The sequence below is a fragment of the Podarcis muralis genome, chromosome Z (assembly GCF_964188315.1).
Source record: "Podarcis muralis chromosome Z, rPodMur119.hap1.1, whole genome shotgun sequence".
In the NCBI taxonomy this organism is placed as follows: domain Eukaryota; kingdom Metazoa; phylum Chordata; class Lepidosauria; order Squamata; family Lacertidae; genus Podarcis; species Podarcis muralis.
The window spans coordinates 24,612,467-24,673,414 of record NC_135673.1 but is presented as its reverse complement, the minus strand read 5'-3'; the positions used below and the strand labels follow the sequence as shown (position 1 = coordinate 24,673,414).

The following is a 60,948-nucleotide window of genomic DNA, read 5'->3' as shown; positions in this document are numbered from 1 at the left end:
TATCCTGGTCCCAGGCTGTAGCGTTTGTTACGCTAGTTTCTCTCAGCAGTGTCAGCTGTGTGGGCTCTAGGGTGTTTTCTGGGGAAGGGAGGCTTGAGCAACACGCTCTCTATGTGCTCCCCTTCCTAAATGGGCCTACCTCTTCTGCACCATTGGCCTGCTGCTCATTTGCTTGCCTCTCGCTCTGGATCCAATCAGCACTACCTCCCAGAATGAGCGTGGCAGAGGTGTGCAATGGAGGTTGTCTTTCTTCTCCTTGCTCCTTTTGCTACTCACCCACTTGCAGAGTGCAGGTGAAAAGCCAGCAGCAGAACCGACAAGGTCTTACAATGGGCCCCCTACTCCTGTGTGGGCTTCAGCAGTGGTGCCAACCCTGCCTGTGAATTAAAGGGGAAAGTGTTGCTGGTTCTCTTAAGCCAACTTTCCTTGTACAGAAAGAGCACCTAAAATGATCAAATGGCTACAGCACCTTCCCTACAAGGAAAGAGGATGAAGGAATCAGCATGTATATTAGCCCTGAGGTGTCCATACAGCTAGAGTGTCCCTATTAGCTAGTTACCAGGTTTCTGCTCCCTGGTCCCAATTCCACATCTTCCTATGAGACATTATCTTTTTTTCTTCCACAGCTCCATGCCCGGGTGCATGAGTTAAATCCTGGAACCTGTGGTTGTGCGTGACTGCAAATATGGCTCAAATTTGTAAAACCATCCCATTTGGAAAGAAAATCAACTGGATCACATCCCTAGAGATGTAACAAAATGGTGTATCAATGCCACTGTCAGTCATTTAATTGTATTGAAAACCCATCAAAACCAATTAAAACCATCAAAGACAGAAATGTGTTCAATTTTATTTTAATCTATTTATTTTTAATTGGCAAATTTATATGCCATCTTTCATGACACTGCAAGACAGTTAACACAATCACAATTGCAAAAATGGATGATATGTAAAATGCAAAGAAGAAGAGAAAAAACAAGTTGCCATTATAGCTTGAATAATCTTAAAGGAATTCTCTGTTCTTTGTGGTTTCTCTGCAGTCAGTCACACAAAAGTGGGTGTGGCCAGAGGCAAAAGTGGCCAGAGCATCTTTGTATTGAAGGGCCATAGCTCTTGCCTTCCATGCAGAAGGACCTGGGTGTCACCCCAGCTTCTTCTGGGGAGGAAAAAACTCAAACACGTGGCAGAGTTCCCAAAAATAGACCAGAGGCAATTGTACTTCATCCAGCAGAGTTTTTACTTCCTACTGAAGGCAAATGAACATAATGGTTACTAATCCAGTACATTCAGGATTGGCACAGTCCATAAAAAATCCAGTTGCAGTACTTACAATAAAACTTACAAAAACTTATAACAAGGCTAAAACTTAACGACACTACAGCATACAGAAAACAGAACACTGGAGGAAAACAAAAGAGCGGGAGAGAGAGAGAAAGAAAGCGAGTCTTACTATTATAATCAGCACAATCTTGACAAAGATAACAGAACCAGTTTAAGGCAACTGTAGCTCAGCTCCCCAGCAGAAATAACCCAAACAAAAACCTTATTCCTGTTTCCTTCACATAGAAAGAAAACTTTCTTTCACAAAGAGAAGAAACCTTCTAGAACCCTCTTGAAACTAATCAGAATAGGAAAGACCTCTACGCATCAGATCAATACTTTCTGTACTAAGAAATGCAAACTGACAGTGCAGTCACTGGGTATCTCCTGGTAGGGCTGGGAATGCCCCCTACCTTAAATTCTAGAGATCCACCGTGAATCCATGAAGAAAGTTCCAAGCTTCATGGACCTAGTGGTCTGATTCAGCATAAGTCGCTTCCTAGGCTACATTCCAGCCATGCAAAAGTCAGAAAACATTATCTCTATCCAAGATACCTAAAATGATCAAAAGGCTAGAGCACCTTCCCTAAAAGTTGATCTCCTATTGAGACAGACAGACTGCCATTGCAGGGATGTTCCACTTCCCCTCATCTTGTTATCACCTTTACCATTGTGTTTTGAGTCTGGATCTTCAGACCACCAAAAAACGCTGAATTAAGCTGCAATCCAGCCAAGCAGAGGTTTAAGGTTCACACACACACACACACACACACACACACAGAGAGAGAGAGAGAGAGAGAGAGAGAGAGAGAGAGAGAGAGACTACTTCTTCATCCAGGCAATTAAGAGGCAATATCACCATTTGATAATACATTCCAGCCATGCAAAAGCACTTGAAAAGAGTGGGAATTAGGACCATTAACAAGTCTGGTTGAGGATGTGGCACTGCCTGGGGAGAGTTTCAATGGAGCCCTGCACCTGAAGTTCCACATCAATGGCACTATCTCCATTTATGCGAGCTGTTTTTTCTAATATAATGCCATTCTCATATACGTTCGATGCACACCATCTGCTTATATATGCATGGAGAACTGCTGTTCCACCATCTATTGTTCTCTAATGGTGATCGTGGGGGAGAGTCCCACACCTTGGTGCATGTTACCTAGCAACCAGCACCACATTGTACAAGACATTTTGGTCAATACTGGGTGGAGCATCTATTTTCACTGGCAGCTGGGCAGTCAGTAGCTCCTGTCTTTTTTAGTGGCAAAGGAGCCTAATGAAGTCTCTGGGGAACAATGCTGTAAAATGTCCACTCACTGGGCCTTACATGTTACTGTTGCTATACTGGCTGTTTTATATATTGATTTTGGCAGCTCTGGCGTCTGAAGAAGAATCAGGAAGCATATTGCTGAGCAATCTCAAAGAGTGAAACACTGGGAATGAACAAAAAGAAGCATGTGAAACAATTCTTATTTTGTGCATTTTGCTGTATAACAGAGCTTCTGTTAATGGGGGAAGCCCTCATCTACTCAATAACTAAGCTGAAGAAGGAGCCTCTGTGATCATTAATGAGATAAAAATAAAAACAGAGAGCTGAGTGTTGTGATTTTTTGATATATTTTTTTTTAAGAGACAAGAAGAGAAAGAGAACTAATTTGGTTGCTCTGAAAGGTTGTTTGTTCTACTGATGCTCCAGCTCCCAGATTCCCATACAGTCAATGCTGGGGAAAGAACATCATGGCCGCCTGTTTTTCATTCCTTACCTCTAAATATTCAATTATATCTATTATATTCCTTAGGTTATCTTTCATGTGTCTTCCTGGAAGAAACCCTTATTGATCTTGATGAATTATTTCTAGCAAGGTGCCTTTCATTCTGTTAGCTAGTATATTTGCAAATAATTTATAATCCTTATTTTTTAATAATGAAATTGGTCTGTAATTTTAACCTCCTCCAAGTCTGTTCCTTGCTTTGGAATTAAATGCCTCTTTCCAAGTTTTTGGTATTTGTCCTGCATTTATAATTTGATTAATAATATCTAATTATCTAATTGAATTAGATAATTTTGCAATTCTTTAAATAATATTTCATTGTTAATCCTTCTGGTCCCGGTGATTTACCTATTTTTGCTTGTTTAATGGCATCTGAGATCTCTGTAATATTAATAGGTGCATTTAATATTGTTAATTTTTCATTTGGAATTTTTGGCACTTTGTCTTAAATATCTTTCAATTTTTGCTTTCTTTTCTAGTCCTGCTCGGTATAAATCTGTAAAATATTTTATAAATTGTTTCCTAATTTCTTTCGTATTATCTGTTACTTCCTCTTCCATTTTAATCTTATTAATCAGATTGTTTTCCTTTTATTTATTTGCAAATAAACAAATCAATCAAAATACTTCCAGCCTGCCCACCAGAAATGACGCATAGGTCAGTCAAGGTGGAAGGTTCCAAAAACTTACATCACATAGGGTGACCCCCGCAGGGACCACTGTCTGGGGGACCACCATTGGCCCTGGCCCTGCCTGGGCACACGGACATGACCACTGCACCCTGAATCCCTTTAACAGGATGCCCCAGCGTTTGGAGGGGCAGGCGGAAGGTAAAACCACCCCTCCATCCAAGATAAAGGATTGCTCCGATGCCCAACCACCAACTGAGGAAAATGCTTACTGCCAAACCACTTACATCTGCATCCAAGCCTGATACTTGCTACAATGTCCGCTAACCTAATATCGTTTCCTGTGGAGGAAAGGTGTATGCCATCAGGCCAAAACAAGAGTATCTTCCAATAATTTAATATTGAGGTGCTGAATCACCCAGCCACCCCACTCCAATATGTGACACCTAATTGCACAGTTAGGGACGCGGGTGGCGCTGTGGGTTAAACCACAGAGCCTAGGACTTGCTGATCAGAAGGTCGGCGGTTTGAATCCCCGTGACGGGGTGAGCGCCTGTTGCTCGGTCCCTGCTTCTGCCCACCTAGCAGTTTGAAAGCACGTCAGAGTGCGAGTAGATAAATAGGTACCGCTCCGGCGGGAAGGTAAACGGCGTTTCCGTGCGCTGCTCTGGTTTGCCAGAAGTGGCTTAGTCATCCTGGCCACATGACCCAGAAGCTGTACACCAGCTCCCTTGGCCAATAAAGCGAGATGAGCGCCGCAACCCCAGAGTCGGCCACGACTGGACCTAATGGTCAGGGGTCCCTTTACCTTTAATTGTACAGTTGATTCCCACTGGGTCAGGGTTGCGCCACTGATGCCACTCAAGCATATTGGACCAGCCAAGGCATATGGTGGAGTACAAGTTGTGCAGCATCTGCAAGTCTTTGATTATAGCCCACGTTAAGTCAATTCCCTTGCGTTGGCCTAAATCGTTTCCCCCCAAATGGATGATGAAGGTGTACGGGAGCCCTTGTGACTCGATTCTCGCCATGATCAAGCGCATAAACTCTTGCTATTTCATGCCGTGGCAGCCCAGCCATTGAATCCCATTGGGAGGCTGAGTGCAGCTCCCAAGCCAGTGGTGATGGAGTGCATCTGTGCCCAATGCACAATACTGTGCCCACATATCCAAATGTTCTTGCTAGACGACCCTGGAATGAAATTAGGATAGAGTAGTGTGTAAGTTATTGTTTCTGACCACGTATATACCTCTTGTAGGCCTCCAACTGCCATCTGCCCATGGTCTTTATGTCCTCAGCAGAGGCACCCAAGCTCCAGGCAATAGTGGCTGCCCCAATTCTGAATGATTGCGTGGCAAACTGTTGCGCTTGCAGGCCGCACTCGGCAACTGCCTTACGCAAGACCCTAGACTAGAGAATTGATGCCTTGCTGTTAAAATGGAACACTCAGGACAAGACGGTTAAATCAGCTATGATTAAATGGGCACAGGATCTTGGACATAACATTATGTTTGCTGACTGGGAACAGTTGTGGACCACAGGTATGAAATTTACGGCATGTAATGCCTTAAGAGAGAATATTATGAAAATGATTTACAGGTGGTACATGACACCAGTCAAGCTTGCAAAAATCTATCATTTGCCCGATAATAAATGTTGGAAATGTAAAGAAAATGTACATTCTTTCACCTTTGGTGGACGTGCCCAAAGATTAAGGCTTTCTGGGAGATGATCTATAATGAAATGAAAAAGGTATTTAAATATACCTTCCTGAAGAAACCAGAGGCCTTTCTCCTGGGCATAGTCGGCCAAGTGGTGCCAAAGAAGGATAGAACTTTCTTTATGTATGCAACAACAGCAGCAAGAATACTGATTGCAAAGTATTGGAAGACACAAGATTTACCCACACTGGAAGAGTGGCAGATGAAGGTGATGGACTATATGGAATTGGCAGAAATGACTGGCAGAATCAGAGACCAGGGAGAAGAGTTGGTGGAAGAAGATTGGAAGAAATTTAAAGACTATTTGCAGAAATACTGTAAAATTAATGAATGTTAAAATGATGTTGGATTGAAAATAAGTGGTATTGGTAATAAGATTAACAAGAACATGCAAATACGGATCGATAATGGATGAAAATACATGGTTACAATAGGTTAAGATATAGAGTAAAGATAAATGAAAGAGGGTAAGGATTTGCCGAAATGATTTTCTAAACGGGAATACAAAAAGGGGAGGTGTGAGGAGGTCAAGGAAATAAGGAAACGAGCCTAAAGATATGGAAAAAAGGATTTATTTTTAAATTTTTTCTTTTTAGCTATTAGTTTTTTCTTTGCATTTTGTATCTTTTTTCTTCCTCTTTCCTATGTGTGTTTTTGTAGTTTGTTAATTTTTGTTTTAATTTTCTCTATTCTGTAAACCTATGTTTTTTGTAAAACCTCAATAAATATTTCTTTAAAAAAAAAGAGAGTTGATGCCTGACCGGGGGGGGGGGGATCCATCTTCATGAATGAAAAGGGGGCCTTGAACATCGGGGGCACAGCTGCAGAAATCACCTATCGTCCTTAACAGGGCTTGGGCCAGCACTCCCAAATGTAGGGAGGCAGATGGAAGCACCCTTGGCTAGCTGGTCTGTTTTGGGTGCCTGGATGTTAATGGACAAGGAGGATGGGGTAAGAGCAGAGGTTGGCAAACTATGGCTCGGGGGCCGGATGCAGCCCCCCAGGCTCATAAATCCAGCCTGCAGACGCTGCCACCCGCTTGGTCAGTCCCTGTGCGCTGTAGATGCCTCGCTGTGCAGGGACTGACTTCCGCATCACTGGCACAGCATCTGGGTGGGCAGTGACATTGCCGCAGCTTCGGATTGGCTGCAGGAAGTTCCTGCAGCCAATCCAAAGCCTTGTCGCCTGCGAACTGAGGTAAAACCGGTGCAGCCATGGATGGAGAGGCTGGTTGGCGGGCGGTGGGTCTGGGCATTGTGACGGGCGTGTCGCAGGGCTTCAGCCAGAGCTTGGTGCGCCTGGCTCCTGGCTCGGCACTGCTGCTGGTGGCGTGCTCGGTGGCCGCGCTGGAGCAGCTGGAGGGCGAGCTGCACACTGCCTGCCCAATGCTCCACGTGCGTGGCCTGCCCGCTGACCTGGCCTCGGACGACAGGCAGCAGCGCGTGGTGCACGCCATCTGGGAGCTCCGTGGTTATGGGCCAATGGAGCTGCTGCTGCTCGTCAACAACGCCGGTGAACGGGCTCTGCCAAGACACGCTCCTGAGCACGTGCAGAGTGCATTCCTCCTCCAAGTCCGGAGCCATCTGTGGGACCGGTTTGCAGGGTATTTATATTTTTCAAAATATAGTCCGGCCCCCCACAAGGTCTGAGGGACTGTGGACCAGCCCCCTAATAAAAAAGTTTCCTGACCCCTGGGTAACAGCAATATCACATAGCTCCAGACTACTCTGTCTCGCCTGGCCCGGTCTGTTTTGCTCATAGACACATTCCCCCACTCTTAGTGCTCCAAAGAATGCCAAAGAATATGCTGCCCTGAAGAGCCTATGCTAAGGTTACCAGATTTTTTTCAATGAATCCAGGGACACTTTATAGATGGATTTTGTCAGGGGACTGATTTGTAAATCCAGGGACTGTCCCTGGGAAACGGGGATGTCTGGTAACCTTAGCCTATACTCAAAGCGGGACCAGCAAATAGCCGGCAGCTTTTTCCAAATCTGCTTTAGAATGTCAAAAGTTATAGGTTGTGCTTGTCAGGAGGTTAAGTCTATGCCATCCTTCCAAAGCCTTTTTAACCAAGAAACCTGAGCATGGATTGATGGAAAATAAACATTTTGAAAAGAAGGCTGTTCCTGCAGCTTGGACAGTTAGAGTCTTGGCTCCATTTCCTAGAAAGGTGAGTGGACTTGTTCCATCATCCATGTGACAGCCCTTCAAATATTTGAAGCCGGCTATCATATCACCTCTCAGAACATTGTATTGTGGAATAGAGTCTTTGGGAAGGAGGCAAGAGGTCTTAAGGACCCTCTCAGAACCCTCCTTCCTCCTTCCCAAAGCCCAGCACCTCACTTTGGGAAGGCAGTGTGAGAGCTGGGAGCAGGGCATCAAATGTTGCAGAGGGCCACAAAAAAAGGCCTCAAGGGCTGCATGTGGCCCTTGTCCTGCACATTGGACCACACTGCCCTACATGCAAGGGTGCTCAGCATTCCCATTACATTTGTATCAGGAGCTGCAGACCTTGGTATTTCTGCCTGTTCCAATGCAATGAAGGGGCTTTGTTTTGCTAGGAATGTATCATGCGGCTAAATTTAGTGCTGGTCATGCCACAAAGAAGAGGCAAAAAGAAGCCCACAGGGCGTTGTTGTTTTTTTAATTGCCTTGCAATTATGCTGGAAATCACATGAGAAGCAGATGTGGCTGGAGATACGTGAAGGTTGCTCAGAATTAGTACTGAGGGAATATGCAACCCTATCCGGATTCTGTGGCTGATTTATGAGGATTCCAGAAAAACTGGTACCTGCTTTTCAAAGGTACTGAATGCTAACAGATGCCATTGGAAGCCACCAGTCTCTGCATTATTCTATTTCCCTTTTATGAAATGCAAAGAACATGCCCACTTTTACAGAAGCACCATCAAACCTTTCTCATTTGTCTTCAGAAATAGCACATCTTGGCTCTGTCTAAATCTCACTACTGAGCCAGATAGAAAGACAGGAAGCTGTGTTATACTGAACAAGACTACTGGCCCCTCTAGTTCAATCCTGCCTAAGCCATGGGTAGAGAATGTGGGGACCTCCACATGATGTTGGACTGCAGCTCTCATCATCCCTGATCATTGGGCATGCTGGCTATCCCTGGCTAAACTCTCTACACCCTCCAGCAGTTCTCCAGGGTTTCAGGGAGAAGCCTGTTTCTGTCCTACCTGAAGACCTAGGCATCTTACCTCTTTGCCATGACTGGAACACAGGGCTTTTTTCCCCCAGAGAGTGCTCACTGGAGCTCAGCTCCGATACCTCTCAGGTGAGTGCCATTGCCATTCTAAGGGAACAAGGGAGAAGTTTCTGGTGAGCTCCAGCACCTCTTTTTCTAGAAAAACAGCACTGCTAGAACACATATGTAACCAGTGTATGTGAGGGTGGTTGAAGTCACCCATTGCAACCACAGCAGTGACTGCAGTAATTTCCTTACAAGAGACCCTTTTCTAAAGTTATTGAACTCTAAAGTTATTACAGTGGTACCTCAGGTTAAGAACTGAATTCGTTCTGGAAGTCCATTCTTAACCGGAAACTGTTCTTAACCTGAGGTACCACTTTAGCTAAGTGGCTGCCGCCGCGCCACTGCCACATGATTTTTGTTCTCATCCTGAAGCAAAGTTCTTAACCCGAAGTACTATTTCCGGGTTAGCGGAATCTGTAACCTGAAGCATCTGTAACCCGAGGTACCACTGTACAAGAATGCTTCTTCTTTTGGGTGCTTTCTTGATTTCATTATACATCTCAAGAGCTGCCTGAGCATTTTGATCAAGGAGATGATAGCAACGTCACCAGTCCTAAATTGCTCTTGAGGTGTAGTATAACAATATAGGAAAAAATAAAACATTTACATATATGAAGATAGTTAAAGCCATTTAATATTTAAAACTCCTTCTCTGCCATCTGCTGCCACTGACTCACCCCCTGTCCCACGGACTCCTCTGCCTCCCCAATTATAAGAAAAAGGGGACCAAAAGGAGGCCGTAGGGAGGGGGGTGGGAGTCAGCAGCAGCAGTGGGGAGGGGAATAAGGTGGCAGTGGAGGAGGATTCATCATTGGGAGGGCAGAGGAGTCAGGGGTGATGGCGCAGGAAGTGGCGGAGGTCCTCATAGGCCCTGATCTGCTGCCTCTCCTTTCTTTCTCCAGCCGCCAAACTGATGCAATTGCTTTAGCTTGCCTTATGGGCAGGCTGGCCCTGGATGCAGGATGAGGAAGAGAATGGAAAGACCTGCCTTTCCAACTATTCAAGATCCAGAAAATAGCACAAGGCTTGCTAGGTCAGGCCACCTCACCCAGCATTCTGTCCTCACAGCAACCAACTAGATGATTGTTTGAACCCCCACTTTATATTTTGTTTACTCACTGCATTTATATACCACCTTTTTCTCAAAGGAGCTCAGTAGTCTGCCCCCCCCCCACTCCACATTTAATTCCCACAACAAGCCTGTGAGGTAGGTGAGGCTGAGGGGCAGTAACTGGCCCAATGTCACCTATTGGCTTCGTGACTGAGTGGGGATTTGCAACCCTGGTCACCCAGGTCCTGGTCCTAGTGGTATCTTACCACGGCATCACACTGTCTCTCATTTGTGCCACCTTGGATACAAGTCAGAGGGTGGCCTAAACAGAAATGTCAGGTAGATAACGGTAACATGAGATCCAGAGGTGTAGTAAAGGTTGAGAATGCAGTGAGGGTGAATGATGCTCTCATCACAAAGGTGATAGTAGAATCCACACCTGTTGATTCAGTTTATGAGATGTGAGTCATTTCTTCCACCACCACCTACAAAGGGCCTACAAGGTGTTTTTTGAACATCTGGCAGCTAAGAGGCAGACTTAATATAAAAAACACACCAGGGGAGAAGCCTTCAAACTCTCTTAAACATGAAAAGGTTTACTCTGAGTCTCTGTAAGGGTTAGAACTACTAGATTTTAAAGGGGTATGGCTCTGAGTTCTGGCATTGAGTCACTAATTGGAAAGCTTTGAGCAGTAAGATACCCCATCTCTAGAACTGCAAACAAAAAACAAAAAGAAACCCTGATAATTAAAGGTCGGTATCTCTTAGCCTAAACTACCTCACAGGGTTGTTGTGAGGATGATCCAGCTCTTTGGAAGTAGGAGGGAAAGTAATAAATACCTGTTAGGTATTTTGGAAAGTTCTCTGCCTGTTATGCATTTAGACATATATTGAGATGTCATAACCAACTTTTTCAAGATGGCTCCTGAGACTTTTATTATTTTCAGAAGACAGTTGGATGCCATTTTGAATCAAAATGGTGGACTGAACCTTTCAAAAGTATACTGATTTTAACCACTGATTTCACAACTTCATTGATTTTTCTTTTTCATAGAATTCCTGAGCAATACTGGGTATGAGGCTGCTAGTACTTAACGAAATCTGGTAGAACAGGATAAAATACTTTCAGAGCCTTTAAAGGAAAAGTATCATACATAGAATAAACAGATATAGAAGTATAGATCTAAGTCCTCCAGATACAATACTCTGGCACACACTAGTTTTAATGCCAGGTTTTTTATGGGGTTTGGATATAAAGGCATATTCAGAATTAAATCATATGCTGTTAGCCAGAAATGACTCAACTGCGGGACAGGGAAGATTACTGTAAGCTTCATTCAGAGTTAACTCAACCCATGACTCCTGGACAATTGGATAGTCAAAGGGCAGTCTGTGTCTGAAATGCTTCTGGCTTAGTTTTCCATCAAGTCTGGGTTGATATATGGGTCATACTGGAGGTCACAGGAAACCCAGTTGGTCTGAAACTAGTCCAAACCTGAAGATTCTGGTTGTTCTTTGCTAAGGCTTGTGGGATTCATTTACATCTAATAATAACAACCAGGAGATGAAAGAATATACAAACTGGGGAAGAAAGAGCACTCCATAAATTCCTGTTAATTAATTTGCCCTGCTTTAACGTCCGTGTGACACTCCAGTGACACTGCCATATTGCTGAAAGGCTGAGTTTCAAAAATGCAAAATGCCCACAGATCTCATTGGTGTGTGTTTACTTGCTTACTTACTTACTTACTTACTTACTTACTTACTTACTTATATCAAACATTTATATTCTGTAGTTTCTAAGCAGCATACAATGATGTTAGAAAAGGAATGCAGTAAGAAAAGATTACCTAAAACACATGCCAAAATAGACAAGTTTTCATCAAACACCAGAGCTTTAACAGGAAGGGGGCATGTCTCATCTCATCTGGGAGGGAGTTCCACAAAACTGGGTCCACAATGCACAACATACAGCTCCTTTAGCTGAATTTCCAAGGCATGAGGAATTGCTAAGAGTGACTTTCCAGAAGATCTCAGTGATCAGGCAGGGATATTAGGAACCAGGCAGTCCTTAAGGTTTCCTGTACCCAAGTTGCTAAGGGCGCTGAGAGTTCTTAGTGGGGGCCTGTTCCCCTAACAGAGCTGCAATTCCCGGAGTTTCCTTGGAACTGGGATTGATTATGTACCCTTCAACATTTCTTTGATGAAAATAGGGATGTCCTGTTCTATCATCATCATCATCATCATCATCATCATCATCACCATCATTATACACCATCCATCTAATTGGGTTGCCCCAGCCACTCTGGGAGGCTTCCAGCATATATAAAAACATTGAACATTAAAAAACTTTCCTATACAGGGCTGCCTTCAGATGTCTTCTAAAGGTTGTGTAGTATAGTTACTTATCTCCTTGGCTCAGGGGTCATATAACTCCATACACTCCAACATTTCTCCAATCAAAATAGGGGTGTCCTAAGGAAAACTGGGACATTCCAGGATCAAATCAGAAACTGGGATGGCTTCTGTAAATCTGGAACTGTGCCTGGAAAATAGGGACACTTGGAGGGACTGTGATTATTTAACCACTCTGGTCCTAAGATGTTTGGGGCTTCAGACATCAAAGCAAGCACCTTAAATTGATTCCGGAAAACAACAGGGGACCAGTGCAGCTGACAGATCTATGGCTACTGTCTATACCAGGAATCAGAGACCAGTATCCCTCCAGATTTTGTTGGACTCCCATTGGCCCTGCTGGTAAGGGCTTATAAGAGCTGGAGTCCAACAATGCATTGAGGAACACAGGTTCCTTACCCCGGTGCATGCCAGGTTTAGCTTATGCTGTTAAGAATCTTCCTTGGTGACGTGAGGAATATGCGCCAGCTCTCTTTGGGTGGCATCTGGGGGTGGTGGTCATTGGCACAAGGAGAGACTGAGATTGCAAGCTGGGCAAAGATAATCAGCTGTGTTGTGTCCCTCCCAGCCTCAGCTCTGCCAAAAGACTCTGCTTGTTTACAACACAGCACTTGACCTGACGTATTTTACAGCCCTGAAGATGTAAGTGCTTCACAGCCTTGTGATTCTCACTTGAGAGTAAGATTCTCAGCAGCAAAAGAAGCCTCCCAAACACACATTTGAAGCTCTGCTTTTGTGTGAGATTGTAAAACAAAACCATTGAAAGAGAAGAGCAAGAGAGGCCAAAGACCTGGAAGCTGCACAGATACCTTAGTGAATTGCAGCTATGCTGACCTCTTCTGAAGGCTGGGGGGGGGGGGGGAACAAGGGCTTTTCTTCCTACCCCCAGCATTTTAAAAATCCCCGGGACAGCGGAGGACTTCTCCGCTGTCCGGGGCGATCTTAAAATGCTGGCGGGTGGCATTTTAAAATCGCCCCGGGACAGCGGAGGACTTCTCCGCTGTCTGGGGCGATTTAAAAGCCCCGGGAAGGCAGGCAGGGGGGACAAAGACTTTTGCCCCCCGCCAGCCTTCAGAAGAGGTCCAGGACCTCTTCTGAAGGCAGGCGGGGGGCGAAAGTCTTTGCTCCCCCCCCCCGCCTGCCTTCAAAAGCCTTCCGGGACAGCGGAGAAACGTGCTGCGTTTCTCTGCTCTCCCGGGAAGGCAGGCAGGGGGGAACAAAGACTTTTGCCCCCCGCCGGCCTTCAGAAGAGGTCCAGGACCTCTTCTGAAGGCGGGCGGGGGGCGAAAGTCTTTGCTCCCCCCCGCCTGCCTTCAAAAGCCTTCCGGGACAGCGGAGAAACGCGCTGCGTTTCTCCGCTCTCCCAGGAAGGCAGGCAGGGGGGAACAAAGACTTTTGCCCCCCGCGGCCTTCAGAAGAGGTCCAGGACCTCTTCTGAAGGCGGGCGGGGGGCGAAAGTCTTTGCTTCCCCCCCCCCGCCTTCAAAAGCTGTCCTGGACAGGCTTCGCAGACCTCTCCGCACGCCGCCCGGCTTCGGAGCATCGTTCCGAAGCTGGGCAGCGGGAGGAGGTATTCCCGCCCCACCGCCCGGCTTCGGATGGAGGTGTTCCCGCCCCACCGCCCGGCTTCGGAGGAGCCTTCCGAAGCCCGGCGGCGGGTGGAGGTGTCCCCGCCCCGCCGCCAGGCTTCGGAGGAGGTCCGAGGACAGTGGGGAAGACGCGCTGCGCTTCCCCGCTGTCCCGGAGATTTCCCTATGGGCTGTCGTCTTGCGAAGCAAGCCCATAGGGAAATTCGTTTTGCGAAGCGCCTCCAAAACGGAAAACCCTTTCGTCTAGCGGGTTTTCCGTCTTGCGAGGCGTTCGTCTTGCGGGGCACCACTGTATTAAAGGCTTAGCGGCTTAAAGGCTATTAGCTGCTTAGAAAAAGGGGGAGGAAAGCGGAAAAAAACCGCAAGACTCGCAAGACGTTTTCGTCTTGCGAAGCAAGCCCATAGGGAAAATCGTCTTGCGAAGCAACTCAAAAACGGAAAACCCTTTCGTCTAGCGGGTTTTTCGTCTTGCGAGGCACCACTGTACATTAACAAAGCATAAAAAACAATTTGCAACAAACAGTGTGAGCCTATGTATCTGGTTGCAATATTTTGCAATCTCGTCAGCACTCTGCCAGATAAATGAGCGATGCCTGGGTTTCTTTTTTGTAGAACCCAATAAGGTTACAACTGTGATAGTGCAGTCTTTGGGGATACTTTCAGATGCCTATTTATTGCCATGGGATCAGTTAGTGCTCCTCATGCTCAACAGCCTTCTTGTACAAGTGATGGAGGTGATCTCAGGCATGGTGATAACGACATCAAGACTGTTAGTGTTACTTCTGGGTGGCAGTATTTGCACACAAAAATCAGATATCACAGGCAGTATTATCCTAACAGATCCAGCACTAGAGCTTTTAATTATTTGATCTCCTGATGACCCTCAGCTAAGCCAACCTGATCTGGTGGTTCTTCTGCTGGCAGAAGCACAATTGGAGATAGCCAGTCACTGGAATTTGGCTGGACTTTCTATTAAGAGGCTGTCTGGACAAAATATGGCATTGTCAGAAAGATTAGCTTACCAGAATCATGTGGTTTGAGGAATAACTAAAAAAAAGAGAAATTTGATGCAATATTCCAGCCTTTTATTTCTTATAACAAGGATAAGAATCACTTTCTGTAAACTGCTTTGAGTTTATTTGTTTAAAATCAAGCAGTATATAAATTTTATGAAATGAAATAATTAAATAAAATAAAGACGGACATTTACTACAGCCTTCAATGTGTCAGGTTAGACTGTGGAGGGTATATCTAAATAGCCAAAATTCTGCCTAAGAACTTCTGCTTATAAGAAGAGTTTGGATTTGATATCCTGCTTTATCAATACCCTAAGGAATCTCAAAGCGGCTAACAATCTCCTTTCCCTTCCTCCCACACAACAAACACAATGTGAGGTGAGTGAGGCTGTGAGACTTCAAAGACTAGCTCAAGGTCACCCAGCAGCTGCATGTGGAGGTGCGGGGATGCGAACCCGGTTCACCAGATTACGAGTCCACTGCTCTTAACCACTACACCACACTGGCTCCCATTATATTGGACACACACTCTAAATTCTCTTAAATTCTGACTCACTGCATACTTCCTCTGATATTCTGCGATATGAACTTTTGTAGTACCACCTCAAGTGAGGTTATAGACATTGCTTTAATGTACTTTGTCTACATTGTTCTATGTTCATTTTATGTTTTCCAAAACTCAATAAAATAATTTACTAAGGATGACTGTTTGTCTTGGGAGATGTCAACATTCACACCAATGCCATATTGTTTGGAGTAGCTCAGGACAATCATGGGAACATCCCAATATTTCATCAGAGCAGTATATGTAGCTAGCACACTCTGGATTTCATTTTCTCAAGCAGGCAGGGAGAAGGTGGTCTGAAGGTGGGGGACTTTAAAGCAGTCCCTGTGTCATGGTCAGATCACCTCCTGGTGAGTCTCACAATGTCTCCTGGTGTGGCTTACAGTGGCCTTTCCCCACCCTATAAACCACTTTGTGGAAATAAAGGACTGTCCTCCATATGTTAGGTCAGGTGGCTACCCTGTTTCTACTTCTATGTCTAGGAAAACACAACTGAAGGCTTCTGGAACTCACAAATCTATCATTGTGGGTAGAAACTGTGGGCTTGCAGCTGAATTAAGGAAAGAAGAATGGTACTTATCTTTCAAGCAACTTACTGGCTGTAAGTGGGTGCTGAAGTATTCCTGCTCCTGAATCACCATACAGGTCTGTCAGCAATGGCAACAAAAACTCATCAGGAAAGGCTGATTATATTCAGAGAGAGAGAGAATATGACAGATGGACACCCAAAAGACCAAACATATCAGCTGGCACGCTTTGTTCCTTGAGGAATCTGTGAGCTCTAAAAAGCTATCCAACCACTGAACTGAATCTCTGAGTGAACGAAAATCATTTCCAAAGGTTGCCTGTTCATGACAGTCAATCTTCTGAAAAATGTCGTAGTTTTTTAAAAAATGAATAAATTCTGAGGAGTGGTTTATTTTTGCCAGCACTGGGAAGCTACAGGATGGCTACCACATTGAATGAGAATCAGTGTAGGGGTACTTAGGGTGTTGAACTAGGACATAGGAGACCATGGTTCAAATCCCCACTCAGCCATAAAACTCACCAGCTAACTTGGGGCTCTCTCTCAGCCTAACCTACCTCACAGGGTTGTTGTGAGGGTAAGATGTGGGGGAGGAAGTACCATGCATGCCACCTTGAGCTTCCAATGAGCTGCTATGTTTTTACTGTGGGAAACATATTGCCTACTGTGAACAAGAACTCCTGGATTGGTCCGTTTTTAATGTAAAATGGTCATTATGTGTCACTTTTGTACAGAATGCATTTTCTTCCTTTGTTATCTCAAGTGCATCGTTTTTACTTTCTGATTTCTGTGAGATAACTTCTTTTTTCTTTTCTTTTGCATGTTAACAAGAATACCATCATGATACCACCCAAATCTCAAGTAGTTCCCAATAAAACTGGGAGCAATGAGTCTCTTATGTAGGACATCACACAGTGCTTTGGTGCACCTGCTCTCTGCAGGATGTTTGGGCTGAGCCTGTACCAGTCACTTACTTCTGAAAGCAGGTCTGGTCCTACTCTTAGGCAAGATGAGGCACCTACCTCAGGCAATAGATACTAGAAGTGGCAGCAGCCCCTAACCATTCTTCCTGAGTCCCCTAAGCTACCGCTAGCCTGCCGCGCTCAGTTGTGATGTGGGATATCATTATCACATTTTGCCAGTGTTGAAATAAGATTCTAGTGCCAGTCTGGTTCGATTTTGCACATAGAATGGGAGGGGATACCATGTTGTATTTCATAGGAACACAGGGAGTCAGACTCTTGGTCTGCCTAGCCCTGTATTGTCCATAGTGAATGACAGCAGGGTCTTTCTGCATGCAGAGCAGATGCTCTGGCCTCTGAGCTATGTCCTTTTATCAAATGCAATTCTTGGCTTTTTCATTTCCACAGTAACCCATCTGCATGTATATGTAATGTCATTTCAGAACATTCAAGGATCATTCCTCCCTTCCTCTCCTTGTCTGTCTCCTGCATCCTCCAACTGATGGTCAGCATCATTGGGCACCTGCAGAGGGTCCTGCCAGGGTCCGTTGCCAACTCCCAGAGCCACCATGCCCTACTTGTTTCCCCTTCTCTCATGCAGCAAAATACCTTGGGCCAGTCTTTTCTGAACTCCCCTCCCCAAAACCAGGCCAATGGGTTGTGTCCAAATAGGTGTCTACATGTAGTGGGCATTTTTGGCCTAGGGTGTTTCCTATTGACCTAGTTGCATGCTATAGCAGTGAACTGGGAACCCCGAAGCTGAAAATGGCTCTACACCTGAAAGCAACCAGGATTTCATTCTGTCAAATGTGGCTGCATACAAACAGAAGGGGAGGAAACTTGCAAGTTACCGTATTTTTTGCTCTATAAGACTCACTTTTTCCCTCCTAAAAAGTAAAGGGAAATGTGTGTGCGTCTTATGGAGCGAATGCAGGCTGCGCAGCTATCCCAGAAGCCAGAACAGCAAGAGGGATTGCTGCTTTCGCTGCGCAGCGATCCCTCTTGCTGTTCTGGCTTCTGGGATTCAGAATATTTTTTTTCTTGTTTTCCTCCTCCAAAAACTAGGTGCGTCTTATGGTCTGGTGCGTCTTATAGAGCGAAAAATGCAGTATGTGGCACAAATATCATTGGCTGTGATGTATTGCACTTACTTTATTTTGAAGGTTTTCAAAGCCCTGGGGGTGGGGGTGGAACCCTGAAAAACATCGTGATTTGCATGCCTTGTTTGACTATATATTTAAAAAGAATGCTTCCAATCCTACGAAATGTTTTTTAAAATCTCTTTTTTGTTTTGTTTTTATAAAAGAAATCATAATGAGAGAGTGATCATTGCCTTCAAATCTAAGCCTCTGCTTTGTGGCTGGTTGCCTAGAGGGAAAAGGACCAGCCTGCAGCATGGAAGGAATTAAAAAAGGCTTATAGAAACTTTGCTACTAGTGTTGTTGGCAGCTTTCTTTTTTTTCCACCTCTCTCTCTCCCTACTGATGAAGCATAGCTGCGCTTGGAGAGATACCTTTCCCAGCTTACTGTGTCTGTTGCCTATAGAAGCAAAAGGAGGAGAGCGAGCGAGAGAGAGAGACGGTTGACGGAGGCTGCTGTGGTTCAGCCATCCAGAAGATATATGGATCTGTCTCACCCGTGCAGGAAAACCATCAGCAGCACAGTGAGAGCAGGACCATCAACTAGCGTCTAAGGAATTAAGCAGCGCCCCTCCGCCTGTCGCAATGCAAAACTGTGGTGTGCAAAGGAGACGAGAGGAAAGTGTACTTTCTCCTTGGAAAGCCTAGTCTTCCAGCTCAAGCGACAAAACAACAGCTGGTCTCTTTTTTCTTCCAAAGCACCTGCATCTTAGAGGGGATGCTTCCAGGACACCTTGCAGAAAGCAATCTAGGGTACACCTACCAAGGAGGTGTCTTGAGGGGTCACTCTTCTGCTCCTGCTTACGATGAAAGGTAATTGGCTGCACTTGTCAAAATCCAACTGTTTTTATCTCTGTGCCAAGGCTTAGTTAGAAGAATGTGCTATTTTATGCATTTGATATGAAAGGAGAAAATAGACTATCTGCCAACAAAAAAAAGAAAAGCTAGTACTTCCAATTGATGGTTTCTTTTCTTTTCTTTTTTTTAAAAGCATGCATTGAGGTATCAATTTTCTTGGTGTCTGTGCTTTTTCAGGGGGAAGTAAAGAGATTATGTGTGCTACAAATGAGCTAAGCAAAAGTATTGATTTCAGTAGTCAGATTAAGCCCAGACAGCTTGTTTTGGAAACAGGCGGCCTTCAAAAACGCACTAAATGCTACAGCAGCAGAGTGTTTTGACTAACTTTTTCTGCAAGCAGTACCGACTTAATTTCTAGCCCCACAAATATTCACAATAATACTATGCTGTCTACTCTAAAAATCATCCCAATCTGAGTTAACCTAAAATACTAAAACTGATCCTTTTAAAAAGATGGTTAATTTGTTTGTGCTTGGTGAAAATAAGACAGATAGGCTGACTTGTTTGTAACCGCAAGAAAGATGTTTACTGCAGTTGCTTAGCTAACAAGAAGAGTCTTGTTATTCAATCTCTAGAGCTGGGGATAAATAAATTGAATTGTAGAGTTGGAAGGGACTCCAAGGGTTATCTAGTACAGCACCCTGCAATGCAGGAATCATATCCCCCCTCTTCATTTGTATGTAGGGGCATTTAGGGGCAATTAGCTCAGGAGCACAGGAAATTGTGATCTTTTTAAAGCAGAGTTGTGGACAATCTACCGCCCTCCAGAAGATGTTGAAGGAAGCCTCCAACTCCCTTCAGCCCCAGCCAGTGTGGCCAACATTTGGGGATGATGGGAGTTGGAAACTAGCAACAGCTGGAGGGTTGCAGGTTCTGCATTCTCACTATCTAGTTAGGCATCCAGTGAGTTGCTTAACTGAGGATTACTTTTGTGGAAAGATCCACAAATCTTCGAATATGGGATAAAGGTGTCATGTTGTAGTAGTATTCATAGTTCTTCCTCTTTTATCCTCACAAGCCCATGAGGTTAATTAAACTGAGAGAAGGTCGCTGGCCCAAGGTTACCCAGTGAGATTCATAAGTGAGTGAGGATCTGAACCTGGATCTCTTCCAAGTTCAACACTGGGACCGCTAGAATGTGGATGTGTTTTATTCACTATAAACTACTTCAAGATCTTCTGGTAGCAAGTGGTCTATAAACGGAAACAATAAGTAAATAAATAAATAAATACTCCCATCAGCCCCAGAATGACCAATAGTCAAGCATGATGGGACTTGGAGTCCAACAACACCTGGACTCCTCACTCCTCATGCAAAGTAGGACATTTGGCTATACTGTCCTTGGGAGATCTGACTCAGAGGGTTCCAAGGCGAGTGTCTGTGGGTCAAGGCACTTCTGGTTAACAGACTCTGCCTCTGGCTCAGTATTGGTGACAGGGTCTGGATAATAATAATAATAATTTTTTATTTATACCCCACCCTTTCCGGTTCAAAAACCGGGCTCAGGGCAGCTAACAACAAATTTAAAACACTTAATTGTAAAAGCAGCATAAAATACAGTATAAAAACATGAATAACAATAAAATTCAAAATTCAGAAATCAATTTGGTGAAAATAAGCATTAGATAATCCCCAGGGCTAGCTGGCTGAATTGGTCCTACTTGGGCCAGCGAGGAGGCCAGGGGAGAATTAGCTGTGGAGTCTCAGAGCGGGTAATCTTCATAAAAGGGGAGGGGGAGGGAAGAGAAGGGAAATAAAGGATCAGGCTGAGTTCAAATTAAAGGCCAGGTGGAATAGCTCTGTCTTACAGGCTTGATGGAAGGAGGTTAAATCCTGAAGGGCCCTAGTCTCATGGGACAGAGCATTCCACCAGGTTGGAGCCATCACTGAAAAGGCCCTGGCCCTGGTGGAGGATAGTCTGACTTCCTTAGGGTCTGGGACCTCTAAACTATGGTTATTCATGGACCTTAAGGTCCTCTGCGGGGCATACCAGGAGAGGTGGTCCCATAAATATGAGGGCCCTAAGCCACAAAGGGCTTTAAAAGTCAAGACCAGAACCTTGAACCTGACCCTATACACCACCAGGAGCCAGTGCAACTGGTAAAGCACTGGTGAATATGCTCCCATGGCAGGGACCCCGTGAGGAGCCTCGCTGCAGCATTCTGCACCCGCTGGAGTTTCTGGGACAGTTTCAAGGGCAGCCCCACGTAGAGCGAATTACAGTAGGCAAGCCTGGAGGTGACCGTCGCATGGATCACTGTGGCCTGATCAGGGTGGGAAGGGTAAGGGACCAACTGCTTAATGCGGCGAAGATGGAAAAATGTCGCCTTAGCTGTTGCTGTAACCTGCACCTTCATGGAAAGGGAGGCGTCAAGGATTACACCCAAACTCTTAACAGATGGATCCAGCACCCTTATGGCTTCTGCCCCTGGCCCTTCTGATCTAGTTGATTCCTCTGCAGAAAAGAACATTTGCAGAGTGGGTTTATCTGTAGCCCTACCATGCTCCCTACAAGAACTTTACTGTTCACAAAAAGAAACTCTATTGTATGCAAAGAAATGGGCTCTTCGGCAAAAGAAAACAAGAAAGCCCTTGTGCAAGGAAGCATGCACAGACTTTTCAGCTGAGTCTATTCATTCAAATTGATTTGACTCCCCCATAATTTATTTGATCTGTATGTGTAAAGCCTCCCCTGTGGCATTCCTTATAATCTTCTACAAGTCAGGAGGTGTTCTGCATGAAGATTCCCTCTTGCCCTCATCACAGAGCATTCCCTGACACAGAAGACAAGGCAGGAAGTCCATGCACACACATAGTTTTGTGAGCAAATCAGATTCTTCCCTTGCAAGGAACTGAGCAACTACTCTTAAGACTGGAGCATAAAACGAACCACAGGCATCCATGCTAAACTCCCAGCCTCGTTGAATTATCTCCACTCCTTAATCTCTTCCATTTATTAGAAGTGCCTTGTAGAGGCTCATTAATTTGGGGCTCTTGTTTCGTAATTGATTATTACACATGAACTTAAGGTTAATAACTTTAACATAATGCCACCTAATTTTCAGAAGTAACATCTGTGACGCATATTATTTCATTACCAAAAATGGTCTGTTAGGATTTGATGCGAGCTCTGCCTTTTTCAGCAGAAAGAGCTGCAGAAGACAAGAGAGGTGGCTGTCACCACTGTCATGCCACACACCCTCCTCTGCCAGGGGGTGCTCTGCCACCACCCAAAATTACCCTGTACCACTTCTCACTCTTAACAAGATGTATGGCTCTGAGCTGTGTTTCTTATGGGTAACTCTATAACCTGCTTCCACCCCAAATAATATTTATCTGAATAAGTGGGTGGGGAATAATAATAATAATAATAATAATAATAATAATAATAATAATTCCCCTGATGTTAGCAAAGTATGAGGCATGCGGTATAAAGCAATTAATTTATTGAAGAGGACTCATAAACAATGGCTGTGTGATTGCGGATTGTACCTAAGCACATGGTTTCAATCTGTTTATCTTATTTGTTGCTTTATTTTATATACAACAGTAGCTACTATAATACCGATACTACATTAGATGACTAACCCTGCTTCACATCTGCCACCAACTCTCACACAGTCTACCACCCACCCCCAAATGCAACTCCGCTGTCAACTCAACTCTCAACTCGATTCCAAACCCTCTCAGACTAGTATTCAAACTCCCTTTCAAAACTCCCAACCAATCACCGCTCACTATCAGCATTCCAAATTCACCCCTCCCTCTCATCTTAGTTCCTCTAATTTCATTTTTTTTTATTAATTGCATTTATATCCCACCTTTTTCTCCAAAGAGCTCAAGGTGGTTCTCCCCACCCCCCATTTAATTCCCACACCAACCCTGTGAGGTAGGTGAGTCTGAGAGGCAGTGGCTGGCCCAAGATCGCCCAGTGAGCTTCATGGCTAAGTGGAAATTTGAACCCTGGCCCTAGTTTCACCCTTTAACCGGTACATCACACTGGCTCTAACCTATGCTTACCAATGTATTTACCTTAGTTACCCTATTGATATACGTGCTTATACACCTGAACCTTGCAATCACATTTAACCTCTCCATATTGCAACCCATATCATGATATTCAATAGTATCCATTTGCTTCCTCCAATAGTAAACTCAGTACCCCTTTGCTAGTAAGGGGAAACAAGAGGGAGACACCAGGATGCTCAAGAGAACCTTGAAGTTTGCAGCAGTACTGAAAAAACAAAACAACAACCACCACCTAATGTCAACTGACCATTTTTAGTGGCAGCTGAGGTGTGTAGAGGAATGTGAATGAGCTGGCTTGAGCCCATCACAGCTGGGGTATGATGTAGAAAGGCATGGCTGACTGCAACTCCGAAAAGGACTCAAGCACGCTCCTGTTAGGGAGCAATACTGCAAACTTTTGTTGCAGAGCCCATTTGCTGTCTCTACTTAACTTCTGCGTGATTTGTAGTCCGATCACCATATTTAAATGGGTACATTCGCAAGACGAATGCCTCGCAAGACGAAAAGCTCGCTAGACGAAAGGGTTTTCCTTTTTTGAGTCGTTCCGCAAGACAAATTTCCCTATGGGCTTGCTTCGCAAGACAAAACGTCTTGCGAGTTTGTTTCCTTTTTCTTAAAGCCGCTAAGCCGTTAATAGCCGCTAAGCCGCTAATAGCCGTGCTTTGCAAGACAAAAAAACCGCAAGACGAAGAGCCCCGCGGAACGGATTAATTTCGTCTTGCGAGGCACCACTGTACACTTATTTATGCCATTTTAACCTGCATGTTCTAGACAGTAATTCACTTATCTATGCAAGTCCTTAGATATCTAGTACACTGCTAGATCTCAGAGAGTAGACACAGTATAGTACTCTCTACCTGAGCTGTAGGAGCCACGCCTTGAAGAATGCTTAAGGATGCTGATGGCTGGCTCCGTGCATATAGAATGTGTTTAACAGTGTGTTAAATAAGGCAAATGGAGTTTTCTCCAGCAGGGCTAGATTAGGTAATTAAGATTGTGCCTTGGATGACTTAACTGTGGTATTGACCAGGCAAATTATCAAAGTACTATTATGTCTAGGAGTTCTCATGTATGCGCTAAGGAGGGTCACAAGTTCAAACTATAACTTTGTTCTTTGTGTCCCAAGTCTGGGCTTAATCTTCAATAGCATTTTTAAAATGACAGCAAGGCTGAACTCCTTGGTAGCATATCTTTGCTCCTGCTTCTGACAGACATTCATAAAAACACCTGGAAAAGCTTATACATGTACAGACTGTACATCCATGGGTTCCGTCAGTATGACAGGGGGAATAGACCATTTGTATGGAGCCTACACACAGAACAGTTTATATATATATGTGTGTGCTGAATACACATAAGAGTGCAAGAGCAAGGACAATGGGTGTGATCCCATCCCTCCTACATGTGCTCATTTTCAAGTGTGAACTGGAATCTGGCCAACAAACCTATATCTTTTAATTAGTGCAGTGCAAAAGAAAAAGAGGGACGCAGGTGGCGCTGTGGGTTAAACCACAGAGCCTAGGACTTGCCGATCAGAAGGTCAGTGGTTTGAATCCCCGCGACGGGGTGAGCTCCCATTGCTCGGTCCCTGCTCCTGCCAACCTAGCAGTTCGAAAGCACGTCAAAGTGCAAGTAGATAAATAGGTACCGCTCCGGCGGGAAGGTAAATGGCGTTTCCGTATGCTGCTCTGGTTCGCCAGAAGCGGCTTAGTCATGCTGGCCACATGACCTGGAAGCTGTACTCCGTCTCCCTCGGCCAATAACACGAGATAAGCGCCACAAGAGTCGGCCACGACTGGACCTAATGGTCAGGGGTCCCTTTACCTTTAAAAGAAAAAGTGAACAATAAATCTTGCCCCTGATTTTCCACCAATTAATGGGAGAAGAAATTGCATCCAACGGGGTGGGGGGTGGGGGTGGGAATCAGTAAAATTTTAATGGACTGGGTATAGGGTTTTGGGTGTGCTTCTGTTATTGCTGAGGTGGCTGAGAGGTGCATGCAAGCGCCATTTATTTGGGTTGTATCTCATGCTAGCCCTATTCAGAGTAGACCATTGAAGTTAATGGGGACTGCTAAATTAAAACAAAAATTCCTTCCAGTAGCACCTTAAAGACCAACTAAGTTAGTTCTTGGTATGAGCTTTCGTGTGCATGCACACTTCTTCAGATAACTGAAGAACAGGTATCTGAAGAAGTGTGCATGCACACGAAAGCTCATACCAAGAACTAACTTAGTTGGTCTTTAAGGTGCTACTGGAAGGAATTTTTTTTGTTTTGACTATGGCAGACCAACAAGGCTACCTATCTGTAACTGCTAAATTAAAGACATTAAATTCAGCAGGCCTACTTTGAGAACTTGGTTGGATGCAACCCTTTCATTCTGCAAATCATCCCTCCTGTTGTCTGCGCTAAACAGGCTTTCCTAGGGTGCTCATGCTTCAGTCAAAGCTCATGGGAAAAATTCCCTGAGAAAACTCCTCCCAGACATTTTTCTCAGATCAGGAACTGTGGACAGCATGGGAACCTGCAGAGAACTGGACAAATATTTAGCCTTTGGCCACATTGCAGTGATAAGGCAAGCTCAAAACTCAAGGCTGAAGGAAGTTGTAAAGGAATTTAAAAATTACTGTGAGAATGAAGCAGATAAATTGAAGCCTTATTTGCAGAGGAAGAGAACTTATGAGAAACTGCGAGTACAGATTTTGGCAACGCAGTAATTTTTCCTTTTATTACCAAGAGATTCTCTACAATCAAAGAGATTATGTGAAAGTTTGCTTAATAATATAGTCTCTCTCTCTGTCTTTTTATATCTTTATAGAAATATCATGTTGGCTACTGGTACTGCTGTCATTTTGGCCATCTGAAGGTGGGAAGTGGAAAAAGACCAGACTCTTGTTTTTCTGAATATAGTCACTGATGTTTGCCTTCTAGTGAAGACAGGAGTCTGCTTCCAAAAGTAACCAAAGCAGACTTTTGCAAGGTAACTCATGGATCTGTGAGCCATTGGGTGACACTCTTGGTAGGAGATCCTTACCCGCCAAACTCCATTGAGACGTTTATTCCTTCCTGAAAAGAACACAAATATTTTTCAGCCAGGAAGGTTTTTTAAAAAGTAGAAAAAAACCACCACCCAGAAGGAACCTTTGATTGATTCTGCCATTTCCTTAGGCAAAGCCATGTGAGAAGATGACCCTTTGATGAGAACTATTCCTCTATACAAGGCAAAGACTTCAGCCCATCCAATATTGATGCATGAATTACCTCCTAATCTAATCTTTAAGACACTATCAAAGAAGAAGTAAAGAATTCATGAGTGAACAGAGAAAATGGAAAAGGCCTGAGTAAGAAATGACTGAGGTCTATTTCAGATTCCGTGGAAATCTTACTGGTCGTGCCCACCCACCCCCAACCCTGGCTACAGGAGTGGCAAATGCAGATAAATACTCCAACTTGTATATGTATGTAGGGTTGTTTCTGACCCTACTGGCCATCCTACTTATTCTACTTTTCACCATGCTCCTGCGTCTGAAACACGTCATCTCCCCTATTACCACATCTCCAGAGAGCACTGAGAACATCCAGCAGTTTACAGATGTTGAAATGCATGGCAGGATCCCCAGTACTTAGTGGGCTGGAGGCTGGGAAGCAACTGGTTGCAAAAAAAGATTGTCTGCGATGAAAAACCAATTTCATATGGTGGAGTGTGTGGAGTAGAAGATTCTGCTCTCGCATTCTAGATTTCTGGAGTGCAAACTCTGGACAGCCTTGAGGGATGCACTGGCAGAGGGTTGGCCTGGATGGCCTTTAAGGTCCTTTCCAACTCAGTGATTCTACATAGAATTCAGTTTGCCTTGGAAATGGCAAGACAAGTATCCAGCAAGCTTAGCTTGACACTAAGAGCTGTAAGCAGCATGTGCTGTGACGTTTGGTTTCAAACAACCTACATATAGACATATGAAGCCGCTTTATAATGAGCTGGTATAATCTGGCCCTGTACTCATCGTTCTGGACTGGTAAGAGCTCTCCAAAACAGCCCAGGTGACTGGTTTTTTGCAGGAGAAAATAGAGGACTCCTGGACTTAACGATGAATAAAAGCAATAGAAGGAACTAGCACTGTATCAAAACCTGTTTGCCTATCTCTCCCTCTGTGAAAGAGGTTGCAGGTTTATCTGCCTCATTCTCAGGACACTTGAGCACTTCTTCAGAATTCTGGTAGCTGTAGGATTGAGACACCCTTGGGTGGTATGGGAGCTTTTCATTCCAATAAACACTTCTCGGTGCTTCTGCAGCCTCCCTAACTGCCTGTGCTTCTGAAAGAGCCCCATGGGAGAAACTACCGGTACTTCATGACTTATTTCTGGGTTTTAATTGAAGCATGGGAAACCTAGGAAAACTATTACTGAGTACCTGAGACTGCTGTGCTTACAGATTTTATTTCTAAGAGATATATTTCGTTTTTAACCTTTCCACACTGATTTCTTTAAAAGTACAAAGACTTCACTTAAAAAAACAGTTGTCAGGTACACAGTGGGCAGCCTCCTCACCTTCCCATACATTAAGAAAAGCCCAGCTGATGATGTCATGGCTTTGTCAGGAAGGGCACCCAGGAAGGCTGCAGAGCACAGACTACTGGGGAGAAGATTTGTAGAGTGATATAAAGCACACTCACAAACAACTCTAGGCCACCTTGAAGGTAAGTGCAACAAAAACAAAACAAATCTCCCCACAGATTCTTTTTAATGCAGTTTCTTGAGAGAAATGCAGGAGAATTTTTCAGTAGAGCATGAGAAGCAATATGAGCATTAACCACAAGATTAAATACTATACAGCTTCATACCTTTTCTTGGTTATAACCAGAACCAGTGCATAATACAGGAACTAAAGTGTGAGTGATGTATTCTTGAAGGTCATCTTTGCACCCAAAGAGATTCTGTCTCTGCTAACATGAACAGTGGCTTAGTAATTCTGCATGGCTCACCACAGGAAAGCAATGAAGTCCTAAATCTTTCTCTCTCAAGTGATTTGCAAAATCTAGCTTTCCTGCAATATACACATTCCAGTACAGCATTCTGTTCCAAGACCAGAACAACTCTAAAGAATGAGTTCCTGGTTCACTTAAACTGCAGGAGCCAATCCCCATTGGATAGATTAGTTTGTTCCACTAAAATTAACAGGAACTGCTGTGTATGTGTCCTATGCACTAGGATCTCTGGATTGGCAAAAATAACATTCACATTTTTGGACACTAATTTGCCAATCTATCAATGAGTTGGGCAACCTGCACTGGCTCCAACTGAAAAATAATAATGCTAAAATACCCCCTTTCTTTAATCCATCTGGATACTATTCCCTCTATTTCAGGTTCCTTCCCCAAATCTTTGAGGCCTCTTGGCTTTCAATGTGACTATGGTACCAATTGGTGCCTTGTGGTTTCCTTTGAAAGGACAGCCCCTGGTGGATAAAACCAAGGACCCATCTAATCCAGCACCCAATTCTCATAGTGGCCAGCCAATGGGAAGCCCATGAGCAGGACATGAGCACAACAGCACTCTCCCCACTTGTGATCCCCACCCCACCCCACCCTCTTGGCATGTCACCTCTGATACTGGAAACAGTACACAGCTGCAATACTCCTGCTTCTCTCTGCCTCCCAGGTCAGACCTGACTCAGGAGCACAGCTGAGGCTGGGTGTGAGCGCTCGCTTGGGGGGGCGGGGAATGGCGGCCCCTTCAATATTTTTTGGGGGGGCTCAGCCTCCTGCCTAGAAATATTGATGGAGCTGAAGCCCCTTCTGCCCCCACAGCTGGCGTTCCTCCTTGCTATTGCTGCAACTCCCTGTCCATGTGCTCTTTTGTGCGGACCCTGTTCATAAAAACAGACACAGGGAATAATAATAATAATAATAATAATAATAATAATAATAATAATAATAATTTATTTGTTTATATGCCGCCCATCTGACAGGGTTACCCCAACCACTCTAGGCAGCTTCCAAAAAATTAAAACACAATGTGACATCAAAGTGCAAGACTAGTCACCTCTTGCTGGCAAGCAAGCTGAACAAGGTGAATGGGCAGTGACTGCAAAAAGGAAAGGAGGAGAGCCTGCGGACTCTAAAAGTGGGCAGTGGGGTCCCTTCTGGGAAATGGGGCCTGATAAGCACCCAACAATGCCTACCCTGAAAATTTGACACTGCCAAATAAATGAATATACAAGGTGGAGAAAAGTCTTTCAACTATAATGGGTCTTGGGGGGCAGCACTCAGGAGGTTATTCTTAGCAGGTGACTAGAGATATTATTGCCAATATACAAGCATATCTCTTTTAAGTGTTCTTTCAGAGTGAGCACCTGAAGCTTACGCAGCAACAGAATCCATCTGTATAGCCGTGTGCTTATGAACTACACTAACTAATCAGCTAACGCAGTCCTCTTTGTGTTTTTTTCATTAGAAGGTGATATCTGCAAAGCCATCTGTGTTAGGTGTGTAACATTTCAGGGACATGAACTAATCTCAGCTCCATTTTGCAATCTAGCCTAGAAATAAAATCCCAGAGGGTATTCTACTATATAGCATTCATCTGCCAATTCCCCTCTCTCCATGAAGTGCAAATTCCCCAAACCTGAGCCATGCTAAAATTAGCAGTCATACACACACTCGTGCTTATGACAATAACAAGACCATGTTTCATCCAACACTCTGGAAATTATGGTGTGTTTTGTTTTGTTTTCAAACAAAAGATGGGTGAATCTGTCCATTTCAGTTTCTCCTCCCAGTTTCTCATTTTTTCCGTTTAGTTTGGTTCTCCACATGTCCATATTAGTTAGTGATTTATTTACTGTATTTTTAAAGTCCTTGTGAAAATTCACCAGCATTTTAGTGGAAATTTCTCCTAATATACACATTTGTATACAATTTTGCCCAATACACTTTTTTTTTGCAAAGCAGTTTTCCCTAACTTAATATGTTTGTGTATATTATTTTTTACTAATATTTGCATTGTCATGCACACTTTGCTGCAGTATACGCAGTTTTGTACAACATTAATTGTCTGGAGATCTGCATTGCAAAATTCAGAGATGACTGGGTTTGCTTATTGTTCTGGAAAATTTGAATGAGGCAGGTTTGCCTTTAAATGCTAATTTCCCCTCAACCACTATTTTTAATACACACACATGGTTCATTCTTGATGGGGTGTTACTTTTCCCTTGGGAGTTTGGGCTAATATTGTGTATGGGGTGGGGGACTACTAGAATACAGCTGCTCCTATTTATATCCATAGCACCAGCTTTATGCAACCCTTTTGATAAGCAATTATCTCTGTGCAACCTAAGCTCGGTTTCCAAAGCACTGAAAGAAAGCCAAGGCCATAGTATCTGCTTTGCATGCAGGTGTTCAACACAATGAGTTCTTTTTCATATACTGTAACCATCAGAGAATTTCCTGTGAGATTCCCCCCCCCCCTATTGTAAATTTTAAAAAACTTCACTGTATATTAAACTACATATTGTATGCAGGATTAATACTTAACATTGTCAGAAATTACAATCCTATTTATCATTATAAATATCCATATTTTCCTGTCTAATGTATTGTGTCCTTTAGTGAATTAGGGGAGGTTGGTCACTGCATAGTGTGAACCTTCGAAACACCACGCTGGGGAATGTCAGGTTGGGATGAAAAATCAACCAAGTGCTCCAGGCACCTAGACCAATATTGCCCCTTGATCTGTATATGGGCAAGGTCCATTCTTCAGTCCAGTCTTTTATGTATATTCCAAGGAGGTGATAGGGTGGGAATCTCCTTATATTGGGAATACACCATGTGGTTCCAAAAAACATTCACCTTTCTTTTGGGACAGGTTGTTGTTGTTGTTGTTGTTGTTGTTGTTGTTCATTTGTATCAATTCTTTATTTGCAAAATGTATACACTCATACACACACCCCGCCCTGGCTCTTCCAATGCATTTGGAATATCTCAGGGCAGCTTAAAATATAATTTACATACAACCCCACAAAAGGAATCAAACAATCAGAAACGGGCTTGGCAGAAAGGTTTGGATTTCGTTTAACAGAGAAGTTTTAACCAATCTGGGCAGGAGGGGGAGTAGGTGGGTGGAGAATTGTAAGAGGGTGTCAGGTGTATTTTCTGAGTAAGGCAGAAAGGAGCCTCACTGCCTTTACAGATGCAGGATGGGTACTGTAACAATGTGAGGTTGTCATCACTTGTCTGCACCCAAGCAAACATTCATAAATCCTTTATGCACAGAAAGGATACCTCAGTTTGCCCAGAACCTCCCATCACACCTGGTTCGTGAGGCCATAGGTGGCAGCTATCCAAAACATTTTCCCTCTCTAGGCTTAGAGCCCAGCATCCTAAGATAAGCATAGTACAGCACAGATAAGCATAGTATCAAAGCAAGCCAGTTAGCATATATCAAAGCAAGGAGACATAGACATACCATATTTTTCGCCCCATGGGATGCACCGGCCCATAGGACGCACCTAGTTTTTTTTTGGGGGGGGGGAATAAAGAATTTTTTTTTATTCCCCCCCCCAGGTGCGGGGCTGGGGCGGGGGAAGCCCGAGCTTCCCCCGACCCCAGCCCCCAGAACAGACTGCTATCCGCAAGCCATGGAGAGCTGCGCGACTTCGCGCAGCTCTCCCACGGCTAGCATAGAGCTGCACGAAGCCCAAAGCCTGGGGCCTGCTGAGCTCAGCGCGCCCCAAGCTTCTGGGTGTAGGCAGTTCTCTGCAAGCCGTGGGAGAGCTGTGCGATGTCGCGCAGCTCTCCCACAGCTTGCGGATAGCTTCCTGAAGCCTGGAGAGCGAGAGGGGTTGGTGCGCACTGACCCCCCTCGCTCTCCAGGCTTCAGCAAAAGCCTGCATTCGCCCCATAGGACGCACACACATTTCCCCTTCATTTTTGGAGGAGGAAAACTGTGTCCTATAGGGCGAAAAATACGGTATATGAGCTCATTCTTGCCACAACTACTCATTAGTTTTTGGGGTTATCCTGACTACCAAGATGACATTTGCAGGCCTTCTGGATCATTTCACTTCGGTTCAACACACTATTTTTCTGCCTAAGAGGAAGTATAAAGTTATGCTCACAGACAGAAGCCAACCAAGCGGGAAGCTGAATCTTACTTCAGGACTAGGGACAGACAAGATGACAACATCTACTGCACTGGTCTTCAACTGGTAGGTTGGGGCCACTACTAGGGAGTGACCTGAAGTAAGGTGGATAGAAGAACAGCACTACCACCATACAAACACTTGGTTTAAAAAGAAAAAAGAAATGGGTCCTCAAATACATGCTTGATTTAAAGGTGAGTCCTGGGTAGGAAGAGGCTGTACCCAAGGCAGCAGGTTAGCTTTGTCCCCCAGCAGAGAGAAATGCCTCAGTGGAAGACAGGGGTGTAGCTTGGGGGTGGGGGGCTGCTGGGGCGATGCACCCAGACACATTTTTCTGGGGGACACTGGCAGGGTGGTGTGAGGAGGACACAATAGGCACGTGCCCTTCCAATCTGTCTTATTGCCCTGGACGCCATGAAGAAACAGTCCGTCACTGGTGGGGGAGATAGGAAGCAGAAGACTTGTTCCATCATCTTTACTGGGGCACCAGCGCCATCAAGGACCACTGCCCATTAACTGTGTTCAACAACTGTTGAAGAATTCATTCCCGAGTTTGATTCCACCCCCCTTCCCTTCCTACCTCTATTCCCTTCTCTGCCTTTTAAAAAAATAAAATAAAAAAGCCTTCAGGGGAGGGGCTGTCTTGCTTTAATTAAGTGCATATAAGCCACTTTTGGCAGGGATGCGGGTGGTGCTGTGGTCTAAACCACTGAGCCTCTTGGGCTTGCCGAAGGTTGGCGGTTCGAATCCCCGCAACGGGGTGAACTCACGTTGCTCGGTCCCAGCTCCTGCCAGCCTAGCACTTTGAAAGCACATCAAAGTGCAAGTAGATAAATAGGTACCACCCCAACGAGAAGGTAATAGGCGTTTCTGTGCGCTGCTCTGGTTCGCCAGAAGCGGCTTAGTCATGCTGGCCCCATGACCCAGAAAAACTGTCTGCGGACAAACATCAGCTCCCTTGGCCAGTCAAGCGGGATGAGTGTCGCAACCCCAGAGTCATTCACGACTGGACTTAACAGTCAGGGGTCCTTCACCTTTTTTAAAGCCACTTTCAGCCAAAGAGTGGGAAGCAAATGCTCTAAATAAATAATGGATAATAAGGAAATGTTGCACAGGCATGTCCACTCTGCCTGACAGGAGCTCTCCAGGGGTACAGGCTACCTGAACCTTTTCACTGAAGATTCTGGAGGCTTCTTAACCAGGTAAATGTAAATTACCATCAAACTGTTGGTTGTACTCCATTGCAAGGCAGATTTTCTGCAGAATGAAATGTGCATTGCCACTGACCTATATGACAGGGCCTTTTCAGATGTGGTTTCCCGGCTGCGGTATGCCCTCACTAGTGAGGTGCACTTGTCTCCATCATTATTGATGTTCAGTAGGAATGTGGAAATATTCCTGTTTACCCAGGCATTTGGAGGTTGAGGAATACTGTTCCTGGCAATGGCAAGATCATGGAATGGAAGAATGTTTTTTAATGATAACTCATTTTTGATGTTTTTAATTGTAATCATTTTTAGACCTGATCTGACAGTTTTAGAATGTTTTACTTTGTCTTTGCTTCTAAATTGTGTATCAGTTTGCTGCTCTGGGCTCCTTGGGCAGGAGGGGAGGGATATAAATTAATTAAATAAATAGATAGATGATAGATAGATAGATAGATGGTGACTCTTCAGACAGCAATAATGAAACAGCTTTGGAGAAGCAACATGGAACAACTAATAAAGCAGAATGGCGTGTGGATGATCCAGTATAAATCTATCTCTAATAAACTATTATTGCATCAATAAGATGTTGCAAAATACACAGGGGAGGGGGAACCAATCTGGAGGACCCTTTTTTATGCTCAAGTGATGCTCACATAGACCTGGGGACAAAGGTGATCCTGGGTTGGCACATATTTTCTCTGACGGGCAGGCTGGGAACTGTTTTATAATTGGTATTCAAGGTTTTAAGGATTTCCTGGGGGATTTGTTCTTTAAAGAAGGATGGCTTTTTTCAGTGTGCCATTCACACCATAATTAGACAAAATGATGGCTTAAACCCCCAGTGGTGAGTAAACACTGTAATTGGTGCTCATTTGTGCCAGATAAATCCATAGAGACAATATCCTGGTTCTCTTCATCACAGCCACTTTAATGGGAGAGGCCAAACTAGGGGAAGATTCTCTCATATAGCATCAGCTTAGTTCTTTCAGGTAGGGATTTTTCTTTTTGGTAGGGGAGGGCAGGAGCTACATCAAAATCTACTGGAAGATCTCTGGGCAATTTGCAGTAGATCACAAGCAGTTTCCCCCTGAGTCCAAGTCGTTTAACAAGAGCAACAACTAAGACACACTCCTATGCAAGCTTACTAGTCTGATTCATAGACAAACTCTATTCTTTGAGCCTCGCTGTTGCCTTCCCTTAAACTGGAACTTTATGCTTAAGGGTGCTGGCATAACTTTCTGTTTCATAAAATTGCAAGTTAGTTTCTTTGTTGGTTTCTTTGTTTAATCATTACATAGTCTCAGTGTTCCTAGCCTATGAAATGGGAGTATAAATTGGTTGCTTTTGAGCAGGCCTTGATGCTGTTTTTGTTTTGTTTTTAGTTCTGCATTAGGATCTCCGATCTGCCATCACACAGATGTAGATTAATACTTGGATAAGGTCATTCCACAGCATGACACATGGGGTGCACTAATGCCTCTAACACCCTCAGCTACTGTTTTGCATCAAGCCTGGTTGGTGGAGCTCACTGCTCAAAGTAGATCCTGCAATCCTGAAATCTGCCTGTCACTTAATGTAAAGCACAAAGCTCATTGATGGTGCTACATTTATGCAGGATTAAAAACAATTGTTGGAGCAGGCGTAGTCAACATAATGCAACTCCCAGAAGCCCAGGCCATTGGGCATGCTAACTATGGGCTGATGGGAGTTGTAGTCCAGGTCCAGGAACATGTGGAGGGCACCACGTTGGCTACCCTTGTGATGCAGTATGCACAATTCTAACACATTAACCTTGCCTTTCCACAATATGGGAACAAGATGGTTATAACAACAATGGTGACACCCCTACTAAAGCATTCATATGCCACTTCATCAACAGCCTATGGAGAGGCCCGGGAACTGTAGTTTGCTAAGGGTGCTGGGAACTGTAGCTGTGTGAGAGGTTGCCTAATAATTCACAGTTCCCTTTACCAAACTGCCAGAATTCTTGGAGGGGGAGTCAGTCACGACTGGACCTCATGGTCAGGGGTCCCTTTACCTTTTAACCTACTGCAAGGGGCTTTCAGAGAGAAAGGAGCATGGCACTTTCTGGTGTTTGAGGCAGGTGGAGAAGGATAAGAGATGGTCACAGACATAGATGTGTTGGGGTTTAAGAGGGGAAAGATGGAGAGGGAGCCATGCAATTGAAGGGCATTTAAAGTATGTTGCACAGGATCCGTGCGCAGAGAAGAAACCAGTTTAGAATGCAGCATGGTGTGCATCTGTTTGACAGGGTTGCAGGGCAAATTTTATATGGGATAATGAATGCGGAAGAGACACAGAAGAGAAGGTACTTCTCCCAAAAGCTGAAGTAATGCACTGTTATTTAGTCTGATTTACTGTACTTAGTAATCAGCAGTAAGTAGCACCATGGTGAAGAATTAAGGATCTTAACTCCGATGAAAGAGCAGAGCTCCTGATCTGAGACAAAACCGCCAGCAAAATAAGATCGCCTCAACAGCATTGACAAGCCACCATAGAATCTGGAATGTTAATGAACTAAACGGATTCACTCACCTTGACCACCACGGTTTGTGTATGGAAACAAACACACATCACGGTATGTAACACTTGAAGCTAATTAGCACCTTGGGGCAAGTTGTTTACAAACAGAAAACAATAAGGAACATGACATATATCCCCAGCAGTGCACTGTGCGCTACTAATCCCGAAGTCAGCCAGATCTTTTTCTTTGCTATGTCTTTGGCCTTTCCCATTTTTAAAGGAATGAATCATACTCAGTGAATCTGCTCAAAAGTTGCCCCAAGCACCATTTTGGCAAGGTCTGGGTAAGACATTCTCATGTCCAAGGCGAAGGGCAAGACTGAGCCCTCTCCCCTTTCTACATACAGAAGCCAACATACAGATAGCACCCCTACACGCCCCAAGGAAGATAAGAAGGTACCTTGTATTGTGATGAGTCGGACCATTGATCCATCTAACTCAGTGATGTCTACACTGACTGGCAGTGGCACTCTAGGGTTTTAGACAGGGGACATTCCCAGCCCTTCCTGGAGATGCCAGGGATTGAACCAAGGACCACCTTCATGCAGATCTCTAGCTATGGGCCATGCTGGCTGGGGCTGATGGGAATTGGAGTCCAAGATTGCCCGGAGGGCCACAGTTCAGCCATGCTTGGGCTACACCTCTACAGGCTTTACCCAGGCTAAGACTTGCTCTTTGAGATATGTGATGGGACACAGGACCACAGGAAGTTATCTTATAACAAGTCAGAACATTAGTCTATGTTCAGTGTTGTCAACACTGACTGGCAGCAACTTTCCAGGGTTTCAGTTGGAGGGCATTCCCAACTCCAAGTAATATTGTGGGGAATCGAACCTGGGACCTTCTGCATGCAAAGCATGTTCTCTACCACTGAGCTATGGCCACTCCAGGACAGCCCAAAATACAAGTGAGTTAACATATAAGACTGCATACCCCAATGTATGTTGGACAGATAATAGGGTCACTGTGGGCTTCACAATCTGGTCAAGGGAGAAAGGCACTGATTGACACTTTGTCTAAGGCTAACTTTGCTCTGCTACGTGAGCAGTCACTGTTCTGTGGAATAACATTTTCTTCATAGCTGCCAATTCAGAACCCAAAATGCACATATGAGACTTGCTTTTCAAAAAAAAACCCCCATAACTAACTGCATCAAGCTCTAAACCTTAACAGAGGGCAATTTGCTTCTATTTGAATCAAGAACAGTCACTTTTCATTCCAGTTTTAAAAGGATGCACTGCAACAAGAACAATCCCTTCAGAGTATGATGACAAGAGCTGAAGTAACTTTTGCACACATTTGCAGCCTGAACACCAGCACTGAAAATCAATCCTCCTTACCTAAGCTATAAGGAGGCAGTGGCAGGGCAAATGAACAGAGAGGAACAAATAATTTTTCGTGCACTTGGTGTATGAAGACTGTGATGATCGGTTCAGCAATGCACACCTACTGCGTAGGAATGAGAAAGGAATTTGATTCAGACCACATATTTAAAAAGGAATCTGCCACCCCTATGGATCCTGCTGCCTGAGGCAGTTGACTCAACTTGCCTCATGGGTGAGCCAGCCCTGCCTACGACCAAATGTTGCAACAGTGATAAGTCCTGGGTTTCTTCACTGTTTCAGCCAGCCAGCCATCATATCCTCCCCCAGAACACTCCATTCCAGCCCCCAGCCCCTCAACAGTCAGCCAGCGCTCTGTGGCCTGCGAGCATACTCAGTTCTCATCTGACTCACTTGATTTTCTTTAAGGTTTTCTGTACTTCTGCAAACTTGGAGGTCCCTCCAAGCCTGCTACTAATTCCTACTTGTGCTTGGATAAGCAAATGCGCTCACAACTCAAACACTGGAAATAGTGGGAATGATACGACTTAAGGCTACAATTGGGGTATGCTGCTTATGATAGCTCCCTCCCACCCACTCAGATTACTTGGAAATAGAAACGCAAGATCTACCCACCTTGGAAGAATGGCAGATGCAAGTAATAGACTATATGGAACTGGCAGAAATGACCGGCAGAATCCGAGATCAAGGAGAAGAGCAGGTGGAAGAGGACTGGAAGAAGTTTGAAGTCTATCTACAAAAATACTGTAAAATTTATGAATGCTGAGGGCTCTGAAAATGAAATGAAGGGGTTTCTAGCGATTAAGATAAATAGATTATAAAGGGAGGGATAAAGGTTTAAAATGAATAATTAATGATCTTGCTGAACTAATTTTTAATGTAGAATACAAGAAGGGAAGGCGGGTGGAAGTAAAGAGAATAAGGTTTTGAAAGTTATCAATATGAAAGAGTGTTCTTTTTATGCTAATTTTTTTCTTCTGTATTTTTCTTTTTTCTGTTTTTTCTGTTTGGATTTTCGATGTTTCCTGTTTGTTTTTTGTGATTTTTGTTGATTTTTGTTTGGTTGTTAACTTTTTGGAAAATTCTAATAAAATATTATTATTATATAAAAAAAAAGGAAATAGAAGATTAGCATATCTGGAGAGAAAGGAGGATTCTAACTCAACCCTTTCCCTGTGGTACTAGTTTTCTAGCAGCAGGGAGTACAGTGGTACATCTGGATGCAAATGGGATCCGTTCTGGAGCCCCGTTCGCATCCTGAGTAGAGCGTAACCTGCGACTGCGTGTCTGCGCGGGTCGCGATTCGCCACTTCCGCGCATGCGTGTGACGTCATTTTTAGCGTCTGCACATGCACGAGTGGCGAAACCCAGAAGTAACGCGCTCCATTACTTCGAGGTCGCCACGGAGCGCAACCCGAAAATACTTAACCTGAAGCGACTTCAACCCGAGGTATGACTGTAATTAACATCAGGGAGGACTGAAAAAATGTGTTTACTTTATTCTGCCACTGGGTGTTTAGACCAGCTTCAGTGTGAACGTTACTTCTTCTATTAAGTCTGCAGTCTGGACTTTTCATTCAGATTCTTACCCCACCCCACAAATCTATCTTAAAACAATAACAACAACATTTAGACTGAATAATAATTATTCTGAAGTAAAGGTTTACTTGTTTATATTTTTACATATTTATTTTGTGATGTTTCAGTTGGTCCATGTAACATTACCGTACCTCTGCTTGTTTTGGATTTATCCTTGTGTACAAACACTGTCATCTAGTGGATGGATAAAATTATGTACTTTCTGTCCAGAGATCTTTAATTTATCATAACCGATTAGCTGTTTGCAGGTGCACATTTGTTTTTCAAAGGGGAGAAAGTATATATATATATATATATATCTCCATAGCTTTCAAAAGCCATTGACTTTTGATTTTTATTTACTGTGTTATGCTGTTAGTGTGGTGCCTTTGCAACAGCAGCCATGATGGTTGGTGTTGCAAAGTGCTGTTCCTTTGTTCAATTTCAAACCACAGAGGCAAGGAAATGTAATGCCAGGAAAATGTGATGTCAGGTGACTGATAGGTGACTGGATTGCTTCCAAATGACTCTTAAGGACCATCTGCTTTTGGAGTTCCCTGATAGCATCGAGGAACACTGGACCAAGCTAAAAACATCCATTATTGCAGCCTGTGAACAAACTATTGGATACCAAACCAAGAAACACCAGGACCGGCTTGATGAGAATGACAGTGAGATTTAACGCATTACTGACAAGAAAAGGAAGAAAGAAATTGTGCCACTAATTAAAAAACCTATGCCAACGCTAAGGCTGAGGTTCAAAGAAGAACCTGAGAACTAAAGAACACCTGGTTGATTTAAAAACCCCCTCAAGAAACCTGGCACTTAGCCGACATTCATGATGCACCAAGTTTTTTTAAAGCCACATAGACCATCTATGGGCCAATAAATCATGGCATATGCCCCCTACACTCAACAGATGGTACCACACTTCTAAAAGATAAAGAAGCTATTACACTGTGCTGGAAAGAACACTACCAGCATCTCTTTAACTGCAACTCCCCCATAGCTGTTAAGGTCCTCTCACAAATTCCACAGAAACAAATTAGAGATGAGCTTGCAGTATCTCCAAATCCGGGAGAATTGTGTACAGCTATTAACCAAATGTAAACAACAAAGCCAGCGGAACTGATGGGATACCTGGTGAAGTCTTCAAAGTGGATGGAACTGAACTTACACAACAACTTCACAAGCTGATTGAAAAAATCTGTGAAAGAGAGGAGATCTCAGCAGCCTTTAGGGATGCCAAAATTATCAATCTATTTTAAAAATGTGATAGAATAGACTGCGGGAACTATTGAGGAATCTCTTTATTAGAGGCGGCCAGCAAAATTCTTGCAAGGATCTTAGCAAACCGTCTTCTAACAATATCCGAGGCTACCCTTCCTAATCCCAAAATGGGTTTTGACCTTCTAGGGGGACAGTGGACATGATTTTCACCACACAACATCTTCAAGAAAAATGCAGAGAGCAAAACCAAGTGATACCTCGGGTTGAGAACTTAATTTGTTCCAGAGGTCCATTCTTAACCGGAAACAGTTCTTAACCTGAGGTGTGCTTTCGCTAATGGGGCCTCCTGCTGCTGCTGCGCTGCTGGCTTGAGATTTCCATTCTTATCCTGGTGCAGAGTTCTTAACCTGGAACAACCACTTCCTGGTTTGCGGAGTTTGTAACCTGAAGCGTCTATAACCCGAGGTACCACTGTATATGGCATTTACTGACCTGACTAAGGCTTTTCGACACTGTAAATCGTAATGCCCCGTGGACTGTCCTTCTGAAAATTGGCTGCTCAGATAAATTTGTGAACATCATTCGGCTCCTCCATGATAATATGACAACAACAATCGCAGATAACAATGGCTCTCAAAGTGAACCATTCACAGTGGGATCAGGTGTTAAACAGAGTTGTGTTATCGCCCCAACTCTATTTATTATTTTCATTGCCATGATCCTACACTATGTCAAAGGGAAACTCCCCACCAGAGTAGAAATCATATATCAAACAGATAGAAAGCTCTTTAATCTGAATAGGCTGAAAGCAAAGGGTAAGGTTACCATAACTTCCATCATAGAGCTTCAGTATGCTGACAACAATGTAGTGTGTAGTGTGCACACTCAGAAGATGACCTCCAAACCATCTTAAATATCTTCGCAGAAACTTATGAAAAGCTTAACCAATCGCTCACCATCCCAAAAAACCAAAGTGCTGCACCGACAAGCACAAAAACAACCCCTCTGCAGTGCCACAAATCCAACTCAGTGGTGTAACATTGGAAAGTGTCAATCAATTCTCCTACCAGGGTTTGAATGTCTGTGTGATGAATTGAAATTAATAAAAAGAAAAAAATTAAAAAAAGAAAAAAAGGAAAAAAATCAATTCTCCTACCAGGGCAGTTATCTTTCCACAAGGGCCGACATTGATGCCGAAATCCAGCATCGCCTGAGCTCTGTGAGTGCGGCTTTCTCCCAATTGACATTCTCAGGGAAACCAAAATGCTTGTATACAAAGCTATTGTACTACCAACCTTACAGTATGCTTGTGAAACATGGACCACTTATAAACGCCATCTCCAACTCCTTGAAAGATTCCATTAACGGTGTCTCCGAAAAGTTTTATACATCACTTGGGAAGACAGATGAACTAATACCAGTGTACTGGAAGAAGCAAAGATCACCAGTGTTGAAGTAATGATTCTTCAACATCAACTTCGTTGGACTGGTCATGTTGTGTGGATGCCTGATTATCGTCTTCCAAAGCAACTACAGTGGTACCTCGGGTTACGGACGCTTCAGGTTACAGACTCCGCTAACCCAGAAATAGTACCTTGGGTTAAGAACTTTGCTTCAGGATGAGAACAAAAATCGTGTGGCGGCGGCAGCAGGAGGCCCCATTAGCTAAAGTGGTGCTTCAGGTTAAGAATGGTTTCAGGTTAAGAACAGACCTCCAGAACAAATTAAGTTCTTAACCCGAGGTACCACTGTACTCTATTCCGAACTTTAAAATGGAAGGGTAATGGTGGTGGTCAACAAAAGAGGTTTAAAGTCTCTCTCAGGGCAAATCTAACAAAATGTAGTATAAACACCAATAACTGGGAAACACTGGCCTGCGAGCGCTCCAGTTGGAGAACAGTCTTGACCAAAGGTGTCATGGTTGCTCAAACTCAGGACGCAAGGGAGAAATGTGCTAAGTGGAAGGCACGTTTGGCAAACCCTCACCATGATTAACTCCCGTCCAGAAACCTAGGTCCCCACTGTGGAGGAACGTGTGGATTCAGAATTGGTCTCCACAATCACTTACTGACTCACTGTTAAAACGGTGTTCATGGAAGACAATCTTACTCAGCTATGAGCGATCGCCAAAGAGGTGGTCAACCCTGCTCACCTGTCAAACCTGGCCAATTCTTTTTTCTCCAAGGAGCTCCAAATGGCTCTATCCACTCTTCATTGTCATCCTCACAGCAACCTTGTGAGGTAGGTAAAGCTAAGAGAAACAGTGAGTGGGGTGGAAGGTCATCTAATAAATTTCCTGGCCGAGTGGATTCCAATCCTTCACCTCTAAGATTCTTAGTCAGGAACTCTAACCGCTACCTACCACCGTCTTTTGTCTCCGCCAACCTGCGTCTAAAAGAATGGTTTCCAAACGATCTTGAATTTACCCACCGAAACAAGGAGATGCATTTCTCTACACTTTCCTATCTCTGGGCGACTTTTCCCGGCTCAGCTCTCCTCGCAAAGCATACTGGGATTACCATAGATACTGCTCGTTTCAGAAGGGCGCCGGCTTTCTGGTGCGTGGGGGAGGTTGTTGCCATCCAAGACGTTACGTGACCTCCGCTCTAGCTTTCCTTCCCTATGGTCACGACGCCTCTCCGCCGGCCATGAAATCCGCCTTTGTCACAGTGGGCACGACCAGCTTCGACGACCTCATCGCCGCCGTGACGGCTCCGGAGGCTCTGCAGGCGAGGATCTTGCACCTTCTTGCCCCCTCTCTTTTTCCGCTTTCCCCGACTTTGGCCGCCGTCGCTAGGCAACCGTCGGAGGCGAGCAATGGACGGGCGGAAACGGCCCGTGTAGCCGGCGTGGCGTCACATCCGGCGTCTTCTAGGAGTTCTGCGAGTCTTGCTTTTTTCTGAGTCCCTGTCTGGAATGTTGCTTCCAATAAGAAGGGGAACCCCAGTATTGCTCCGCACTTTGCATGGAAGGATATTGGGGGTGGGGGCGAACGTGATAGGTGAAGAAAGACAAGGGTGCAGGATGAGTCCTGCCCTTCCTCTAGCTTGGGTTACTCAGAAGTAAATTCCACAGTGATCTATGGAGGAGACAGCACTGTTCATTTACATTATAAGCAGACATAGCTTCTTTCCGCAAAACGTCTTGGAAGCAGCAGTTTGGTTAAGGGCGCCGAGAGTTATTGGGAGACACACGTACACTCTATTCCCCTCGCAGATTCCCCTCCTGGGTAGGGGGTATTACTAATTGGTAAACCGCTCTAAAAATTGGAGGTCCATGAGGGGGAACATGGGAGTGGGGTCTTCTAGCAACTCTGAGCACCCTTAACAGGTCCCATTGTACTTTTGGGGGGTGGTAGTGCTGGTGGAATGTACCTCAGTGGTGCAATCCACGTCACGTTTATCACCAGAAATAAGCACTCTTATTGTTTTAATGCAGGGCTGGGGATCCTGTGACCCTCCAGATTTCCCTGGGGGCTTCAGCTCCCATCATTCTCAGGCATACACCATTCTGGCTGGGGCTGATGGGCAAGCCTGTGCAGAGCTTGTCTGAGGCCCAGGGCAGGAGTCTTAGAATAAACTGCAAAAGCCCTGGTGGGCCTCTGTGGGTGACTTAGCCCTCTGAGGCCCAGGGCAAGTGTACCTGGCTGCCTCCTTCACGGGCCTGCTGATGGGAGTTGCAGTCCAACATCTGGGCAGCCATAGGTCTTCCATCTCTGTTTTAATGGGAGTTAACAGATACAGGTGGAATATCAGAAGTGTATTATCAGCCTATCTGTGCTTGTGTGGCCCCTGATTTAAATATGAATCTGCCTGGTCGAGCAGCAGCCTCCCATCTATGCAGGGATGAATGCACCAAAGCCTAGTGGAATAAATGGGTTTAAGGGAATTTAATTCTGCATAGGATTAGTAAGAAATCAGTACAATTTTACAGCAAAATCTCCACCATTAAGAATGTAGTGGGATTATGGGGAAACTTGCACTTTTGCACACAAATTGTCCCAGTCCTGCACAGCCACCCTGCTTGCAATACAAAGTCCAAGGCAAGCAGTAACTAATTCACAGAAAATGATATTGAATATGTGGGTTACAGATACAAGATTGCATTACGTACCTAATTAAGGTTAATGCAAATGACAGTTTTATCATACGTGATGTACACTAATTTCATTTTACTGTTTAAACATAAAGACTGTCTCTCACCAAGAAGATAGAAGCACACTGATAAGTTGCCAAATGCTCCTATATATTTTTGCAGGGCTTTATGTACTTGGAGGGCAAATTAGCTCACATTTGCAGCCTCTGATGTGCTATTCTTGCATGTAACTTAAGTCAGTACCAAGTCCGATTGTAATTTCCTTTCCCTCTACAGGTTTTACAGGATCTTGGCTACAGCAGACTTGTCCTTCAGGTTGGCAGGGGCACAGTTTGCCCTGTTTCAACCAGCACACCTACATTTACCCTGGAAGTGTTCAGGTTCAAGAACTCACTCTCTGAAGATGTGCAAACAGCCGATCTAGTCATAAGTCATGCAGGTAAAACTTCTATTTCAATGAGAAAAGTCTAGATTGGCATCAACACAGACTTCCAAAAGGTCAAGTTCAACCAAATGGCTCGCTTTGTTTGGCTAATGTCAGTGAGGTTTCAGGAGAGAAGTGTTTCCCTTGCATGTGTAAATCACTTGTCTTCCCTTGCATGACCTAATTTTGATGGCTTAATATTCTGTTTATAGAGCAGTCTATAATGAACCTCCCTGCATGTCAGCCAAGCACTCTCAACAAGCCTCTGACTTGCAAGGAGATCCTCCTGAGAGGCCTCTGAGGTGCGTTTTCTCCTGAGGAAGGAGAACTCTCCTGGGTGCTCTACATTTTACTCAATTTTGCATATGCATGTGTGGGCCCAGAACGTAGTCCCTGCATAAAAGGGGAGTCACCTGTATTGCTTATTTCCATGAAAACTCTTCCACAATGGCTGCACATGTTTACATATCCCACCACATATGGGATGTTAAACCAACTGCGCTATATCCTCACCACCACATTAGTGAGGGTTCCAAGGCTGGCATAGTTCCACATCCTTTCTGGTGTTGTGTTAGGATAACATGGGGCTTTTAATTCAGTGAATCAAAGGCCTCCCCAGATCTGGCCCAGTGCCCTTCTGAGGGGCCTTTTGTCTGGAGGGAGGTCTGCAGCATCTTACGGGCTCTTAGCCACCCTTCCACCAAACACAGGATTGCTTCCTTAATATGTGTTTTATGCCCCTCAGTTTAATGTTAAATACATCAAATTAATGAGAGTATGGATGTTTGACAAGGGCAGGCTTCAGAGGAACAAAAGCCTTCAAAAGGTAGATGTTGCTGGATATGCATTTCTAGCCCTGGTGAATTCTTGTTCACTGCTAAGTGGAATTGAATGTTGTTGCTGAAGACACACCTCTTTGCCCTGGCTTTTGACACTTGAGATGTAACACTTGTTTCGCTGATTGTAAGTTGTTGTAAACTGTTTTTAGCATTGTACTTTGATTGTTGTCACCTTCCCTGGGATCTTAGCGTGAAGGGTGGGTAATTTAGTTATTCTTCACTGCTGTTTTCCTACTACAGGTGCTGGTAGCTGCTTGGAAGTATTGGAAGCAGGGACGCCACTACTGGTAGTTGTAAATGACAAGCTTATGGACAATCACCAGTTGGAACTGGCAAGGCAGCTGTGCAGGGACGGCCACCTCTTTTACTGCACTTGCAGGTATGGATCTTTTTAAACACTGTTTTGGTTGCAAGCTTTCCTGCAAACTTACTTACTTTATTATTAAATTTGTATTCCGTACTACAGCCATAAGTCTCAGGGCAGTTCACAACACAAAGTTACAAAAACTGTTGAATCAATTTAGTGCTGCAGATCTTAATCACCCTATTTACTGGCTCTTGAGTTACCTGATGCAGAGGCTGTTTAAAGCAATGTGCATCTCATTCCCCCTAACTTGCAGGCATGGCTCTTCTTCAAGACCATTTAGTTGCCCTCCTGCAAACTATCCATGTTGACCTTCCTGGAAGCAAGGAAGCAACAATGCATGTCTCAAACTAATGGACTGTGGCAGGAAGAAGAATGTTCACAATCGAGGAGTCCTTTTCCTGCCATTAAGATACCGCACTTTTTGCATTCTCTAGCTAAAGCCAGAGCCCCAGCTTCAAGGAATAAACATTGATCCTTACAGAGATCCCTTCTTCGTTAACTTTGGAAGCAGAGTCCAGGTGGTGTCATGACTCCATTGACCTAGACGAGGAGGACTCCAAGGTGGGGATATTGTAGGAAGCATGTTCATACAGTTCCTGTTGTGCAGGAGCTAGGTACTCACTCTTGAGACTTCAAGACCCCTTCTTGGTTAGCCCTCTGAAGGTACATAAGCCCCCACCTACCTTGCAGAACTTCAGCAGGCCTGCTTCCAGTCAGTGCCTGGATGGAAGACCGCCTGAGAACCAATCAATGTAAGCTGCTTTAGATTTCATAATGGAAGAAAGCTGGGGGTATAAATGTAAGGAAATCCATGAAACACGGAAACAGGACTTAGAAGCTGAGACTTCACGAGGGTCACCTCAGCCTCCTGAGCTTGACTTCCACACTTGGAAGCTGTGTAACGAAGATACCAGAAGCACCTTTGTGGGGAGGGTGTTCTGCAGCTTAGGGGCTGCCTCAGAGAATGCCCTCTCCCAGGCCACTACCACCCAAGCTTCTGAAGGCAGAGGCACTACCAAGATGGCCTCCCCTGCTGAACCTAACACCTGGGTGCGTATTCAGGGGGATATGTGAGAAAGAGCAGCAGCTTGAAGACAACCCTTCAATAAATAAAACACCTGCTTAGTTTCCTTGTCCTCTCTCTAGGGGAAAAAACCCACAGAAGCCAAACAAGCAAGCGAATTTTTTTTTTCTTTTCTGTGTTCTTCTGAAATGTTATAGTAGATGCAGAACTACCAGTGAAAAAAGCAGCCTCCACATTTCATTCTTCCACCTAGGACTAGCAGTGCAAAATATATGATACAGAATCATTGCCACTGTGAGTTTCCCTGACTTCAAGGAGCAGCCAGTAAAGTGGCACTCAGAGGCAGGAAAACCTGCAGCTTAATGGAGTGGCATCTCACATTTTGTGTTACTGGATGTTACTAGGAAGAAGGGAAGCAGGACTACTATTTATTTATTTATTTAAAATGGTAGCTGCACATCTGCTGTAATGTGCAAATCCAGCTCATGGAAAGCTTGTGAAATTGATCATGGGATCCAGCATGGTGTAGTGGATCTAGTCTTGGTGTAGGGATTACCGTATTTTTCGCTCTATAAGACACACCAGACCACAAGACGCACCTAGTTTTTGGAGGAGGAAAACAAGAAAAAAATATATTCTGAATCTCAGAAGCCAGAACAGCAAGAGGGATCGCTGCGCAGTGAAAGCAGCAATTCCTCTTGCTGTTCTGGCTTCTGGGATAGCTGCGCAGCCTGCATTCGCTCCATAAGATGCACACACATTTCCCCTTACTTTTTAGGAGGGAAAAAGTGAGTCTTATACGGTAAATATTTGCTCAGCCAGGAAGCTCATCAGGTAATCTTGGGCAAGTCACTATAATGTAATCTGTTGTATCTTGCAGGGCTATTTATAAGGGTAAAAGAACTGAATGAACTACCTCTTCCAAAATCGTAATTTTTGTATGTGGGGTGTTTTTTTTGGGGTTATTTTTCTATAGGACCCTTCTGAAGACACTTCAAACATCAGACTTTTCAACCCTGAAGCCTTTTCCTCCTGGACAGCCAGAAAAATTTGCTGCATTCTTGGACAAAGTAATGGGCATTTGAATAAATCAGCTGGAAAAGGAAGCTCACACATTTGAAACTACTCCTGTATATATAATTTCAACATACATGTCTGCTTGCAGTGGCAAATGAAATTAAATTATGGTCTGCTTTGCAGCAAAAGAAAACCAATTCACTGACCTGTAGCTTTGACATGGCCATAGTGGTCCAGGAAGCAAGCAGTAGCAAACCCCCCCCCCCCTCCTGCCCACCTCTAAACACGCTCTTCTTTGCTCAGCCCTATTTCAAATAGGGCACAATGTCATTCAGGTTTTAGACTTTTGATTATGTTTCAGTGTTGAGTTTGCTTGAGGTTACTTTGCCATAAACCATTTAGCAGACAGTATCCATTTGGATAAGAAAATGCTTGGGGGAATAGGATTTGATAACGGGGGCTATAACATACAGGTAACTTGCAACTTAACATGCCAGGGATTACATTCCTGGCTGTCATGCGCATAAGCAAAATCACATAAAGCCAGAACACCCCTTAAAAACCATTAAAAAAATTACTCGTCTCCATGGCCTCCTCCGCACCCTCTTCATCTGCCTCTTCACCCAAACACACTCAGTGAAGGCTGCTGGCTTTCATTTTTTCACTCTGTGTGCCATTTCTGCATCATTTTTAATTTACTATTGTTATTTTTGGCAACGTGCTTAAAGCTGTGAGCACATAAATTAAATAAGTGTAAGTTGCAAGTTACCAGAAATCAGCATTAAGTCTATATAAGTACCTGAAGTGGAAGCTCAATAAAGATTAGTAAGATCTCTTATGAAAACTGTTTCTGTTAAATATATATTAGCAGTAGGCATGAGCCTTATTCATGCATTATTCACCTGTAGAGCTCTCAGAGCCCTTGCCCTGACTTTAACATTATTTGATTTTGACCTCTTACCTGCCCTTCACCCTAAGGGCTAGCACTGCATTCCAATGTCCACATGTTGCGTGTGGTTGTCTGCGAAAGAAGTGCTAAGTGCCAGCATCTGCTGAGCTTTTAACGTGACAGATGGGGTTAGCATAATTTCATGCGTAACCCCTGCTTCCAGCTGCGGTTGCATACTGTACTTTGGGCTAACCCTCTTATGCAACTGCTCAGTTTTATGGCTAAGAGTGAATTTTTGCACAGTTGGCTCTGAAACTGAGAGGAGGAATAATAGAATCACAGAACTGGAAGGGGACCCAAGGGTCATCTAATCCAACCCCTTGCAATGCAGGAATCACAGCTAAATATGATGATCCAAAGAGAAAAGATGAGGGAAATACTGATATCATACCATAGTTGGGTTGCGTTATATCTACCCTGTCCCCATGAGTTTGTAACAGGTTATCTGAATCCACCTGCAGTCTTCAGAAGTCAGATGTTTTCAATCTTTGTGACTTTCATGACGTTACCAGCTTTCATGTTAATGTGAACATCAAGTCTGAGTTCAGCTAGTCAAGCCTTCAGTGCAAACCAATCACGGATTGGCAATTTTCTGCAGAAAATGACCCGGAAGTACATCATGCAGCTCTATCTACTGCTTAAAGGAAAGATTGCTTATACAACCTGCCAACAGTTCACAGATGAAAACCAGGACCTGCTTGTAACGCCCACATCGAAGATCACAGCCCAAGCCCACCCCCCGTTATGATGCACCATGTTGCTGAAGGCCACTTTAACTGCTGTATTCATTTGCTCTAAAGAAGCTCGTCCACTGAATTTAAAGAAAAGAGGGTCCTTTCTGCTTTCATTAAAGATACACTAGAATAAAATAACATGAGGCTTGATCAATATGAGAACTACTATGGCATGGGTGGCAAAGCTTGCACCTTCCAGATGTGGCTGATCTACAGTTCCCATCATCCCCGACCACTGGCCTTGCTAGCTGAGGCTGATGGGAGTTGGAGTCCTAACAGCCTCCCTGTTCCTTGGTGTGCCTGGCAAAGAAAAGTGCAGCCCCACACTATACATTTAAAACATACCCAACACACATTTAAAGCACATGACTTCCCCTAAAGAATCCTGGGAACTGTAATTTGTTAAGGGGGCTGGGAATTGTAGCAATGTTAGCAGGAAACTACAGTTCCCATATTATTTTGCAGGGGAGCCACATGCTTTAAACGTGCATTGGATGTGCTTTAAAGTCATAGTGTAGATGCCTGCTAAAGTCTGTGCAGGAGTCATATTGTGTGTTATAAACAAATTGGAATGAATGCTCAGTAAGTATCAAGCAATTCTTATCTCACATTTCCAAGTCATTTCTCATCACTTTTTGTACTGCGAAAGTTTGATGGGAGGCAGGATATATTTGTGTGTGTGTTTAAAATATTAAAATATAAGCACCTGTAATTAAAACATGCAATAAAACAACCTCATTAAAAACAGCACCGTAATTGAAACGGGAGACTAGCCCCAACCAGTGATCAAGGGTGATGGAAATTGTGTTTCATCAACATCTTAAAGGCCACAGGTTGTTCTAGTTACTTCTCCTTATCCCTTCATCTGCTCGTTTCCATTCCATAAGCTTTAGCTATGAATACAGTGGTACCTGAGGGATGCAGGTGGCACTGTGGTCTAAACCACAGAGCCTAGCGCTTGGCGATCAGAAGGTCGACGGTTTGATTCCCCGTGATGGGGTAAGCTCCTGTTGCTCGGTCCCATCTCCTGCCCACTTAGCAGTTCAAAAGCACATCAAGTGCAAGTAGATAAATAGGTACCACTCCAGCAGGAAGGTAAACGGCGTTTCCCTGCGCTGCTCTGGTTTCGCCAGAAGCGGCTTAGTCATGCTGGCCACATGACAAATGCCGGCTCCCTCGGCTAGTAAAGCAAGATGAGTGCTGCAACCCCAGAGTCGTCCACGACTGGACTTAACAGTCAGGGGTCCCTTTACCTTTACCTTTTTACAGTGGTACCTTGGTTCCAAACTTAGCGTAATCCTTTCTGGGAGTCCGTTTGACTCCCAAAACGGTTTGAAAACCAAGCTGCGGCTTCTGATTGGCTGCAGGAAGCTCCTGCAGTACAGCAGAAGCCGTGTCGGATGTTCAGCTTCCAAAAAACGTTTGCAAACTGGAACACTTCCGGGTTTGCAGCATTTGGGAGCCGATTTGTTAGGGAGCCAAACCCTTCGATAACCAAGGTACCAAGGTATATCCAAACCATGATTCCCTCGCATTATTGTGTATGGTGGTGGTACTTACTGCTACTGTTACAGGAACAGATGTAAGCAGTGCTTTTTTATCTAAAATATGTTTAGGGGGTACTCTCATTTTCCTACTCATATTGAAATACTGCCTCTCAATGAGGCCAAACTTAGATTCATAAAATGTTTAGGGGTATGCGTACCCTTGCATCCCCCCCCCCCCCCAGAAAAAAAGCACTGGGTGTAAGAAATCTTGACTACAGCACATCCCCTCTGCTTTGTGGTTCTTGCCCATCATTTTGTGTGTATGCATATTTTTAGCCACTGGATGGTGCTGTAGTGATGTTTTTGTTTCTGGCAAGTTTCAAATAAGCATTTTCAGGAGAAATAGTTGCAAGTAGGCAAAACGGCTGTGAATTGAGGAGTTCCTTTGTCAGTCATTTCTCTGCCACATTTTCCATCAAGGTTTTTTGTTTCCAGTGAAAACTGACTTTCTGCAATGGCGAGGTTCGTTCCCGCATTTTCAAATAAGTTCTTTTCCTGCACATATGCCAAAAACTATGCTGACCTCCTTGCTTTTTGAACCGTGACCTCTTGGGATTTATACTCTTACCAGTGAAAGACCAAGTAAAAATCATTGCTGTTTTCTAGAAAAAGAGGTGCTGGAACTCACCATGAATGCCTCCATTGTTCTCTTAGTAATGGTGCCCACCTGAGAGGTACCGGAACTGAGTTCTTGCTGAAAAAAGACCTGGTAAAAATAATACAACACCTGGCAGAATGTGAAGCACTGAGTGGATACAGACAAATAGATGCATGGGAGTAACCTAATTAGATCACCTAAGCCCACTTAAGAAAAGGCACTATCAAAGCTCCTCTTGTCTCCTTAAATAAAGGCCTGCCCTAATGACAGAAATGAAGGGGCCAAGTGGATTCTAATTGGGAAAGAGTTGCACAATGCAGGGCCAACACAGCTTCATGTACTTACCAGCTGATGTTTCCAGTGAGCGCCCAAGCAGGACCTCAGATGTTGACTTCAGATCACAAGCGGGGTCAGTGGTGTAAGCCATCCTTCAGGTACCCTAAACTGTTTAGGGCTTTGAAAGGATATTCTGTGCATATGGGTTAGGATCTGTTTTATGGATTTGTATGCTTTATCAAACTGAGTTGATGCATTTCTTTTTAAATATACATAATTTTTCCTGTGCCTTCCCAGTATCACCCACCTTCTGTTCAATCTGATTGTGTTGCTGGGTACAGAGAGGGAGTTATTGTTCCTCTGCACTCCTGCCACCCAAATGCATGCGACCTGCCCAAGGGTAAGAAACTATTTGGGGAGGGGTGGTGGTAGATGGAGACAATTTTGGGTGGGGGAAGTATTTATTTTAATTTTACTTACTAAATTTGTATACCATCCTTCATTCGAAGACAACAGGGCCGTTCACAACATCAAAACATGAGGCTAGATCTGTACAGCGTAGCCAGAGATCAGACTTCCACATAAAAATACAAAATTGAAAACACAGAATGTATAATAAAGCAAAGCCAAACAAATTAATAACCCCTTGAAGCGCTTCAAGAACTTGTTACTTGTGAGTTCCAGTACAAACTGATCTACGTTTTCTAGTGTGGATTCCAACTTAGTTGTCTGCCAGCCTTGGCACTTCCCGAGTATTCAAATGTATTAAAATAATAATAATAATAATTTTTATTTATACCCTGCCCTCCCCAGCCAAGGCCGGGCTCAGGGCGGCTAACAAGCAATAATAAAAACAAGTTGAGTGAATACAACTTAAAACAAGATTAAAATGCAACATTAAAATATTGAAACATTAAAATATTAAAATGCAGCCTCATCACAGGAGGAGAAAGGAAAAAGAAAAAAGAAAGGGGGAGGGAATCAAATTGGCTCCAAGCCAAAGGCCAGGCGGAACAACTCTGTCTTACAGGCCCTGCGGAAAGAAATCAGATCCTGCAGGGCCCTGGTCTCATGAAGCAAAGCGTTCCACCAGGTCGGAGCCAGAGTTGAAAAGGCCCTGGCTCTGGTTGAGGCTAATCTAACTTCCTTAGGGCCCGGGACCACTAGGGTGTTGCTATTTATGGACCTTGAGGCTCTCCGTGGGGCATACCGGGAGAGGCGGTCCCGTAGCTACGAGGGTCCTAGGCCGTGAAAGGCTTTAAAGGTCAAAACCAGCACCGGGAGCCAGTGCAGCTGGAAAAGCACTAAATACATTTAAAAGTGGATATTTTGGGAGAAAAGTATGCATTTTTAAAAAAGTATGTACAGTTAAATGCAAGTGTCTGTAAGGAGAATTTGCAGATTAATGAGAGATCAAGACAGAATGGCATTGTGGGAAAAGTAGCATGGGCTGGAGAGCATGAATCCACCCATGAACAGGATCTGCTTCCCTCTCCTTGTTAGGTTCTTCCTTTTCCCATGAACTCACTAAATAAAGAAGGTGGAAAGCAGCGGCTGCCTTCCTCTGTGAAGTCGGTTTTGCTGGTTTGAATATGGGATTTGGCTAAAGGTTAAACAATTGCAGGGGGTAAGGGCTGTCCCTGGGAATTGGATGCAGTTGTTATGAAATGGCAGCCTGCTGAAGATGTGCAGATGTGCTTCTCATACGCTCTGCTCCTGTGTTTGTAAACAAAATGTGTATTATACACCATGAATTTCCAGTGTTCCCTGGGACTTCTTGCCCCTTAGAAATGGGGAGCACATTAAGAATAAGGCTTCCCATCTATCTCTGTTTATCAATGCACCTATATTGGTTCACACATCCCATTATTCAGATAAATTTCAAGTTTATAGTGGTTTAATTCACCAATGGTTTCTTTCTGCTGGGTGCAGAATATTTCCTCAAGGAAACCACAGATTACCAGAGCTTAATTTCTGGATCCAGGGCAGAGATTGATTTCTGATAGGAAAAACAGTGAGTTCAAGGAAAATGAGTGAATTTGGTTGCTTCGGATATGTTGGGCACAAGCAGTCAGCAATCCAAACAGTTTATTGATTGCCTTCATCACGGAGATTCTCTGCTTATTGGGCATATTGAACTAGATGATACTCTTGAGTAGACCCATTGAATTGAGTCACATTTTTTTTATTTCAGTGAGTCTCCTCTGAGTATGATTAACACTGGTTATCACACATTGTTTTCACACCTTGTAAAAATTCATTTCTTTCCAATCCAAGATCCCAAATCTATGCCTTCTAACTTTTCAGCTTGTCAGTTTCTGTGTAATCCAGTACTTTACTAAGCCATTTTTCTAGTTGCTATTGATACAGACCTCCAGAGCTAACCAAAGAATAACCTATGTGGCTATAAAAAGATTTTGAATAGTATTTTGACCTTGATGATTATCTTCCCAAGAGTTCAGTATAAAAATCTAACAAACGAATGAAGCAAATCCCTTGAACCCAGCAAGACTGAAATGATGGCATCACTATTGAAGAGAGAACATTTAAATCTGTGACAAGTTATTGATGCTGAGTTCTTCCATCAGTGTTTAAATACCTTATTTAATCTTGCTAGAGTTATATACCAGTGGTAGCCATAGTTTGTCTCCAGCTTTCCTAAAGGCAAGCCACAGAAAATCTCCTTAATTGAGTTATACATTTTGCACCAGATTATGCCCAATATAGCAGTTTCCAAATTGCTGGCCCAGAACTATCTGAGATTCCTTTTAATTCTCCATCTTCGGGTTAATTTATACATTTGGGTCATCCTACTTTTCTTCCCTGTGCATTTTCCCATTAAGTCCTCAGATAAGTTTCTTAATTGCCTTCCCCTTCTTGTAAAAGCAAAACAATTACCTAGTGAAATTATTGCTGCCTAATCGCTTTCTACACAGCCCCTCACTTTGCCGCTGCTGGGGTGCGTGAGGATGATTGGGAGAGCATTTCTGTGTATAGTTATTTCCCTCTATCTTATCTAACTCCTTATCAAGGGGTGAGAGAATCTTTTTTTTATTTTTTAAATGTAGGACAGAGTGTGGGGGACATTGAGTTTATTAGGTTAATAAAGTGACCACAAGTACTGGTCCATCTTTATTTTCACTTTAATTTTTTTAAGGAAAGCCTCCTGCTTGTTCACATGTAGGGTCATATAATCGTGTTAGGATCCCAGGCTGAAAGAGAGTATGTAACTGGCCCAAGGTCACCTAGCAAACTTCATGGCTGAGTAGGATTTTTAATCTGACACTCTAACCATTGCACCTCACTGGATCTCTGAAGCAGTTGTTTGTTCATTCATGTACTTGGGGGGATATCTAATCACTGCATCCTCTTCAGACCCTAAAGTTGTGCAGTTCTTCTACAATTTAGGCCTTTAAATAAGTGCTTTTTTTTTTAAATCACTTCAGTTTTAATTTTTTTTTTAATTAAGTTTTTATTGTTAAAATGGTTCATCATTAATACACATATACAAGCATACAAACATACATTTCATACAATCCTTAAAAGTGTTCAAACATACTTACATTCAATCCCACAAATAGTTCCTTTCCCCATCACCATCCACCACCCCTCACCCCACCTTTGTGTTTGACTTCCAATCTACTCAATTACAATTTCTTTCCACTTCTATTACTTTCTTTCACACACCTTTAGCCTAATTTCATACTTCTTTATCTATTACACATTGTCGTCCATCTTATTTGATATTTCAATATTTGAAACGGAACTTGTTTATTCTAATAGGAGTTCTGATTTTTCGATATGATTTTGCAAGTATCTTTTAAACACCTTCCAGTCCCTATCTCTCTTTTCTTTTGAAATCCTTCCAATTTCTTCCATTGTTTTGGATATATTGTAATACTCCAATAATTTGGCAAGCCACTCTGTTTTTGTCGGTATTATACCACTTTTCCAGTTTTTCGCAATCAATAGCCTTGCTGCTACTGTTGCATATAAGTATAAGGTCTTATCTTCTTCCTTTAGGCTTCCTGGTACTATTCCCAATAGAAAACCTTCTGGTGTTTTCCTAAATGAGTATCTAAACATTTTTTTCATCTCATTATATATTATTTCCCAAAATTGTTTGATGTTTAAACAATTCCACCATATATGTATCATAGTACCTTTTCCCATGTTGCATCGCCAGCAGACATCGCTACAGTTTTTATTCATTTTTGCTATTCTTTCAGGTGTTAAATACCATCTATGTTGCATTTTAAGGTAATTTTCTTTCAGTATATAACACATAGTGAATTTCATATCTTCTTTCCACAATTTTTCCCATTGTTCAAACATAATGTTTTTCCCAATATCTTGCGCCCATTTGATCATTGATGCTTTAACTAATTCATCCTTTGTTTCCCACTCTAAAATCAGATCATACAATTTAGATATATTTTTTGATTTTTCTTGTATTAAGTATTTATCGAATTTTGATATTTCCTTTTCAAATCCTGACTTTTTGTCTTTTGCTAATCTATACTTAATTTGAATATATTGGAACCAATCACTAATATGAGCTTTAATTTCTGTGTAATCCTTTAATTCCAATTCTCCGTTTTCTTCCTTTAATACAGTTTTATAGGTAGCCCAATTTTCTTTCATATTTAATTTTTTCACTGCGACAATTTCTGCTGGCGATGCCCACCAGGGAGTTTTCGGTTCTAGGAGTCTTTTATATTTCTCCCATATTTTATATATAGATTTTCTGATTATATGCCCTAGGAAGCCTTTATGTACTCTCACTTTTTCATCTATTAAATAGGCATGCCATCCAAATCTCGTCTCTACTCCCTCTAAATCCAATACATCCGAGTCATCTAATTTGATCCATTCCTTTAGCCAGGTCAGACCCACCGCATCGTGATATAACTCCATATCTGGGAGACCAAATCCTCCTCTCTCCTTATCTATCATTATTTTGTGTTTTATTCTTGGCTTTTTTCCTGACCTTATGAATTTAGCCAAATCTCTTTTCCAGTTATTAAAACATTTATCTCTTCCTAGTATTGGGATACTTTGAAATAAAAACATCATCCTTGGTAATATGTTCATCTTTATTACCGATATTTTCCCTAGTAAGGAAAGATTTAATTTTCCCCATACTTGCAAGTCATTTTTTATTTCATTCCATGTTTTCCCATAGTTCTCATTACTTAAATCTATAGTGTTTGTTGTTAAATTTATTCCAAGATACTTTATTTTCTTTTTAATTTCCAATCCTGTAATTTCTTGTAATTTCACTTTATCTTTTTCTTCCATATTTTTCACTAGTATTTTGGTTTTTCCATAGTTTAATTTGAATCCTGCTAATCTACCATATTCGTTTATGCATTCCAATATTCTAGGTGTACATTGTAGGGGATTTTCTGTTGTGATCATAACATCATCTGCAAAGGTTCTTAACTTATATCTTTTTTCACCAACTGCTATTCCTCTTATTTGGTTGTCCTGCCTTATTTTCTTTAATAGAACCTCTAATACTATTATAAATAACATTGGGGATAGGGGGCATCCTTGTCTTGTACCTTTAAAGATGTTGATTTCTTCTCCAAACTCTCCATTAATAATAATTTTTGCTTTCTGTTGGTTATATATTGCATTTATACCTTTTTGGAATTTTTCACCTAGACACAATTCTTTTAATAGTTTTTTCATAAATTCCCACGAGATTTTGTCGAAAGCCTTCTCCGCATCGATTGAAATCAGGGCTGCTTGTTTGTCCCTTCTTACTTGTAGATATTCTATTATGTCTATTATATTTCTGATATTATCCTTTATTTGTCTACCTTCCACAAATCCAGCCTGATTTTTATGTACTATTTTTCCTATAATTTTCTTCAACCTATTAGCCAATAATCCTGCATAAATTTTATAATCGCAATTTAACAATGAAATGGGTCTATAATTTGAGACAGATTCCAAATCCGTACCTTGTTTTGGCAGGAGCGTTATATACCCTTGAGTCCAAGAGTCTGGAATATTCCCCTTCTCTACAGCTTCCTCTATTACTTCTTTTAGTGGGTCGATTAATTCATTTAACATTTATTTGTAGTATTCTGCTGGTATGCCATCTGGACCTGGGGATTTCCCTATTTTTAATTTTTGAATTGATTCCTTAATTTCTACAGTTGATATGGGTTCATTTAATAATTTATGGTCTTCTTCTGTTATCTCTATTAATTTATTTTTCTTTATATATTCCTCTATTTCTTCTATTGGCGCTTCATCTTTTTGATATAATTTTTTGTAATATTTTTCAAATTCTTTTTTAATTTCTGTCATATCCCTTATTGTCCTCTCTTCTACTTTTATTTTATTTATTAATTTTTCATTTTTTTGTTTCTTTAGTTGCCAGGCAAGGATCTTGCCCGGCTTATTTGCCCATTCAAAATTTTTATATTTCCAAAATTTGATTTGTTGTTCTACCTCGTATTCTATAATTTTATTATATTCTACTCTCAGTAATTTAATTTCTTGATCTAATCTCTCTTTATTTTTGCTTGCATAAGCTAATTTTTCCTTCCTTTTAATTTCTTCTAAAAGCCCCCTTTTCTTTTTTTCTTTATTCTTATATGCTATTGAGTTTTGTTGTATGAAATATCCCCTAACAACCGCCTTCCCAGCATCCCACACTGTTTTAACATCTGTCCCTTTCCTCCAATTGTTTTCAAAATATTCCTTCATCAACTTTCTAGCTCCTTGTATTACTTTTTCATTTTTTAATAAGAAAACATTCATTCTCCACCTTTTTTTCCCTTTCTCCTCTTTTCCTTTAAGAGTTAATGATACTGGATTGTGATCTGTAAGTGTTTTTGGCAATATTTCGGCATTCTCTGCTTCAATTGTCATAGCCTTAGTAATCCATATACTATCGATTCGACTATACGAATTTTTTGGTTCTGAGAAATATGTGAACTCCTTTTCAACAGGATGTTTATATCTCCATATATCCACTAAATCAAAAATCCTTACCATTTCCATAAAGCTTTTTGGCAACTTCCCTTCATTTCCCCCCCTCTTCTTCTGTGATCTATCCAATTCTGGTTCCATTACTCCATTTAAATCCCCTAACACAATAATTCTCATATCTATATATTCCATTAATAATGATCTTACTTTAACATAGAATTCTGATTTTCTTTTATTTGATCCATAGATTCCCGCTACTACAATTGGTTCCCCCTCTATTGATATGTTGACTATTACAATCCTCCCCTCTTTGTCTTCATATAACAATTCTGCTTCATATTTGCTTTTAACATACATTACAACCCCCCTCTTTTTTCTTACATCAGATGCGATGAATTCTTCCCCTAACTTTGGTTTTACCAATAGTCTTTTATGCTTAGTATTGATGTGGGTTTCTTGTAAACAAGCAAGGTCCCACTTCTGCCTCTCTAAGATACGTTCTATTTTCTGCCTCTTCCTCCTATTATTTAAACCATTTACATTCCATGATAACAATTTAAATTTCATCCTTTATTAGTTAAAAAATTGTAAAGTTAATGGAAAGAGTTTAAGTTATCTGCAGTGGTAAAGGAGAAGGGTTTTGTAATAGTTATTGATCTGATTATTTACCACTGGCGTAGTTCTTTATCCTTCCACCCTTTGCTGAGCTTTTTCTTCTTCTTCCACCTCATCCGATAGCTCTCCCTTTCTTCCTTCCTCATTTCTTACTTCACTTTTCCTGCCTCCCAGTTCTCCTCGATACTTTCTCCAAAATATATCTGCTTCCTCAAATGTCTCAAATCGTCTTCTTTTTCCTTTGAAGTTGAAGGAAATCCCCACTGGGTATTCCCATCTGAAAGATATTGATTTGGCCTTTAGTGCTTTTGTTAGAAATTGGAATTGCTGTCTCTTTTTTATCAGCCTAGGTGGGACTTCTCGTAGAATTATTATTTCCTTTCCATCTATGGTTAATTTGTTCTTACTCTTTACTTGGAGGATCTTATCTTTCATCCAATTCGATGTGAATACAATGATGCAGTCTGCCGGCCATTTGTTCATTTTTGCTTTTCTTGAATTCACTCTGAAGATTTTCTCTGTCTGTTCTATTATGTCTTTTTCCTGTAGATGTAGCCACTTTGCTAAAGTTTCAATCATCTTCTTCCAAATATCCTCCTTCAGTTTTAATTTCAATACTTCTGCACCATTTTCCTCCTAAAAATCACATTTTGATTCCAGGTCAATTCAGAAGACAGTTCTGGTAAAGGGGCTTGGGCAAATGTCAACTCTTGTTAGATGGCTTGGCTGAAGGGCAGGGCATGCCATTCTAGGCAGTGAAACTTAATTTTTTGCAAATTTCTTCAGTGATGGGTCTTAAAAATGTGGTTTGGGGTGTGAGGAATTCAAATCTGCTAGTATTTATGTGATTGGACAACATTTAGCTTGGTAAATCTACGATTGATTAAAAAGCACATAAACTGCTCTCAGAAAACCCAAGAATTTTAATTTTATTGCCAGTAATGCTATAAAAATAGTTTCTGTGCATAAAATATATCCTACTAAACAAACAACATTACCTTATAATCATGAAACAACATTAGAAAGTAGTGACATAAATTAATAAGAAATATAAGCAACAAGTTTCATCAGTCTTGCTTTGATTTGTTCTTGGACATCAGCCGCTGACTTGCTTCTTGGCCTCTGATGTAGCCTTCATGTTTCTCATGTGTATGCACCCTGCTTGTTGCCTCCGTGGCTTGTTTCACATTGTGCGATTGAGGGAACTTCTCATGTGGTCCTAAAACAACAGGAGAGCAATGAGGTACAGCTATACCTCGGGTTGAATGTGCTTCGGGTTGAGCGCGTTCAAGTTGCACTCCGCGGCAAGCCGGAAGTAACAGAATGCGTTACTTCCAGGTTTCGCCACTCACACATGCACAGACGCTCAAAAATGACACCACGCACATGCGCAGAAGCGGCAAAACACGACCCGTGCACGCGCAGACGTGCCATCACGGCTTACATTGCGTTCAGGATGCGAATGGGGCTCTGGAATGGATTCCGTTCGCATCCCGAGGTACCACTGTATTGACTTTCCCTGGCCAAATGGTGTGCCAATCATATGGAACAGAACTCACTGGCAAAGTTTCGGTAGCTGTTGAATTGAGTTAGCCTGCAATCACATA

General features: G+C 43.1%; 2 protein-coding genes and 1 long non-coding RNA gene across 6 annotated transcripts; 2 read left to right on the top strand and 1 right to left on the bottom strand.

The window, feature by feature from the left end:
- Positions 1-838: 838 nt before the first annotated feature.
- Positions 839-42,422, bottom strand: LOC114588923 (uncharacterized). Of its 4 annotated transcripts, XR_003704547.2 has the most exons (5): positions 42,058-42,329; positions 15,949-15,999; positions 8,665-8,759; positions 4,532-4,914; positions 839-1,246 (listed from the first exon to the last, which is right to left on the bottom strand). It is a non-coding gene; the product is annotated as an uncharacterized LOC114588923 (long non-coding RNA). The 4 variants fall into 4 exon arrangements; XR_013391372.1 differs by lacking the exons at positions 15,949-15,999; positions 42,058-42,329 and adding an exon at positions 42,336-42,422; XR_013391370.1 differs by lacking the exon at positions 15,949-15,999.
- On the top strand, positions 25,689-28,746 carry SERTM2 (serine rich and transmembrane domain containing 2). The gene has a single exon (XM_028714717.2). It carries the CDS (start codon positions 26,215-26,217, stop codon positions 26,491-26,493), a length of 279 nt encoding a protein of 92 aa, XP_028570550.1. The 5' UTR covers positions 25,689-26,214; the 3' UTR covers positions 26,494-28,746.
- A 22-nt stretch (positions 42,423-42,444) lies between the features above and the next one.
- Positions 42,445-47,765, top strand: ALG13 (ALG13 UDP-N-acetylglucosaminyltransferase subunit). The gene is made up of 4 exons (XM_028714716.2): positions 42,445-42,634; positions 44,277-44,439; positions 45,504-45,642; positions 47,631-47,765. The coding sequence occupies exons 1-4, from the start codon at positions 42,554-42,556 to the stop codon at positions 47,737-47,739; spliced, it is 492 nt and encodes a 163-aa protein (XP_028570549.2). The 5' UTR covers positions 42,445-42,553; the 3' UTR covers positions 47,740-47,765.
- The last annotated feature ends 13,183 nt before the right edge of the window (positions 47,766-60,948 follow it).

Coding starts and splice junctions, on each gene's coding strand:
- SERTM2 (XM_028714717.2), top strand. CDS start 26,215: ATGACTGAGGTCTATTTCAGATTCCGTGGAAATCTTACTGGTCGTGCC.
- ALG13 (XM_028714716.2), top strand. CDS start 42,554: ATGAAATCCGCCTTTGTCACAGTGGGCACGACCAGCTTCGACGACCTC. Junction 44,440..45,503: donor TCTAGTCATAAGTCATGCAG/GTAAAACTTCTA, acceptor TTCCTACTACAG/GTGCTGGTAGCTGCTTGGAA. Junction 45,643..47,630: donor CTCTTTTACTGCACTTGCAG/GTATGGATCTTT, acceptor ATTTTTCTATAG/GACCCTTCTGAAGACACTTC.